Raw genomic sequence first — 72089 nt, 5'->3', positions numbered from 1 at the left:
CTTAGCTATTAGATGTTAATTTAAATAGCTTGGGGTCCATCACAAAGTTCAATAAATTTTATTTTGAACTTTGAGTTTAGTTAATGACATTTTTACAACCATTTAAAATCTGATAGACAATAGTTAGTATAACCTCCTTGTACAAAAAATAAACAGTCTCTTTGTATACTTTTTATTTTGTTTTTTTTAACAAAAATTAACAAATAACTTAAAAAGATGATGGGAAAGTAAACCTGAGATAATACACAACCGAGGAAAAATATTGTGATATATATTTTACACCCAAAATTAATCTATGAAATTCTACTTTCTATTTTTTTCATTTGAGATGTTTTTTCGGCTCATTACATGTATGCCTAGACAATGCCCAAAAGACTAGGGTTGGGTCACAAAATGTAGCCTAAGGTCAAAACCACTACAGTCCAGGCCCGGGCCAACCCATTCGAGGCCCACTAAGAAAACAATAAACAATACGAAAGAAAGAAGCATAACACAACGAACAAGAGGGGTGCACACAAATTTGGGGCATTGGAATTTGAAACACCCGCGAGAACTTCCCTCCGAAATTTCGTGAAAACTTGGGAACCACGCTTTCTCTCTAAAACGAAGTCAAATCTGTCATATTTAATCTTTAAAAAAATATATTTCTATGACCATTATGCCCTCGACGTTTTTCATATTTGGGATAAAGTTGTACCCTCGACTGGGTTGGGATTTGGCATGTCCATTTTCCGGATGTTATGCCCTCGACTAGGGTTTTGGGAATTGGTTTATCCCTCACCACCCAATCCGGATTGGCAACACCGGTTATTTTTTACATTTTATGCTCGAGTCTCACATTTGAGTGTTGTATTTTTTATTTCTCATTTGGAAACAGTTAAATAAATTTTATTAAGACAAAATTACAAGGAGGCTGAGAATGCCTCAAAAGAAAGAAAAAAGTTCAAAAAAAAAGGAAGGAAGAAAATAGAACGGAGAAAAGGACATAAAAAAAAGAAGAAAAATAAAAAAAAAGGTAAACAAAAAGAGAGAAAAATATATAATTTTGAGCAGTTTTACTATTCTAAAAATATTGTTTGACATAAAAGAAGAGAAAAAAGAGAGAGGAATGCATTCCCTCCATCTTACTCATGAGGTGCCCCCCACTCTTTGTCAAGTTACCCTACGTCAAAGGGACTCCTCCATTTCAAGGTTGACCGTTTTACCCTTAAATTGGAGTAAAACATGTGACGTAAATAAAGTCAAAGCATTATTATTCTTTTGAAAATCAAATTTAAAAGCTCTATGAACCACAATTCTTTAATCTCAATGAGAAAAATGGTAATACGTAACGTTTCTATCTTAAATAGCTTGACAGTCAGAATTCTCTTCCCATATTTCATGAATTTCTAGTGCCTATTTTTTTTTTTAATGTTAAATTTCTGGGCCATTGAGAGTGAAAAATAAATGCTTTTTATTTTGAAAAAAATATTTTGGAAACTATTCGTGTGTGCCAAAGAATTAAAATGAACCATCCACATGAGTAGTTCAAAATAAGTTACTCTTGGAATTTAAATTTTATTTTGCATGATCATGATGGTTGACATTATTTTTGGCTATGAAATAATCCACCCTTAAAACTGACTTTTGAATTTGTTGAATAGGTGCTATACATGATGTACCAAGATCTTATCCTTTACTTATTGATAAGTACTTTATATATACCAATCAGGTATGATATCTTACATGCTAAGTTGAAACTTTTTGTGAATATAAATATGTACAATAAGATCATTTATTTTTTATACAAATAAGCCATAATCATTATTGGTTATTAGATGTAAAATCGGGTAGCTAGGAATGTATCATTCATTAGGCAACTGTTTGAGAAGTTCAGGGCGAAGAAAAAAGACTCGCACATGAGTTTTATTTATCTCGAAAAAACTTACGATAGAGTACCTCGATATTTAATTTGGTGGGTGTTGCAAAAAAAAAAGAGTCTTCAGATACTATATTGGTTTGGTGAGAGATATGTACAAGGGAGCACTAATTAGTGTACAAACAATTAGTGGAGAGACGAGTAATTTTCAGTGACAATACTTCAATATCAAGTGTCAAGATAAAATCCGTACATATTTGTCTTAGTTATGGACAACTTAATTAGGCACCTGCAAGGATGAAGTACCATGGTGTATGTTATTCACAAGCGATATAGGTTCGATCAATGAGACTTGAAGCATCGTCAACACAAAGTTAAAACTTTGAGGGGATGTTCTAAAATCTAAAGGTATTAATATTAGCCTGACTAATATTGAGTTTATGGAATGCAAGTTTAGTAATAATAGGAGTAGAGAGTATAAAAGATTTAAGATTGACAACCAAGAAATAAAAAAAAGAGTGTACTTTCGATATCTTGGATCGATAATCTAAAAAAATTGAGACATTAAGGAAGTCACACATAGAATTAGAGATGAATGGGCAAAGTGTAAATATACAACTAGAGTTTTACATGATCGTTGCATACCAATGACGCTAAAGGGAAACTTCTAATAGATATTATGAGACCAGCTTTGTGTTTATGAGACGAAATGTTGGGCTGTTAAGAAACAACATACTCATAAGATGAGTGTATCACATGACGTGTTCGACAACCCTTGCACATTACATCTGCACAATCATAAGGTCTATAAACTCATGCATTGTGTGTGAACTTTGTGGGCTAAAAAGGGTGACAACCGTAAACTTTCTCTTAACCCGTCTAAAGAAAGTGGGTTGTGTTAGTTAGACAACCAATATAAAACATTGTCAAAACTTTATATGAATCCGGAACTTTGGACCATGATTCATGTATCTGGTTCTAAATAGTTGAAAAAAGGCTACGACGATGATTGATGATAATTGTGTGCAGGTTCTAGTTCTCTACCCCAAACACGTTGGTCAATCATCTAGACCACCACGATCTTTGAGCTCTAATAATAATATGTTATGTACTTTCTTTTGTGCACTATTCATTGTAATTCTTCAATAATCATAAGATCCACATTGTTTTTGAAACTTCGAATTCATGAATTTAAAGTGAAGATGGATATATTGTGATCCACAATGTGTTTTTGGTCCACTAAAAATTACGTTTCCATCTTTTACCTCTCTACAAATGCAAATAAGGACTTTTCCCATGGCCACCCTGACTCTATCCCAAATGATTTCCCCAATTCACATAAACTCCATATGATATGAGTAAAAGAAACACTCAATACTTATCACACCTCAAATTTGGGACTGCCAAAAAACCAATCCCATCAATAGGGGAAATTTCACATTACGGATAAAAGTTCTTTGGGGACAAGTCTTATCTTCAAGCGCACCATGTACGTTGCCGTCAAGAGTTTTGTGGTTCATTCCTTGTAAAATTGTTTAAATAATTAGATACCTGATGAAGAATCGGCCGAGTTAGATAAAACCTAAGCTTATTGGGAACCAATAATCCCAAACCAATGAATTGTGAGGGTTGTCCCCAAGAGTGAACCGCCTCATTCATTGTTGGTACCGGGGCAATTCTCAAGTTGCACCCCAACTTTGTCCTCACTGAGTAATCTATGAGGGCCGAAATTGGTGAATCAAGGTGCCAAATGCCCTTAAAGCCCTCTAGGTATCTCTCAATCTGAACCCTTTTTGAAAAATGCCATTTTAAAATTCGGTGATATTTGATTTAGATCGTCAATTTGGATGGGTATTGGTCAAGATTGAACCGCTTTTGGTATGATATGAGTCCCAACCCAGCTCCCTCCTAACCCCACCTAATATATACATTTTTGTTTTTCGTTTGAAGCTCATCTAGTGTTTTTTAAGGTCCTTCTAAAATTATGCTTCATAAGCCCTATTTTAATATTATCTTATTTTATTTATTTTTGATATTTTTCTAGTTTTTGTAGATCATTGATTTAGATTGATCCATACCCAATCTAGATCACCAATCGTCTAACACAAATATGTAGGTAAATAATTCACAATATTATTAATTTTAAAATTATATTTTAAATATAGAATTGTATATAATGAGACAATTTACTTTTCATACAAAGCGGTCATAATTATGTCCAACTGGCTGTTGTAAAATCTGATAACGTGTTGCATCACAAAGCTCAAGAAAATCTTTTTTGACATTTGAGCTTGGTGAATGGAATAAATGAACCCGGATTAATGGGATTAATAGTTACCGCCTAAAATATAAAAAAAAAATATAAGCTTCCAATAAGTACTCATTTTTGCCCTTTTATAGTGATGCCATGTCATATGCTGAGAGGGCCAAAACCGTCAAGACCCAACAAATCGGGGACAGAGCCGAAATTTCATGCGAAGCAGGGACATTGTCGAAATTACAGATGAATATTTGGAGGGGTATTATAGTCATCCGATGAGCTAAAAAGGGGAAGGTGGAAATGGCGGGACAGGTATGTGAAGGGCCGAATCGCGGGCTCTCCAATTAATTGACACGTGGCAGGGGTATCCGGGTGCGTCTAAAATTAGTATTGAATTGGGAATTCAGTTGGCCGTTCTCTACAAACATTAAAACACACTTTCTCTCTCTAAACCTCTTTCTCTCTCTCTCTCTCTCTAGCCTTAAAGGGTACTTGTCCTCTTTCTTTTTCCACGCTGTGGGTTTGCCCTAATCCCTGCAAACCCTTCTTTAATCTCTCTCTCTCTCTCTACCCATCTTTACTCTCCCTCCTGCAAACCCTTCTTTAATCTCTCTCTCTCTCTCTCTCTCCCCATCTTTAATCTCTCTTTCTCTCTCTAACCCTGTTACCTATAAACCCATCTTTAGCATATCTTTTATCTCTTAAACCCATCTTTTTGCACACTTCTCTCTCTCTCTCTGTACCCTTCAAACTCATCCTTAACCATTCTCTCTCAAACCTTCCTCTCTCTTTTTAATCTCTATATATTCATCTGTCATTCCACGTCTCTCTCTCTAGTTTCTCTCCCTGCAAGCTCATCTACCATCTCTCTTTCTACTGCAACTACTCCTTACTCTCTCTCTCTCTCTCAATTACCTTTTATTGGAACCCATCTTCTCTCTCTCTCTCTTTCTATAGAGACGAATTAGGTTTTCCTTCAAACCCATCTTGTTAATCCTTAAAAGCATCTATCTGGAAAAAAATCTCACAAAATTTTGTCATCTCTTTGCTTCCCCTCTCTTACTTTGAGTTTTTCAGTCGAGCATTGGACTGCTTTGTATTGATTTGGTCGTTTGATCAATTCAGTTTCTTTCACTGTAAGATCCATCTTATCGTCTCTCGACCTTTTGATTGGATCACCGGAGGATTTCACTCAAAGAATTTATCTGTGCAAGTTGCGTAGGATTCCTTGAAATATCAGGTCTGGTTTTCTCTCAATTTTGCATTCTGAAAATCTGTATTTCACATAAAAGAAAAAGAAAAGTGGGTCACTATTACAAGAATTAGGTTTGAATTCAGGTATAGATTTAATTCTCCCCTTGATTCAGAGTTTATAGAAGTTTTCTCAGATCCTTCAAAAGATCATATATTCTTTTATTCTTTTCTTCCCCATAAATTTATTCTCCTGTACAAGAAACTCCTGTGAACGTTTTTGGAGCAATTTTTTAGGGCATCCAAAATCTTGGGTTTTCTTGATACGTAGGGTTTGGAAAGGTTGAACCCCAAAACAAAAGAAACACAATCCAATGACTCTGAATCTTAGTTCCTATTCGGCTAATCGGTCGGATGACAATATGATTTCCTCATTTTGCTCCGGAAACTGTCATGTAATGGAAGGGGGGTTTATAGATAAGAACTGTAACAATAATACCAGTTTTGGGAGACCCACGAGATTTAATTGGGAAACTGGGGGGTTTCACAACCATTCCTGTGAATCTCGAGATGAGATCCTCGATATACTTCCTGCTGATCCTTTCAATATGGACCTTAGAGCCACCTTAGAATGTGGTGCTCCTTTAATGGTTGAAAGGGCTATTTTTGGTAATGGAGGGGGTTATAGTGAACCGGGAAATCTGGTTCTCGAAAATTATCAGTTTGTTGCTGGTTTGAACTTGCTCTGGAATAGTGCCATGGCATTCGGAAGCCCCCCTAATGAGGGGTTTGAAGAAAGTGGATTCTATGAAGATCATGGGTTCTTCTCCTTTTGGGATTTGGAGGAGTTATTGGGTTTTCCTATATCTGAAATTCACGAGTCTGAAGCTCCTGAGAGCTCCATTGGTCAGGCCAGTCTTGGCCATGAAACTGATTTGATTGGTAATGTCTTATTGTCCAGTTTAGTTCCTGAATCTGTAGAAGATGCAGAGAGAGATAAGTTAAATGTTTCAGGTTGCGATGTAGTTTTTAGTAAGAGTGAGGGAGATGGGGCTCCTCATGAAGCACTGTTATTCTCTCTACGTTACTTGGGTATGAAAGATTTGCTCTCTGTCGAGAGGGTGTCCCAGTCTTTGAATGCTGCGGTGCGTGGAGATCCTCTCTTGTGGCGTAGCATACATGTAGATTGGCCCTTGAGTGATAGGCTCTCTGATGAAGCTCTAATTAAGCTTTCAATGAGGGCTCAAGGGAATTTGCACTGCTTGAGCTTGGTGGGGTGCACGAGAATCACTGACGAAGGCTTGAAGCAAGTCCTTGAGAGCAACCCAAGGCTTACGGAGGTTAGTAAGCATAATGATTTGGTCCTCTTATATTCTTTATTTTCCTTTATAATTATCCTCTGATTTTCCATTACTCCATGCTTCAATTCTAATTCTTGTCTATCCAGCAAAAGGAGATTTTTTGCTTGTTATAGTTATATGTTAATGCTTTTCAAATCTATATTTATGCTCTAGAATCTATACCTATGTTTTTCCTGTTTCAATGGCATTTTTGGCTTATCAAGGCGAAAGATGAAGATTTTCTTGCCTTTTCTATATTTATTTTCTTGAATCGATGTCTGTTTATTTGGGTGTTGTACCAGGAACATGCATTTAATCTTTGTATGATTCTCATTTTTAGTTTTTCCTTTTCAATCATATGTTGGAGCATTTATTTATTTTTCACATATTTAGCATGATCTATGGATTTATATCCAATCTTGGTGCATTTAGTGTTCTCTTTTACATATTTAGCATGCTTAGCCTTATCTTTAGCTCACGGACAGAGCCCAGATGAGGTATACTGATCCCTTCATATGGATCTGCTGATACTCAGCTTGCTAGCCAAAATGGAACTTGAAGGCTGCTATTAATTGTGTCACTCTTTTTGATATGAATTCTAACTTTTGGTCAGCTCGGGAAAAGGAATGTATCGAGTAATAATTATGATGATTTTTTTTTAAATGATTAGCGTGTAGAGTGCATGAGTCTTTTGGTTAAGCCAAAAGACACAAAGGACAGAATTTTCATGGTCCAATGCCACAAATGCCACAAAAGCATGCATGCCAATTGTCTTAAAAAGCCTTGAATGTTGTTACTATGAAAGGCCAAAGATCATAGCATTTTGGAAATGAAGGAGCTAAATTATAATTGTCAATTTAGATCAGCTATGTTATGGACGAAGAAAAACAATGGAAAAAACTGCAGGTGTTATGGTTAAGAATCCTATGAGTTTCTCTTTTAGGGAGAATGACGTATACCCCCCACTCTACAATTATAATCCCAAATATCCCCCCTGGTTTCATGGAAAACCCATAGACCCGCTCCAAGTTAAAAGAAAACAACGCTTAAACCCCTTTGCACCTTTTTTATTATCGAAATTATGATATTTATAACCTTTTTATTTTTTCTAATAACCGTGTCATCCAAATCCTCGAGAACCTCCCACTCTTTCTCTATCTTCCTCATCCGTGAACCTCTTCCTTTGTCTCTTGTTCTCTCTTTCAACTTCCCTTGGATCCTCATCTCTCTCTCTCAACTTCCCTTGGATCCTCATCTCTCTCTCTCTCTCTCTCGCGACTTCCCTTGGATCATCTCTCTTTTTCTCTCTCTCTCATCTCATGAGTGTTACAAGTAGGTTAAAAGAGGCATCTTAAATTCCATTTATATGATGATTGATGAGGTTATTAGGAAAAGAAAAAGTGTAATGTTGTAATTTGGACAATGAAAATATAAGGAGGGGGTTAAATGTCTTTTCCTTTTATCTTGGAGGCGGTATATGGGAATAGACATGGGTTATTTGGGATCATAATTGTTGAGAGGGGGTTAAATGTCTTTTTCTTTTATCTTGGAGGCGGTATATGGGAATATCCAGGATCATATTAGTTCTTTTTATGGGAAAGATGCTCATCAGTGGTGTCAATGTTTATATCATGGTCAATAATATTGTCTATATTTGGTGCGCAGATGCTGTTAACATACATATTTATATTTTAATTATACTAGCCACATTGATGGAGGTAATAGAACAATCTACTTCTCTCTATGTGGCCCTCTGGTCTAGTGGTAGGCTCTTGTTTCATGCCATGAGTTTTGAATCCTTAACTTACTCAAATTGGGAAAAACTGATCAAATTGCAAACTCTGTTAAAAAAAAGGATTGTATATAGTGAGACCATTTATCTATTGTACAAGGACATCACAATTGTTTATATAACCATCCGATGTGAAATTTGATAGCTTGAGTACGTCACAAAGATCAAGAAAATTTCTTTTGAATTTTGTGCTTAGTCAATAGAATAAATGCAACCAACCAATTTCACACCATAAGGCAAGATTAATTGTGATTACCTTGTACAAAAGATAAATGGTCTCATTGTATACTTTTCCGTTAAAAAAATATCAACAATTCATCGCTCTCGCTCCTTTTTCCTTTTTATGTGCATTATAACTTATAAGACATTATGCTGCGAGTAAATGCGTAATTGGTGGATAGCTATATTTTGCAACCACTTTCCTTTTTCATCTTTGCCTCGGTGTCTATGCTTCTCGCTTTTTAGATAATTTAAATAAGTTTGATGTCAGCTTGTGAGAAAATATTAGGAAATACTTATTTGAAAATAAGTAAAAATAGAAGGCAGTCATAATTTCAATCTTGCGTGTATCGACTTGGTGCCTGTAGCTATTCAATCCCTGTTTTATAAAAAAAGGCTATAGATTCCCTTATTGTTTTTCCTTTTTGCCCACCTTTTATTCTCTTTTCAGTTTCAATACATGGAAATGTGATTTTTTAAGGTCTATTATGCCCTTGCCTCTCAAGTTGAGTAGGTTCTTTGCTTATTTAATGATCCTTTTATCTCTCATGCAGTTAAATGTTCCTGGATGTACTAGATTGAGCATTGAAGCTATCATCGCCAGCTTGAGGGTGTTAAAGGCTCCTGGTTCTCCGGGTATTAAACGCTTAAGAATTGGAAGCCTCTATGGGGTGACCCACCAACACTTCGAAGAGTTAAAGTCCCTTTTGGATGCTAACAAAACGGGGCAACCTGAACATCGAAAGCCCCAGTTCTACCCAAGCAGTTACTCTTCCTCTTCTCTGTTGTGTGATGATGAGCGTGCCATAGACATAGAGACCTGCCCCATATGTGAGAAGTTAAGGCTTGTCTATGATTGCCCCATGCATCACAGCCAAGCAAAGCAGCCAGCAAACCAGGCATGCAGGGCTTGCACCATATGCATTGCACGGTGTGTGCAATGTGGGAGATGCATAGCTGATGGTGAGTATGAGGAAACGTTCTGTCTTGATTTGCTTTGTTTGGGTTGCTGGCGTAAGGTGCATCAACACCAAGAGAGAGAGGAAGAAGCAGGAGAAGAGGAAGATAGTCGCTAAGCAAGCATAGTGTTTGTCGCTAGGAATCTAAGTTACCATTTTTGTCTATATTGCTTGACAATCCTATTGCTTTGATGTTGGCTTTCGGATATGTGGATGTATGGGATGGAAAATGGTCAATATTTGTTGATCAATCAGTTTGGTTGCCTAGCAAGATGGTAGACCTGAAAATGAGTCTTTGAAGTTGTTGTTCTCTGGGACTTCCCATCCCATTTAATGTATTGAAAAAAGCAAAAAAAGTGAAAGGAAAAAGAAAAAAAAAGTGATGAAGCTGAGGGAGAAACACAGCATATTGTGGGAGTTCTTCGATGAAGGAAATCAGCTGCATTTCCTGCTTGTTTCAGCTTTTTGCTATAGTGATGACCTACCTGCAAACAATGTGAGATGGTGGCCTTCAGATAGAATTTTGTATTTCTCCTAGTTTACTGTTCAAAAAGAAGGAAAAGAAACTAAAAAGAGATGAGATGCAGTCAGAGAGAAGCATAATAGGTCTCGGGTTTGATTGGCTTCAGAATCATAGCTTGTACCCCATGCATGGGCTGAACTTCCTAATGTGTCAGATACTGGCTATAGAGAGATTAGCCCATATACCAAAGTGAGATGGTTTGTCTTGAGTTCAAGTCTTATTGTTGCTGTAACTTAGTTATTTAGAAAAGAAGGAAAAGAGATGAAAGAGCCTACAAGTATTGACAATTTTTTGGGGTTTCGATCGATTGCAGTTCCATAGCTTGTATTAACATGCATTGAAATTCCAAATGGGGACATCTTGGCTATGGAGATGTACCGCCAGCAGAGTAAGGTTGTGGACTCTAATTTCAGTCTTGTATTCCCCAATTCATTATCGAAAGAAAGAAGAGAAGATTTTAGGATGAGGAACTATAGCAAATACTGAGGTTCTTGAAACCAATAGGAAAGGGGTTGGCTAGGGTTGAAATTTCAGATGGTCAATCCTGGTTGCCTGTAAAAGAGATATGGTGAAGCTCTTTTGTTTGGCCCCCCTTTCTGTTTTGGGTCTACTTTTGTCCGATTTTATAATATGCAAAAGAAAGATGCAATAATAGAAAATAAGGATGGTGGGAACCATAATAAATGAAGGGTCTATGAATTTGAACCTGATAGTGTTGCAAGTTGTCTAGCATGCATGAATTGAAACTTTGTGTTAATCGGTCAGACTGGGGTGCAGATTCTGGGCTTAAAATTAAATTGGTTAAAGAGAACTGGTGATTCTAAGCTTTGGGTGGTCGGTTGTCCATTACATTGCATCAACGAGAAGAATATTGTGCCTGGCAGTTTGTGGCCCTGTGGTCTAAAGTTGTCCATGGTTGACCCACGACACTGAAGATTGAGAATGAAAAGCATGTCCTTTTCCATCTGAAGACCATTATTGTTAGTTTGAAGCTGCATTTTGAGTGCTGGAGTTGGATCTTACTCTGAGCTTCTAGTTGATTTCGATCCAACACCTGGCGTACTCCACAAAGGCTTAAGGTTTGATGATCTTGTGTACAGCGAATCCTCTTGGTATGGTCATTTGCCGGGCTCATGCCTTACAGGCTTGAGGTTTGATCATGTGTGTAGGGAGTCCTTTTGGTTTTGGTCATTTACACCGTTTTTAATGATCTGCTGTCATAAAACACTTGAGCACCCGAGAATAAAGAAAAAATTTGGGTCACGATTTCAGTTCTCTAATGATTTCTTTGAAGTATGATTTGAAGATGTGTTCTTAATTTATCTGGATCTGTAGAATGTTTTTCCTTTATTGATATTCTTCAATAGGGATGTGATGGATGTGTTTCCATTTCGTTTTTTGTGTTTTCAATCTTAGCTAACTCTTTTGGTAAAAAGATCTTCCATTGCTTGTTTTTTTCCTTTCTTCTTTAGAAACTCCCATTATTCATTCAATAAAAGAATGTAGTCCTTGATTTGAGTAATGGACTTATCCCATGTGGATGGATACTAATATGCTTGGCATCCAATTTCCAAGGTGGGTGGTTTGGCTTATTGCTCCATGCTTGCTACTCTCTTGGTTGTGGAGAAACTACAAATTACCTTGTGCATGTTATCCTTTTTGTTTTCTTTCTTTTCTTATTTATTTATTTATTTGATTGATTTTATTTATTTATTGTTAATGTACAACTTTCATTAGATAACAAAATTTATTTACTTCTTGGTGTTTTTTCTTTTGTTTCCTTTGGTTGCTTTAAGTGAAAAATGGTATTTGATATGTGTCCATTCACTAGAGCTGCTAAGCCAGTTTTTACTGGTTATTTCCAAATTAGATTGAATTGGGCATTTGTGGGCTGATTTAAGTTTCTTTTGTGATGCCTCTTCCTCTTTAGCTTTCCATTATTGCTATTTGGAAATCAATATTTGCAAATTATAGTTGGACTAAGTGGCAAAATACAGTTTACCATTGTAAATTGAAGTTATTCATTTACCCCAAAAAATGGAAGTAACTTATTCCCTTTGAGCAATCTGATTCATCTTATATTCCTTAGAAATGAGCTCCATTTAATCATGGAAAAAGTATGCGATGATGCCATTTATCATTGTTACAAGGTGGTCAAAATTAATCTTTGACCATTAGATGTAAAATTGGATGGCTGTATTTTTCTCATTCATCAATTTCAAAATTCAAAAAGAATTTTATCGATATTTAGGACACATCTAATCTATCATTAAAGAAATTTTAAAAGCCTCTTGTTTTATCATTAAAGCTTCAAATTTCATTATATTAAAAATAAGAAGGGAAAATTTCACATAGAACTCTAATTTTTCATATTATTTCATCGTACTTTCTCATATCTTATCTTTATCTTTTATTGATTTTTGACAATAAATACTAGTTTCAACAAATATTTTTATACCATTTCATCTTCGAAAATCTTATTAAAATGGTATAAAAAGATTTGTTTTTAAAACTCTCTTTTTCCCTTTTCATTTGTTAAAATTTTTTTTGAGTTACAATGGTATAAAAAAATTTATTGGGATTAATTTTTATGATTAAAAGTCAATAAAAGAGGGAGATAAGTGATGAGGGTTATGGTGAAATCTTTAGGGATTTTTCTTATACCGTTTAAAAGAAAGTTTACCATGAAATAATATGTGATGAAGGTCTACCATGAAATAATACAAGAAATTAGAGTTTTATACAAAAAAGTTTAAAATAAAAAATGATTATATCTATTTTGTAAGTCTTTTTTATAAAGAACAGAAATTGACATACAGAATTGTTGACTGGATCGGGATTGGAGGGTAGTATGGATCGGGATTGGAGGGTAGTAGAATCAGGAGTCTTCCCCATGTTTCCGATCAAACTAGCATAGGAAAGGCACTTTTTTCTTTATTTTAAATTTTTTTTCAATTTCAACCGGCTATGTCTTTCTCCTCTTAAAGACGGGGGATCCTAAACCGATAAAGATAGTAGAATTAGAGGAGAATAATAAAAAAGTACATAGATATTCAAATATCTCAAATAAGGTTTTTTTTTGGATGAATTAAGATTCTCTTTTTTATCAATAAATTATCCTTCAAAAATCTCTCCTTCGTATCTTTTCACTGTCTCTCTTAACTACTCTCATCCCATGTTTCTCTCTCTCCCACGGATCTCTCACTCTCTATCCAAGTATCTCTCTCTCAAACTAAAATGGATATATATCCGTCTTCATAAAGATGGGGATCCTAGACTCTATCTTCTAAACTAGAGATCTACTACGTAGCTATTTTTTAATACTATTTTTGTAAGGTCGTTTTGTTTTTTTTGGCAATATTCCATAATTTTATTGCTCTAAATTTTTTTACAACAACTCCATAGAAAAGGAGAAATATTAGATAGGTGGTACTGCTCTTTTTGATTTATCCGTTTCAGAATCTGTAATTTCATTCTAGAGCAATAAAATTTAGTGAACTTTCTATCAAACAAAAAAAAAAAGAAAAAAAAAAAAAAAAGAATCTACAACATCATTAACCTCCCTATGGCTCCATAGACATGCCTAAATGAAACACATCCATAATGATAGGGTCGCTTCTTATTCTTTTGCTACGTGTCAATCTCTTAACTCTCGCTTAATAATGTAGTGTAGTATAGTGTAGATGACAAAAACCAACTAAACAACATAGACCCTTGTCATTTAAAATGATCAAATATTTTTATTTTTTTAACAAGACATGCCTATCAATAAGCTCATCCTTCATTGCTAAGGAAAGGAGAGTTTTTCAAATGCCAGCTATGTCCTAACGTCAATTTCAGGCTTCTACCAATGATTCTTTGTATGTGGGGGTCTCCAAAGCATAAATGATCCTTCCGTTTTATGCTTTATTCCCACTCTTTCTTATGGATTAAGAAGACAATATAATAATGACTGGTCTATATTCTCTCTCACTCTTTCTCTCTCTCTCTCTCTCTCTCTCAAGCATTACAACAGGAATTGCATTAGTTTGGTTTTGGTGAGGGATTGGTTGAGCTATTAATCAAATTGCATGTCGGTTGACAATCACAATATATTAGTTGTGGTCCATGCATAATTAAGTTATATAACTAATTAAGAGGAGATAACTAGATAAACAATGTGCACATGTTTTAATTTTTGAATTCAAAAGATTTTATGCTCCCATGGGAGCATATTGTCCATCTCTCCCTTCATAAAATCTAATGCAGCAACAATTTTAGGATACCAGCTTTTGGAGAAATAACATCTAATTCAAGTATTAGAAAACTTAAAATTCAATTTTTTTTTTTTAAAAAATGATCTACCTAGTGATTCTTAGGCAGTTTCCAAAATTTTAGATTAAAAAAAATTCCTCCCTTTGTTTTCTGCATGGGGAGTAGATACAATATATGCTTTTATGGAAGCATAGTATACACGCTCACTTTTTTGACTCCCCCCTTCTCACTAAATTAAAAAATAGTTAAATAGGAAGTAGTTAGGTCCTGTTTGGACCAAGTAGTCATGTTCAAGGGATATCTTGAAAAGATATAATTTTATTTGTATTCATTAGAAAATTTGCAAAATATAATTTTATAAAAGATCACAGTCATATCAAGAACCTCCCCATTTTTTGCTGCCAAGAGGAAAAATAGGTTTTCTTTGAAATAATAGTAGCAGTAAGGGGTTTTTCATTGCATCTAGAACACAAGTAGGGACGGCGTGAAACTACGTACCTACCATGAATTGTGGCATGTCAAACCAGTATTTTTTTTATTATGTAATTTTAATAACACTAACATAAATACATTTTATTGCTAAATGACCCCAAGCCCTTTGGGCCTAAGTTAGGCTTAAAAAATTGTCGATCTGGATCAGAATCGTTGATGGCAATCCAAATCCCATGATATATAAAGATCCGGCCATGTCCCCTAGAATCGTCGATTCTACTATAACGAATTGGAGGTTGAGGCCTCGAGTTGCAAATCAATACAGGACTTGCGAGACTCAGCTTCGTGGCTAGTAAGGTGAAATGCAACATGCGAGGTAGGGGTGGCAATAGGTTGGGTATGGGTCGAGTTCTGCTAGACCCGAACCTGAACCAGAATGTATTCGGGTCCATGTTTTGGACGCAGACCCGACCCATCAGGTCCAAAAGTTGGACTCATACCTGTACCCGTTGGGTCTCGGGTCTATCCCATCGGGTCCCAAGTCTAGTTGGGTCTATTGCCACCATCACTACGAGCTTTTTTTTTTTTTTTTGCCCCTTTTTTTACTCTCATATACTCTTGTTATTGGCAACGAGGTCACAATCACCTACCATTAAATTTCAAGCTGTCTAATACACCCAAACGAATAGGCTTGAAATATTATATTTCCAATAGTTTACACGTATGGTCGGATTCAACCGGACTCGAACCCAGACCCATACCAGAATAGTGTTTGGGTCAAAGTTTTAGACCTATACCCGACTTGTGGATCCAAATATTGGACCCTTACCCAGACCCATGTCGGATGCTTGGGTACGGTTCGGGTCAATTGCCACCCCTAATGCGAGGGTTCCAATTTCATTAACTCATCTGCCAAACATTAAAAACCAGTGAAGAAGCTGTGTAACTCGTGGAGCGCGAGTATAAAAATTATTAATATTATAGATTTACTGAAATATGGAAGTGTCGATAAAGTGATTTTAAATACCTTATAGATTCATTAAGGACGTCAAATCATCCTACTAAACATAAATAAGTTCATACAAGGTGTCTACCTTACACTGAAGGTGCATCTACAAAATACCTTAAAAAGATGCTCTTATATAAAAAAAACTCTACAATTGATCATCTCGACCTCAAGATGTGTGAAAATGAAAGAAAATAAAAATGAAAGAAAAAGTAGATTTGAACTCCTAAATATAGTCCATCTTATACACATTATATAGACTATCAATTTTTAAAATTTTCTAGTGCATATAGTTCTGCTTGATATACACCATATTTGGAACTTCGAATTTCCATAATTAAGGATAAAAATAGATTTTTTTTCCATTATGAGGGTTCCCGACATCCAAACAATCTTTTCAAGTGGATTTGTTCGGTGCATCTTACTTCCATAGTGCAATGTTACACTTAATACAAATTATAAACTAGGTGTGGTTTCTATAAGGAAGGTTGCAACGTTAAACAATCCAATTAAGGTGCACCTCCAAATTTTATCTTAACATGTAATTTTGGTGAAAATTTTTTTAGAATTATTTTAAAATCTATTTTCATATCTAATTATAAAATTTTAAAATAAAAAAATGGTTAAAATTAAACAGGTCTATAAGCATATGAAAATCTTGAAAATGGATGGTCTAAATAATGTATTGCAAGATGCACTATTTCTGGGGCTCAAAATCTTTTTTTTCTTTCATATTCATACATCTCGATGTAGAGATGATCAATTAGAGGCTCTTTGAATATTAATACAACTTTTTTTATGGATTTTTGAAGTGCATATGTAATTCTACATTTTAAGGTTGCAACATTATATAAACTTTTTCTTTGACAAATATAATCATGTTATTTTTAATAATCACCTTCATTTTGAAGATTGAGAGCACCCTGAACAAGCAAATGTTATTTAAGTGCTTCCACCCATTTAAGTGGTCCAAGCCATGATAATACCACTAGTTGTTTAAGGATTAACAACACAAAAAAGGTTTATTTGAGTGAATGAAACTAAAAAAGTAACCATTGTAAAGTTAAATGAGATGATTTGATCACCTTAAAGAATTTGGAAGTTATGTGTTGCTGAACAACCAAACAAATTATCAAAATGCTCTTAGGTGTTCCGGGTGTAAATCTTCAACAAAATTTGGTCATTTTTTAACATATTTCAGGGGGTATTTGAGTGAATGAAACTAAAAAAGTAACCATTCTAAGGTGAAATGAGATGATTTGATCACCTTAGCTATCTTTTAAAAGTGGTTTAAGTATTTAAATGGTATTTTTTCAAGCGTAATGACACTATGACACCTCCCACATCCATATGAATAGGACTTCAAAGGATCGCCATTAAATTTTGACACAGATCTCTAAAAAAGTTATTATATGAGTGTAGGACTTGGGTGAATGGGTTTATTGATAACTTTTCTAGAGATCTATATCAAAATATAATAGTAATCTTTTGGAGTTCTACTTACATATGTGTGGAAGGGTCACATAGTATCATTACTCTTTTTTCAAATAAACATAAAGAGCTATAATATATAGTAGTCTCTCTCATTGATTGTCCACAATCCATTAAATATTGGGTGGTGTGAGCATGAAACCCTGCAAACACCATGAGCCCCCACTGGAATCCCAAATTTTTAGCATACACTTTGTATAAGGTGTTGACTTTAAATAATTCGAACAAAGCATACATCTAATTCTTGCAAAAAGGTGTTAATCTGGTGTTAGAAATCCTTATGATGCTTTAGAAATTAACCCTAATTTTGAATTTTGAATTTTCAAAAATAGTGTGCATCGTGTAGATAAACATTCAATTTTTTTTGGAAACAGATAGTCTAAATAATGTGTACAAGATACTTATATTTAGGTATTGAAATCCACTTTTATTCATACATCACAAGATTGATGTCAGAACAACCTTTTTGGGTGGATTTTGAAGGTTCTACAATATAAGGTTCGGCACTTTATATAATTTTTTTCTATTTTTTTTATGGATTGAAGACCCAAAAACCGTTCTTTAGGGTTATTGAGACCCCTCGCATGTGGAATTAGGGTCCCAAGTAAGGGAACCCACCCAAGATCGTATACATAATTGATTAAATGCGAAATAAATGAATACAACCGTAAATCGAGTGCAATAAATAAAGAAAAAATAAAATCACACAACGATGACGCACAATTTACGTGGTTCACCCAGTAAGACTACGTCTATGACCTCAGTAAGTAGAAATCTGCTATCTCTATGAAGATTACATTTTTGAAGTACAATATATATATATATATATATATAAGGTTAGAAGTCCCAAATAGGATACTTCTTATGTGTTACATTTATCTCAAGAACAAGAGATATATCTAGTGTATTAATCTTTTTGGAATTTTATTTTTTTAAAAAAATTTATCAATATCAATCACAATCCAACAAAATTTAAGATAAGTGATTGTGGATAATCATCCTATCCAACAGATTACTTACTTAATAATAAAAAAATGCATCTAATGTGTCAAGGGATGCAATTCAAAAATTACGTTTCCGTCACACGAAATATCCATCTTGAAGATGAGTTTCAAAAAAAGGTGGGGTCTACAGAAAATTAAGATGAACACCGCCAAAAAACATCAAAAGGACCATATTGTTTTAAAAAATAATAATGTTTGCCATGGTTGAGATTCTTAACCCCTAAAATTAAAGATCCAAAATATATCTCTAAAATGAATTTCGGAGGGGGAAAGCACATAAATAGATGTGTCAATTGGGTCATCAAACCCTTATCTATAACAAAATTATAGACGGGAATTGATTTATATATTACACCATTCAAAAATTGGCTCTCACTATGAAATATTGAATGACTTGAAATAGAAGGGAAATGTTGACTTTTTATAGGCAATGTTATGCAATTTTGTTATGGATAGGGGTTTGATGACTCAATTGATTCACCTATTTGTATGCATTCCTCCTTTAAAATATAATTTTAGAGATAGATTTTGAATCTATAATTTAGGCGGTTAAGAATCTCAACCATGGAAAACATTATCATGAAAAAAAAATGGTATGGATAGGAGTTTGATGACTCAATTGATTATCTTTTATATGCATCCTTCCTTTAAAATCTATTTTAAAAATAGATTTTGGATTTAAAATTTTAGTGGGTTGAGAATCTCAGCTATGGCAAATGAGTACTAAAAAATGGGTCTCACTATGGAGTATGGAATGCGTTGAAACAGAAGGGAAATGTTAAACAATGCTTCAAAAACACGTCTTTTGGTTATTATTACTATTATTATAGGCGTGGTTTGCATAAGGTTGCAACCCTAAACAATCAAATTAAGATGCACACATAAACTTTATTATGTGTAAAAAAGTTTTAAGATAGCCTGAAAATCTATTTTTATCTTTAATTATAAAATTTCAAGATCCAAAAATGGTTCAAATCAAGAAAATATATAAATGTATGAAAAATCTTGAAAATAGACGGTCTAAATAATGTGGTGTAAGATGCACGATTTTTTAGACTCAAAATCTATTTTATTTTTCATATTCATACATCTCAATGTCGAGATGATCAATTAGAGGGTTTTTCAACTTCCAAATATTTTACGATAGATTTTGTAGGTACAACTTCATTCTACATTTTAAGGTTGCAACCTTATATAAAGGTTTTCCTACTACTACTACTACTTCAAAATAGCCTTTTACAATAGATTTTTTACATGCACATTCATTGTACATTTTAAAGTTACAACCTCATATAAAAATTTTTCTACTAATACTATGTTTTAAGGTTGCAACCTTATATAAACTTTTTCCTAGTACTACTACTTGAAATTGAAAAAGTATACAATGAGACCATTTATCTTTGGTACAAGGTGGTCACAATTGATCTTGACCATTGGGTGTGAAATTGAGTGGCTACATTTATTGCATTGACTAAGATCAAAGTCAAAAAAAAAAAATCTTGAACTTTGTGACACATCCAAGTTATCAGATTTTACATTGGTATGGTCACAAGTAATTGTGACCTCCTTGTATCAAAGGTAAAGAGTCTCATTGCATACAATCCCTTAGAAATATTTATTTTTAAAATAGTAATCAAATAAAAAATATACATATAATTATAATAAATAATAATGCTATGAATAAAATATATTATGTTTCTCATGTGTTACTCATAATTTAATATTTTTATTTGAGAATTACAAATTGAATGAATGAATGACCTAAAATACATTACAACATAATTATTTATACTCACATATTTTAAATAATACGTGTTCCATATATATGGTATTCACCTAAAATACATTACAACATATTTATTTTTACTTTCACATATTTCAAATAATATGTGTTCCATATATGGCATTCTTCTTTCATAAAAAACAATATACCCATAAAATGAGAGCAGTGGAGTTGAGGATATTGAAATATATGAATGGCAAGACAAGAAGAGGTAGAATCCAAAATGAATCCATTCAAGAAAGTTTAGGCGCAACACTAATAGGCAATAAAATGAGAGAGAGTAGACTTAGGTGGGCTGGCCATGTGTGGCGTCGACCTAGTACAACACATGTTATGAAGTCCGAATTAGTTCAAGTGGAAGGATTGAAAATATCAAGGGTTAAATCCAAAAAAACGTGGTTGGAAGTAATTTGAAAAAATATGAAAACTTATGGCCTCATTAAAGGTATGACCTTAAATATACCATAATGACATACTAAGATTCGTGCAGCCGACCCCAATTAATTAAAAAAAAACTATGATGATGATGATGATATAGTATTCTTCTTTCTTAAATTCTCTCAAAAGTATATAGGTTTTCTCCATAATCATCATTATAGCCTTTTAGGTTTTCTCTATAATCATCATTATAGCGTTATAGGTTTTCTCTACCCTATACTAAAATATCTCTCTATCAAAAAATAATAGAATTTGCTTGTTATGGAAAATAGAAAAGACACTCTACATTATGCCTTTCACTTCTTCATTTGAAAGCCATATTCCCTACATCGTCTCTAGAGATAGGGTCTGTCTTTATTCTTAGAGAGATAGGGTCTGTCTTTATTCTTACAACATGTGTCTATCTTTTAATTATGACATAATCAAACAATTTTTAAATATCATACTAAGGTCATTTATCTTATTTTAATTTGTACACATGCACTCTTTTCACTTTAATGAACAATAAAAAATAACAAAATTTGAAAAAGCATATTAGAACATGAACTTTTAATTTAATCTAATTTACATACGCCATCGTTTTGATAAGATGCTTAGATCAAAGTTTTAGAGGCGTTCTTTTTTTTTTCAAAATTTTTAAATAAATTCCCTATCATTAAATAAAGAATATTAGAAAAGAAAATTTTGATTTTGAGTTTATAAAGGTTTGGATCTTAGAATTGACCAAATTGACCGTTTGGATTCATTGTTAGAGAAACTCATCTTGATCATATCTAAGGTACAAATTGAATTTTATTTTTTAGATTTAATTGCTGAGATGAGAAGACAACATGTGCATATTTTAGGGCCACACAAATACCACAAAAATGCTTTACTAGTACTATGGTTTTATTATATAATAAATATCAATGGAGGGAAATTTATGAGCAATTCAAATTGGGACATGACAAAATAAGCCTTGCCAAAAAATAATACCAAGAATCAATTGCAATAAGGATAGAGAATTCGAAAACCACTATTAGAAATCTTTAATCTCTGAAATTCACTTAATTTTTTTTTTTTAACATGCTCAAATGGATCGAATGCCTTGGCAATTACAAGCATATGATCCATGTCTTGACAAAATGACATCTGTGAGGTTGAAGAGCAACCATGATGTGTGGCCTCTAGGATATTGACTGCCAATTCTAGCGATACAAGATCTAAACTATTCAGTTCTCTTTATCAAAAGGTGCCATTAGAACCTTTCTTGTGATCCACCATGCATCACAATTTAGATGCAGGAGAGCGAGCCTGAGCCACTAAATCCTTCCTAAGAATCTTTCCGGCAGGTGATTTTGGAATCGAACCCACGAAAGAGAGTTTACGAATCTTTTTGTATGGTGCAACCTGCAACAGAGAAAATGCAGTTCAGTAGTCGGGACAAGATGTAGGGGTGGACAAACAAGTTTCTATGGTTAGTTAAGCATTATCAAGACGGGCCACCGGCTGATCCAATCAACCAGATGACTAACCAATGCCTTGGTCGGCCAAATCAAGACAAAAACATAATTTGGTCGAAAATTAGTCGAACAATTTCTGATAAGTTCCGATTTGTCAGAGGGGCCAGTTTTAATCAGTTGGACAGGCTAAACAAGGTTAACCTACTCTTTTATTGCAATATATTTCATATTTTATATTTTCTTTGCTTTGTAAAAAGATCCAGTTTAACTTTTGTTCAATTGGCGGGCGAAATGGTATTGACTCGCCTAAACCCCGAACCAGTTTAGTGGCAACCCCATTCTGATAATATTGATTAAAACTTGAAAGCCTTCGTCATCTGATTTCTAAAGTGGGTTCTAAAACCTGTTGCTGTTCTGCATAAATTGTCAATCTTTTCTGTTGGAGATTGCCAATGATTAAAAAAACCATTTTGTCACTAACTGTGAACATTAACTAAAATTTTTGTATAACATCTGTTTTCACACGGTAAATTGAGTTAACAGTAGAAACCTAAACCTCCATGCCCTGACCACCAAACTAAGAACCCAAACCCTCTGACCTCCCCTCCACATAAACACTAGGTTTTTTGAACTATTTTCTACTATACTAGAGCAACCCTCACACAAAGGAGCCAGGGTTCAAAATCAGTGCTCCAAGAGGAAAAGGAAACCACTTACAGTCATGCTTCTTAGTTTAGTGTTGGGATGTAAAGGATGCAACACAATGGCAACACTATGATATAAGGCTAGACATACCCACCCAAATAGTAAGTAGTTAAATAAATGAAAACGAGAGAATTAAGAATTGAGGAAAATTGCCTGCTTGGCAATGAATTCCATGACTTGCTTCTCACTAAGGGAGCTACCAGGCCTCCGGACCACAAATGCCATAGGTATTTGCCCTGCCTCTTCGTCAGGGTATCTGCATTTCACAATTGAATGAGCATTTTCTTGATAAAAATTTCATCGTTGAGATACAAAATCAAGATAATACAAGCAAGGCATTAACCATTTTTCTAACCAACCAATAGAAGATCAAAAAGGTTTGGATGACAAAAGTTTGGGACATAGATATCATGGGGTACAATGGTAACTTTAGAGTGAAAACACAGTAATATTCATGATCAGTGTTGGAATGCTTACGGTATAACAGCAGCGTCTGCAATCTCCGGGTGAGACAGTAAGAGGTGCTCCAATTCTGCAGGGGGAACCTGCATTTGAAAGGGAAAAGTCGAGCATAAGAGAGCGAGAGAGGGAAAGAGAAATCAATTATGAAAGAGAGATAGGGGGAGGATTATGATAGGATTGGCCTCCAAGGCTAGGCGGATAGGTTGTAAAAACATGACATCTAGAATTCCATTCCTAACGAGGTCCCTCAAGCTAATATTCAAAAAATTATAACAATAAAAAGAGAAAAAAGAGAGGAAGGATTATTATTAGGCATTACAAAGTAATGGATGATTGTGTTAGAGAGGAGAGAGAAGACAATGACAATGAAGGGAATAAGTTAGTATTTATAAGATTGTACAAGGGTGAGATAGAGAGAATATTACTTGATATGCCTTGTACTTGATCAACTCCTTGAGCCTGTCAACCACGAAGAGATAACCCTCGTCGTCTATGTAGCATAAATCTCCTGTCTTCAACCATCCTTCATGGTCTAAAGTTGCAGCTGTTGCCTCTGCATTCCCAACATATCCTGTACCCACCCATAAACATCCATTTGAAATCCTCTTCTTCCTTTTGCCAAAAAATGAAAACCAGATTTCAGAGAGAGAGAGAGAAAGCATGAAAAAGACAAGTTAAAAAGAGAATGGATGAGAATTGACAGCCTGGAAAATAAAAATGACATAAGTTTTAGCATCAATTTGTTTGGTTTTTCTAGGACAAACCTTATAAGATCCGAACCTTTGATCTTCCTCACCAGCCTGATATGTCTACGGACATAAGGCATAATTAGGAGGTAGGTTGAGTTATTTAACTTTTCGGGACAAACTACAAGGCTTGACCTACCTCACCCAAACTGATATTTCCACCACTAAGCCAGAGCCTAAATGACAAACAATGGTATTTCAATTGTTTGGTGTGGTGCTTAACTTTGAGGTTCTAGACCTTTAAACTCCCCCGACTAATATATCCACAACTAAGCTTAAACCTAAGGGACTAGTACTTTAAAACTCGAAGGGACATTATCACCTTATCTGGCTGCACCATATGGAATTTGGCATATTCCGAAACGCTTTGTGCAAAGACAAGCATTGAGGCCCCCCAAAAGGGCCTCAATGCTTCACTGATAGAAGAAGGCACACACCCCCCCCTGCCCCCCGGGCCTGTCTTCTCTCTCTCTCTCACAAGGGAATGGTAGGAGGAGTATTAACTTACCTTTCATATTAGTAGGGCTCCTTAACCAGAGCTCCCCGCGCATGCCAGGTGCCAAAGGCTTGTTAGTTTCAGGGTCAACAATTCTTGCCTCAATGTTAGCTGAAAGCTTGCCAGCTGATCCGTGTTTCTTATTCTCCAATCTAGTGGTCCGGGTTGCAGTGCCAGTCGATTCTGTAAGCCCATATCCCTTTTTTCATAACAAAACAAACCGCAAAAAAAAACAAAAACAAAAAAACAAACAAAAGGATTAAGGTCTTCTTTTACAAGTATACCAAACCACACAGTATACAGAAAATATATTACTCTTGTTCTAATTCACCAACATCAACAACCCATTATAGAGAAACGAAACATAACCATCCGTTATTGATGGAGGACAGTTGATATGAATCATTGCTTTGCACGAACATACAATGACAGTCTTGACTGGAGGAACAACTCATCTCAAGTATTTGTTGTTGAGAATGGATAGTATACTGACTGTTTACTATTTGTAGAAACTTTACGCTCCACTTCTTACAAAATTAGCCTCTTACTTTCACACAGATATTACAAGGCGCAAATGGCCCTACCATAAGGTACACTTTCTTGGTTAGGGAAATTTTTTTTTTGGGGTGTAGTTTACTGATAAGAATTGAACTTGAGATGTAGTGTTGCTAAATTTCAGGTGCTATGTGTGACCAATTTCATCCAAATGAACTCTTTCACTCCATTAGAATAAGTTATCAAATTTTGTTTTTAAACCTCATTGAAAGAGCATCTTCACAGAAGTTCATATTGTAATATGGAAGCTGGGCCGGTAATGGGAAATGTACTTTTTCACTCCATCAGGATAAGTTATCAAATTTTGTTTTTAAACCTCAGTGAAAGAGCATCTTCAGAGAAGTTCATATTGTAATATAGAAGCTGGGCCAAATTTTCAGAGAGGTATGTCCTAAAGCAGCAACAATTTCAATTTCAAACGCAGTAAGAAATCTTGGTTTGCAGAAGCATGGTCAGGAATCGGACCCCCGAGGTTTGTTCCATACACAAAACCAAGCTAACCTTCTCTTATTGTTCAACTTATACTACACATCACAATCTCAACCAGTGGTTTGAAACAAGGAATAGGAATCGGATTGGGACTTGCTATAGTCCTGACCCCCAAGTTATGAATCTCCGACAAAAAATACAGCCAAATCTTAAGAAAATAAAATACTGGGAACCAGCAAAACTCAGCCGGTACCCCATAGCTTTGGTTCCAAACTCGGCAGCCTGCCAAGGCTGAGCAACTCGACTGAGTCCGAATCGGACCAAGTTTTCAATTCACTGATCTCAATTTTCGCCTTAACTAGCAATTTGGCCTATTTGTCAAAGAATCACTTGATTCGGATCTCAATTGTCAAACAACCAAGTGGATACGATTCAAAGAAAGTGATTCAATATTCTTTCCCTTTGGAAAAGTAAGTTCACGGCAAAGGACCACACCACATCTTTAAAGTTTAAATAAACTCACATATTATGATAGCATGAATACGGTAAAAATCATAGAGTACACCCACCGGACCACCCAGCTTCACTAGTATATCAGACAATCAGACACAAGATAGGTAAACTCCCTAAGAATCCTCCTATGGGTGAGCCATGCACAAGATCCTCTCTAGTGTGATCCACAGGGTGCTCTCTTGGGGTACCATACACCATAGAAGAATTGCATCGGTATTCATTGTAGGGGCCATTGTTATCACGGGTGGATCGGTGCCTTAGCATGTTAGGTCAAAAATCGGTTGAAATCAATATTTTATCGGTTGAATCCATTCTCGAATGATTAAAATAAAGTTTGGACAATTCTTTTAATAATTTTGTAGCTCAAAAAATGATATCGTAGATCTATGAATACTTGAAAATAAATATATTATGTTATACAGGGCTTGATATACTATTTTTAGGATCGAAATATTCATGGTCGAGATGGATTTGAAAGTTTTCCCATGCCGAAAATGTAATGTAAAGTGAGTTTTGAGCTAAGCTTTATTTTAACCATTTCTTTAATAATGAAGATCCTAACCTGCCTAACTTCGACCTTGGGGAAGCGCTTGGCAAACTTCTCGATCACGCCCTTCCCAAGCGGCGCGCCTCCGCTCCCAATTGTTTCCAATGAGCTCAAATCGTACTTCAACACCTCATCCGCCTTCGCCAGCGCCACCACCAGAGGTGGCGCCACCGGCATATACGTGACCCTGTACTTCTCCACCGCCCTTAAAAGCACCGAAAACTCAAACTTCGGCATCAGCACCATCGTCTCCCCCAGCGCCACCGTTTTCAAAACCATGAAAAATCCGAATATGTGAAACAACGGAACGGTCATCAGCGCGATGGGAGGCGCCGCCCTGTCCTCTGCCTCTGCTTTGTACCCTGCGACCACCGCGATGTAGTTGAGGTGGGACAACAGCACTCCCTTGACCCTCCCCGTGGTCCCTGAGGAGTACAGTATGGTTGCCGGGTCGTTCTGATGGATCTCGGCCTCTCGACGAACAGGTTTCGACGGAACGGCGAGTTCTCTGAATTCGGGGGAATCGATCGCAATGACTCTGTGCCGGAAAGTGGAGGTTTTGTGAGAGAGAGAAAAGTGGGTGAAAGTGAGGACCGGTTTTGAGATTCCGATCTGGTGCTCTAGCTCGGATTCTGTACTCAAGGGGTTTGAGGTGGTGACGATGGCGCCGAGAGAGAGAATGGCGAGATACAGGGCTGGGACATAAATGGAGGGAGAAGAGAGAATGAGGACTGCATCGCCTTTTCGGATGTCTAGGGTGTGTTGGAGGGAGGAAGAGAGAGAGAGGACGAGGGAGCGGAGCTCGCGGTGGGAGATGCGGGCGCCGTTGGAGGCGTCGATGATGGCGGGGGAGTCGGACGGGGGGTAGAGAGAGAAACTGTAGGACGTAATGTCAAGGGGGATACAGGGGGAGGGGAGGAGGAGCGGAGGGTGGAGGCTGTAGAATGTGCAGTTCTCTCTGCAGAAGCCGTTCTTTGGGTCGATGGACGAGGAAACAGCCATGGATTTTCTCTCTCTAGATTGAAGCCCGGTTTTTTCCTGGTTTTCTCTCTCCTCAGAAAAGGCAGCCTCTCTCTCTCGTTTTTTAGAGGATTGTATGTCTATATCTATATTTTCAGGAAGAAATGCTCGGTCATTCTCTTATGGAAATTTTTTCAATCTCTCTCCTCTTTTCTCTGTGTCCAAATTTCCTGGTTTGCTCTCTGGTTCCCTCTACTTGTTTTAGGAGAGAATGAATCTTAATCTTCCATTTTCTCTCTTCTGGAGCCTGCTTTCTCTCTCTCTCGTTTTGTGAAGGGGATGACATTGACGTGGGCGTCTTGGACTTATCCATTGGAGTTCCAGATATCCTAGAGAGACAAAATTGAGTAACATTTAATGACTTTGAGAGAAAATGTCAGCTGAATATCACATCAGCGGATGATCTCTAACGACATCTATCGTGCAAAGCCCCCAAGGTACCGGTGGCAATTGACCCGGACGCGGACCCGCCCCAGGACTCGACGATAAACTTGATCTTGGTTCAGGTATAGGTCTTAAAATTGGTCTTGGTAGGTTGGGTCAAATCTTGGATCCGAATACTATTCAAGTTCCAGTCCGATTGGATCCAGGTTTGAGTCATTTAATATTCTTTAAGTCCCAATATATAAAATATAATTAAATATATAGATAATTTTAGGTGTTGTACCAATAGGTGATAAAATGAGAGATAGTAGACTTATTAGGTGTCACACGACAAAAATGGATAAAATTTGAAATGAATCCATTCAAGAAGGTTTATGTGTTACACCAATAAACGTTAAAATGAAAGAGTAAATTTAAGTGGGCGGGTCATGTGTGGCATCGACTCAATGCGAGTTAGTTCAAGACAAGTGAAAATGGAAAGGGGTACGCCCAAAAAAGATTGGTTGGAAGTAACCCAAATAAATATGGGAACTCATGGCTTTAAATAAAGTAAAATGACATATCAAGATTCCTGAAGTCGATCCCAATTAATTGGAATAAAACTACAATAATGATACTGACAACATAAATATTTTAAATTTTTGGGTCACATCCAATAAGAAGGTCTGGGTCCCATAGTATATATTCAGGTTCGGGTCAGTCCGACCCGATCCATCCCACGCCCCTAAACCAGGCTCCTCAAAGAATGATAATCAAAATTCAAGGAGGACTCCATCTACCCTTAGGTCTTGGAGCGCACCATGATGCCAAAAGTCCAGGTGCAACCTAACATCCACTTCTGGTACACCCCACTCTTCCTTAGTGACTAAGAACCACATCCAAACAATTTGCTGAATTTAGTATAACTCTCTGCACGTACTGAATGTTTAGTATAATAGCCATTCTTTATTTTTATGGATGTCAAAATTATTCTAACCATTCAATGGGCTAGACGGCTGGGACTTAAATATTAGGGCTGAAAGCCACGATCATGACGACCTTGAGCTAGGGGATAGCTTGATCGAACCCTATGTTTTTACATCCCTTTGGCTCAATCAAGTTGGCTGTAGGGACCCGGTCTAGGTTGGTATGTAGAGACCCAAAATGGGTTCGAGCTAGGCTTGACCCACCCGGTGTTTCAAAACCAAAGCAGTGGGGTGGATTGTTCATCCACATCCACATATCTATATCAAATCACTAGATTGGCGATATGCATCAGGTCTGGATTGATTCGAATTTATGATCTAGAAAATTAGTAAAAATAATAAAACAAGATAAAACTTAAAACGACGGTTCATGGGAAGGGATTCAAGGAGACCTGAGAAAATAGATAAGCTTAAAATATATATATAAAAGAGGGTGGAAAGAACCGTGTAATAATGGCCCAAAACCGGTTCGGTCCCCACCTATAGCCATCTGATTCAGAACTTAATGATAGAATTACAAATATGTTTTTCTTGCAATTACAAACTATTGGTGATGTAATTTGCATACTTGTAAGGGTATTTTTTTTGTCAAAATTTTAGAGTAATAAATTCTCAGTTTATAGTTAGTATAGTTTATTATTGGTCCCAAAAAGAATAGGTTTCATTATTTGCTACAGCAGGTGTAACCTAGTTTTTCAAACTCGAGTCAGTGGGGCAAATAGTTCACCCACAAATCCGTGGATTTGTCAAATTGCTGGTTTGACAATCCAGTTTGGGTATGGACGATTTGAATCGGTGACCCATGAAAATATTAAAATAAATATAATAAAAACAAAATTTAAAATAAAGATTTATGGGATAGGCATTTAAGAGAGACCTTTTATATATATATATATATATATATATATATATATATAAAAGGGGTTTTTAGGGGGAATTGAGTTGGGCCCTTATCATCCCCAAACCGACTCAGACTCGACAATTCCTATCCAGCGCGACAATCACAATGATAAGAAATGGCTAAGTTTTAAAATGCAATGTTATATTTATACGTGTGATAAAGTTTATGTAAAACATAAATTTGTAAAAGTAAGGTGTACCCCAAAAACCAAGTTGTTGGAAGAACCCTTTTCACTACTTATAGAAATGAAATTGCGTTATTTTGTGCGATCAATTTTAGTTGGATAACGGATACACTTTTATGCACAATTACATTTAGACCATTCATTTTTATGTGCAATCGAATTCATCACCGTTTTCAGATCTTCAAACTTTAAAACTAGGGAAAAAATAGACTCTCATCCCATTTTCCAACACCAAAACTCCATGAGCGTATACCATGTTCCTATTAGAGTGTATTGTGCACGTATTCCCTCAGGCGGAAGACTAATTTTAGAAGATCTTTTCTATCCAAAATTTTAGGAACCACTTAAAATCACTACATTATTATATTTTAAAAAAAAATGATTTTTTTAACATTAAGTCTTACCCTTAAAAAATTTGACAGAATATTGAAGCATTATTTTTTTCAAGCCCATAGAGGAAGCAATCTGGAGTTTTTTAATTGAGTATAGCATATGGTTGAAGAGGATAAATCCTCAAAATTTAAGGCCCTACAAGTACTCCTAGATTGAGTTTTGCATGTTGAAGCAATGGACAGTATACTCCCTCAAAAGCATAAAATCTTTTGGCACCTATGCTCGAATCCGAATTCATTTAGGTAAAAGGGACCAAGAGAGGCCACTAGACATCACTTTCGTCATCAAGAGCCCCAGATATTAATTGGTACTACTGTTGGTAGTACCCAAATTTGGCATTTCTTAGATTTAGAAGCATTAAATTTTTTTTGGGTCGAATGTGGGTGCAAAAGAGCAGTGAGATAAATATGAGAAGGTAACATACGCTTAGTGTTTGAAAAATTGGATTAGCCGAGCGAACAGGCTATACGAGAAGCACAACATTTCTCGGGTGTGAGATTCGGTCCATAAATAATAATAATAAAATAAGTAAATAAATAATAAAACTAATAATAAGAAGGATAAATTACAAAAATCCCCGTTTGACTCACTCTAAACAACCTTTCCCAATCAAGTTTTTGTATGACAACTTTACTTCAAAACTAATTTTTATAGCATATACCCCCGAGTTAATCTTGACCATTGGATGTGAAATTGGGTGGTTGCATTTATTTCATTGACCACACTCAAAGTTCAAAAGACATTTTTTCAAACTTTGTGATACATCCAAAGCTATCAGAATTCACACATCCAAAGCTATTAAAATTCACATTAGATCTAAAAAAAAAATCATAATTTGGAGCATAAAAATACCCTTGCTCGTACATAAAATAAGTAATAGAAGGAGTGCTTCTTGTAAAGCAATTTTGGACCACCAATTTTCAAGTGTTTATATATTTTCTTGATTTACATTATTTTTGAAACTTTAAATTTTATACATCAATAAAAAAAAATGTATTGAAACATCTTTCAATACTTTTTCACAAATAAAACATCTTTTAATACTATTTGAAGGTGCACCTTAATTGTTGAGGGCCTCAACATTATACAACCTACACCATTAGGGGATTTTTAAAAGCAAAAGTAGCTTATGTGTTGGGGGAAGATGGATGCAAGTGATGGTCTCTCCAAAGAAAGCTAACAATTTTCTACAAAAATTTGTTGACAATAGTGAGGGACAAGGTTTTCATGAGTCCGCCGACTCATCTATTTACATTAGTTATCCTACCAAAGTTCTTCTTAGAGATGAGTTTGGATTTAGAAATTTAGGGATTGATAATCTCCGCCGACTCATCTATTTACATTAGTTGTCCTTCCAAAGTTCTTCTTGGAGATGAGTATGGATTTAGAAATTTAGGGATTGATAATCTCCACCACGGTGAATATAAATATAAAAATAATTTGTTAAAATAAAATAATATTTTTTTGATGTATTTTTAGGACCCTTCACTTTAGATATTAGTGGGACTAACATTACCAAACATCCATATTTGATATGGATGTTTGGTGTATTTAGGGATACCTAAATATGGATGTTTGGTGTATTTGGAGATACCTAATCATCCCTTAATATGTGGAATGCTTGCAGTTAAGTGTGGAAATATTTTCACACTAATTAGTTACCAACAATAGATGAATTTGTATAAAAATATTATCACATCTAACCACATGAGAAAATGATTTCGTATGAAAATATTTTCTTACCAAACAAATTTGCAGTGTAAACTCCCTAAAAAAGATCCTACCTGTGGGTGAACCATGCACGAGATCCTCTCTAGTGTGATCCACATAGGGCATTAGACACAAGATACGGAAATGCTCTCTTGGGGTACCGTACACCATAGAAGAATGCACCGGTAATTATTTTTGGGATCATATTTATCATGACTGGATGGTACGGGACCAGATCGGTGCCTTGCTGATCTAACCAAAGCAAAACTTGAGTTTTAACATATGGACCTAGTTTTTATGAAATGTTCGTCTATTAATTAATTTATTTTTAAAATGGATTTTAAGATTTATTGTTTAAAAACATGTACTATTTAACATCGAGATCGTGTATATGAAAAAATAAAAAAAATAAATAAATAAAAATAGCAATTTTAATAAAAAACATTTGGACCGTTAATTTCCATTGTTTTTTAAAAGAATATCTATTTGCATAAAGATGGGTGCTTTACACTTTATGAATTGCTTTTATAGAAATACCGTTCAGCCCACATAAAACAATTTTTTTAATATATTTTATAATTTAAAATAATAATAATAATTATTATTATTATTTTGACTAATAAGACCACAATCCAATCCAGATAACATTGTTGGGACCTAAGATGCTTCCCATGAAATCTTGTCCTCAAAACACTTTTGGGCATGGGAAATCTCAATGATGCTCTAAAATCAATGTCAACGGATTTTGTAGCTTAAAGAACAGCATAGATTATGTGGATCCATTAATACTCGTGAATAGTCCACATCATGTTATATAATAAATATTAGTTTTAGGGCTTGAAATCTTACTATTTTTATGGTCATAATATTCAAGGTCGAAATGTTCATGGTCAAGATGTTCGAATTGAAAGTTTTTTAATGTTGAAACTATAATATCGTCGAATTGAAAGTTTTTTTATGTTGAAATTGTAATGTAATGTAAAGTTTTATTTAACTTTCATTTTAACCTTTTCGAGCACATTCCGTGGCAACATTATTAAAGGAGGTTAATTAAATTTGTTCGAAATTACAAGCATCAACTCATTTAACGTAAATAATAATAAAAATAAAATAAAAAATAAAATTAGTTGACAACGCAAACACTAGAGCGGGTTTTAAACATGGGTAAAAGAAAAAGAGGATGAAGAGGTCACCTGTCTAACTTCAACCTTGGGGAAGCGCTTGGCAAACTTCTCAATCACGCCCTTCCCAAGCGGCGCGCCTCCGCTCCCAATCAATTCCAATGAGCCCAAATCGTACTTCAACACCTCATCCACCTGCGCCAGCGCCACCACCAGAGGCGGCGCCACCAGCATATACGTGACCCTGTACTTCTCCACCGCCCTTAAAAGCACAAAAAACTCAAACTTGGGCATCAGCACCATTGTCTCCCCCAGGGCCACCGCCTTCAAAACCATGAAAAATCCGAATATGTGAAACAACGGAACGGCCACAAGCGCGATGGGAGGCGCCGCGCTTTCCACTACCTCTGCATGGTATCCTGCAACCAGCGCGATGTAGTTGCGGTGGGACGACATAACTCCCTTGACCCTACCCGTGGTCCCTGAGGAGTACAGTATGGTTGCCGGGTCGTCCTGATGGATCTCGGTTTGTTGACTAACCGCTTTGGACGGAACGGTGAGTTCTCTGAATTCGGGGGAATCGATCGCAATGACTCTGTGCCGGAAAGTGGAGGTTTTTTTTGAGAGAGAGGAGTGGGTGAAAGTGAGGACCGGTTTCGAGATTCCAATCTGGTGCTCGAGCTCAGATTCTGTGCTCAAGGGGTTTGAGGCGGTGACGACGGCGCCCAGAGAGAGAATGGCGAGATACAGGGACGCGACGTAAATGGAGGGGGGAGAGAGAATGAGGACTGCATCGCCTTTTCGGACGCCGAGGGTGAGTTGGAGGGAGGAGGAGAGAGAGAGGACTAGGGAGCGGAGCTCGCGGTGGGAGATGCCGGCACCGGTCGAGGTGTCGATGATGGCGGGGGAGTCGGAGGGGGGGTAGAGAGAGAAAGTGTAAGAGGTGATGTCGAGGGGGATAGAGGGAGAGGGGAGGAGGAGCGGGGGTAGGAGGCTGTAGAATGTGCACTTCTCTCTGCAGAAGCCGCTCTTTGGGTCGATGGAGGAGGGGACAGCCATGGCTTTTCTCTGTCTAGATTGAAGCCCAGTTTTTTTTCTTGTTTTCTCTCTCCTGAGAACCTCTCTCTCTAGTTTCTTTAGAGGATTGTATGTCTATAATTTCAGCAAGAAATTATTGGTGTTTCTTTTACTGAAGGTTGTACAATCCTTCTTCTCTCTCTAAATTTCCTGGTTTCTTTATCTCTCTACTTGTTTTTGGTGAGAATGGATCTTAAATCTTCCCTTCTCCCTCTTCTGAGGCCTGGTCTCTGTCTCTCTTTCCTTGTTCTTGTGAAGAGGATGACGCGGGCGTCTTGGATTTTGTCCATTGGAGTTACAGATAAGTGTTGTGAAGAGGATGACGCGGGCGTCTTGGATTTTATCCATTGGAGTTACAGGTAAGTTACAGAGAGATCAAGTGGAGTTGACATTTAATAGTAACTTAGAGAGAGAGAGTGACGAAAACAAGGGACGAACGGCGTTACCTGTGTCTTTTAACTTCACTCTTCCGTTGAGGTGTTAACGCAAAGTTTGGATTAAAGCTTCAACAACATTAAATTGATAAACCAGTGATTTATAAAATCCCTTGACACCCACGAATAACTCGGTCTGACTCGAAAATAAGTCACCATTGTTCAAGGGAACAGGCGATTTTCTACCTTTGCTATAGTAAAATTGCCCTTTTGCTACAATAAAAATTTTGATTCACTTTATTTGCATCTATTTTTCCTGCACGGTAAAATCGTTGTCGAGACCTTCGGTTCATCGATCCGAATCGATTTTTAAGATACCCGACCCAAATTACCGATCCCTTTTTAAATCACTGTGATAAATTATTCTAAACATTTTATATTTTTTATCGGTGTTAAATTTATTCTTACCATTCAGTGCGCCAGGTGGCTGGGTCTTGAAAATTTAACGTGGAAATATAGGGTCACGATGACCTTGAGCTATGGCCTAGGCTGGCTTTGCCGAACCTTGTGGTTCTTCATCCTTTGGCCCAGTCCTGGTCGGCATGTAAGGGACCCAAAATGGGTTCCAGCTTGATTTGGCCCAGCCAGTGTATCAAAACCCAAAATGGGGCCGATTGTTCATCCACATACTTGGGTCAGATCACTGGATTTACAACACGTATTAGGTTTGGATTGATATGAATCGAAGATGTGAACAAATATTAAAAATAATAAAACAAGATAAAAATTAAAATGATGCGTCAGATCACTGGATTTACAGCATGTATTAGGTTTGGATTGATATGAATCGATGATGTGAACAAATATTAAAAATAATAAAACAAGATAAAAATTAAAATGATGCGTCAGATCACTGGATTTACAACACGTATTAGGTTTGGATTGATATGAATCGATGATGTGAACAAATATTAAAAATAATAAAATAAGATAAAAATTTAAATGAGGGTTCGTGAGAAAGATTCAATGAGACATGAAAAAATAGATTATCTTAAAACAAATATGGATAGTATACAATGAGACCCTTTATCGTTAATACATGGAGGTCGCAAATACTTATAATCATTCGATGAAAAATAATAATCATTTTATGAAAAATATGATAATTTGGGTGTATCATAAAGTTCGAGATAAATGCTTTTGAACTTTTAATTTGGTTAATGAAATAAATGCAGCTACAGTTCACATTCAATAGTCATAGATTAATTATGAATATCTTATATCAAAAGTAAATCATCTCATTATATACTTTTCCAAAAAAATATATAAAATAAGGTACAAAGGAGCCATGCCTTAAGCCAACACCAGTTCGGTCTCCACCTATTGCCATCTGAATTGGAAATTGCTTTTAGATGTTACAAATATGTATTTTTTGAAATTTTTAAATAAGCTATTAAAAATATAATTTTTATATTTATAATAATATTTTTATTATAAAAAATTTTGGAGTAGGAAATTGTAAGTTCATAATGATTATGTTGTATTCTAAAAAATCCCCAAACAATAATAGGTTTCATCATTTGCCTAAGCATATGTAATGTAATATTTATACCTAGTGTTTCAAAACTTGACTCAGTGGGGCAATTTGTTCGCCCACAAATATGTGTTAGTTTGCTGGATTGGCAATCCAAATTGTGTATGGACGGCTTGAATTAGTAATACAAGAAAATATTAAAAATAATGGAGAAAATAAAATTACAATCGGGATTTATGGAATGGAGATTTAAAGGGACCTAAAAATATATTACATAAGGTTAATATACTGCTACAGTGTCAGTCAATGGTTCAGATTCAATTTAGGCTGATTTGACGGTTACAATCTCATTTTGTATTTTTATTTTTATTTTTTTCTACAAATCCAAATCACTTTAAATTTTAGGAGTTCATTATTATCATCAATGTGCATCTAATAAAAATATAAAACAATAATTCACAAAATATAAATGAGTAATGATCATATGAGACCCTCCCACACCCATGTATGTAGGACTCCAAATGATCATTATTAAATTTGGCACAGATCACTAAAAAAGTCAAGTCCCACACCTATGTGATAACTTTTCTAGAGATCTGTATCAAATTTAATGGTGATCCTTTGGGGTCATACATACATGGGTGTAAGAGGGTCTCATATGATCATTACTCAATATAAATTGACCAAAATACCACCGAAATATTTCATGGTATTTTGGTCAATTTATATTTTACAAATTATTATTTTTTATATTTTTATTAGATTCTTATACTTTCTAAGAATCGATTTCAAGTGATTTATATTTGTAGAAAAAAAAATGAAAATTCAAATACGAAATGATATCATAGCCATCAGATATGTCCAAATACAATCTAAACTATTAGCTTACACTGTAGCTATTAACCCGTGGGCTAACATAATATATATATATATATATATGCGCCAAAACTTGATTGATTCGTAAGTATCAGCATTTGATATTGGACAACCATCTACTTGATAATCACGATATCGAGATGTATAGATATGAAATAAAAAAAAGTTTTTGAGCCCAAAAAATAATGCATCTTGTAACAAATTATTTAGACTTTCTATTTTCAAGATTTTCATATATTCATAGATCTACTTGATTTTAACCCATTTTTAGAGTTTAAAATTGATAAGTAGTTATGAAAATGGATTCTTAGGCCATGCTAAGAATTTTTAACATCAAAATTGCATCTTACGATAAAATTTGGAGTTGCATTGTAATTTCTTTGTTTAAAGTTGCAACCCTATGGGTAAGGGCTATCTCGCCCACTAACTTGTCCAAAAAACACAAGAACAAAAAAGAAAGGCAAAATTACAACCTTACCCAAACCATACCCATTGGAAAAGAGAGATACAAGTTTGGATGAAGGATGGGGTTTCTATGAGTCAGTCGACTTATACTGTATATTTGGATAAACGGCAGAAGGATGGGGTTTCTATGAGTCAGCCTACTTATACCGTGTATATGTGTGCCCCCACTTAAACCTGTTTTAAAAATGGATTTTCATCTCAAAATTTTAGAGATTCATAATATAAGTTAAGATTTAAGAGGATCATGAATACCAATAAATATATATATATATATATATATATATATATCAAATTTTAAATATTTTAAATATAATTTTTTAAAAAGAATTTTAGACCGTCTAAAGTTCTAAACTTATTTTAGCCCCGTCGTTTTTTTACATCCATCGTAGTGATAAACCGGGAATAACTTTTCCAGGATAGAATTAAAGCAATCTATGAGAGCCATCACTGTCAAAAAATGTAGACAAAAACTAGGGAAAAAGCTGCCATTTTTGTGATCCCTTAAAAAATAAAAAAATCAACTGTTAAAATATTTATTTTAAAAATTTATCATTTTTAGTTGTATTTTTTTTATTTGTACACATTAATGATTTCTATGTTAGTGATTATATATTCCTTAAAAATTAAAATCAAATTTTATTTCAAAATAAATTATTAAGGGGGGCTGCATTAGTCATAGGACACATAGAAACCATGCCCCCTTAAAGTAGTGAGAATAGTGAGGGACAAGGTTTTCATGTGTCGGCCGACTCATGAAAATATTAGAGATGGAGTTTGGATCCAAAATTTTAGGGATTGATAATTTCTGTCATGGTGAATATAAATTAAATAATAAAATAATTTTTAAAAATACAAATATTTTTGTTGATATATTTTTAGGACCGTCCACTTATATAAGTGGGACCAACATTACCATACATCCATATCCATATTTGATATGGATGTGTGATGCGTCAAGGGACCTAATGTCCCCTACCACATGGAATACTTTTCCACCGGTGAGAACAATTATACAAGTTTACTTGTATGTTTTTTTAAAATGAAAATAATAAATATTATTCTTGGCCCTTGGATATGAGACCGCACGGTTTGGGAATGTACCATTGTCTAAATTTCAATTTCATAGAGCTTTTTTTTTTTTTTTTTTTTTTTTGTAAAAATTGATTTGACACACCCAAGTAATTTATATGAATGTTAACAACGGGTGTAGCCTCCTTCTGCCCACGTGTATAATCCTTTTTAGGAACCGTTCCCATCACCATTGCCGGCACTATTCCTCCAGCACCACAGCCTAGCCACCATTAGTCCTCCACCACCTTTGCTACCTAGTTGCCATTATTGCACCACCACTGCTGCCATCACTATCACTACCACTATTGCCGCCTAATCATCACCATCACTATACCACCACCACTACCACCCTTCTAGTGCCTCGCCGTAACCACCACCGCTGCTCCACTACCACCATCGCTATACTATCACTACCGCATTGCTTGATCTACAACTACCGGCCTACATGATCTCCAACCACCACCACCACTGTTGCATTGTACCACCACTATCCACCATCACCAACTTCACCGCATCATGCCACATAATGAGAATTAATAATTCAAATTTGTGATAATAAAATACTTACCAATAAAAGAGAACCCCATCTTATCAATGGGTTGTGTCAAGAAAGTCATTTCGAAAATAACTTGAGGCTTTGGCAGTATATTGCCAAGTTCGATGATGAGGTATTTGATTCCATTCTCACAAAACGATAAAAGTTCAAAACCCTTTAATTACACAAAGAAAAAAAAAAAAAAAAAATTCGTATAGAACCTTAATTCATCATATTATTTCATGATAGATCATCATTCTATTTTTTTTTCAAACGGCATAAGAAAACTCTAAAGATTTCACCTACCCATTCTTTCTCTTATCTCACTCTTTTATTGATTTTTAACCATAAAAATTATCCCTAACAAATTTTTTTATACAATTTTAACTCAAACTTTTTTAACCATCTTTTCCCCATTTTACCCATTTAAAACGTTTTTGAGTTAAAATGGTATAAAAAGATTTGTTGATGTTAATTTTTATGATAAAAAGTGAATAAAAAATGGAAGGGTTTTTTTGAAAGAAAAACTAAAAAAAAGTCTAACATGAAATAATATGAAATATTAAGATTCTATATGAAATTCTTCCAAAAAAACAACAAAAGCCGGATTGTAACCCCTTGCAATTAAAGTAAATAACATTATCATATGCTTTTCCCACACCTATATAGAAAGTTTAAATGACCAAATTTTATATTTGTGTTCAAATGCAAACATATCATCCATACGGGAGCTTATCGGGAATTCACTCTCTCAAATAGACTTGATATTTTTAGGGTCTCAAATTAGAGGGATATAATCTCTTCAACTTGGCGATCCATCTCCAAAAAAAATAAAATAAAAAATCACGTATTTTTATCACCTCAAAAAAAATAAAAAGCAAAAAACAAGCAATCATATTTAAACTAGGGGAGGCAACACCTTTCAGGTCCAAAATTTGGACCCATATCGGAAACCGAGGTCAGATCTACATGTTGGGTCCCGGGTTTGGTTGGGTCAATCGCGACCTTATGATTGTGAGCTTCTTTTTTGTCTTTTTTTTTTACCATCATATACCCATATTATTGGCAACATTTATATTATTGTACCACATTTATGAATACCCACATAGTACATATACCTACATTCCTTACTGTTTTACGCAATAACTAGAAATTCATAAGAAACAAATGTATTGGCAACATTTATGAATACCTACATATTACCCGTATTATTTGGGTCCGGTTTTGGCCTAGCCCTGACCTTTCAGATCCAAAATTTGGAACCATACCCAGATACGAGGTTGGGTCTATCCATCGGGTCTCGGGTCCGGTCGGATCTTGCTACCTCTAATTTAAATGATTAAAAGATTCATTTTGTTTTAAAACACTAGCCTGGTGATTTGGTTCCCTAAATTTCAAATGGCAAAAGTCCTAATAACTAAGAGAGTGTATAGTTTGCCCCCTTGGGAGGGCGCCACATGGTTATCGCTTTTCACTATTATGTTGCCCTAAAGTGTACCTGCATACCATCCTCTTGTAGCGTCATACAATTTGTTTACTAGCATTAAAGACTTAATATTGTTAACGATTTGTGACCTCCCTCCTCTTTTTCTTTTTTCTTTTTTTGTTTCTTTTTGACAAGATCAAATAACTTTTGTTGTTAGAGACTGAGTAGCATAAGGAATTAAATCGTCAGAATAATACAAAGAAGACAAAGAATAACCAAGTGTAATGAAATACCATTTATTTGTGGTACAAGGTGGTCACAATTAATTTTGATTATTGGATGTGAAATTCGATTGCATTTATTCCATTGACCAAGCTCAAACTTAAAAAAAAAAAAATCTCGTACTTTATGACACACCTAAGTTATCAGATTTCACATCGGATGGCTATAAATAATTGTGAACTTCTTGTATCAAAGGTAAATAGTTCATTGTATACAATCCTTATTAAAAATAACTAGTCTTATAGTACACAACATTTTGTAATCCAACGGTAAATTGACTAGGGCCAGTATGACAATCCTTTTCTACAGGGGGAGAATAAAAAAGGTGTGGTTTGTATAAGGTTGAGACATTAAACAATCAAATTAAGGTGCAACCACAAACTTTGTCATGAGATGCAATTTTGGTGTTGAAAATATTTATGATGGTGTGAGAATTTATTTTATAGCTAATTGTTCAAATCAAGCAAATCTATAAATGCATCAAAACCCTAAGAATATATGGTCCAATTAATTTGTTTTAAGATGTATTATTTTTATGACTTGAAATTTATTTTTTTTGTTCATATCTATATGTCTTGATGTCGAGATGTTGAATTAGATAGTTTCCTAATATCAAACAACCATAGAGGTGTACCTAAATTCTATATTTTAAAGTGCCAACCTTTAATTTTTTAAATAAAAAATATAATCGATAGGGTTATCGGCCAAGTGGGCAAAAAATTGTAGAAATAAGAGATGAAAAACATGTAAAGTGGTCCAAAAGTGAATATGCAAAGCAAAAGATAGTATGAAAGGATCCAAAAATGAATATACAAAGCAAAAGATAGTATAAAAGGCTTGCACTCTATCATAGAAACAAATAAGAAAAGGCACTCTTTCAAATCCACCAAAAGATTAGGGCAAAAGTTGCATATACCCAAATTAAACCCATCAGGCCTAAACATAGAAAGCAACAAAACTGAAGTATCCTTCCTCCTCAATCAGCACGACTTTCAGTTTCGAATCTTTCTAAAAAAAAGATCCCTAAGAGAAAACTCCAAGAGTTTATTTTAAGAGTAAACAAAGATCGAGGGCTTTTTATGCGACCCAACCATACGTGACCCTGGGTCTCGACCATCCGATCCGAGTAGGTGGTTGATATGGCTTAAGTCACAATGTCACAACCTAGCACTTAACCGGGTCTCAACCATCAGATCTAGGTAGGTGGTTGATATGGCTTAAGACAAAATGTCACAACTTAGTATTTAATCGTTAGATATCGATCACACAACTCATAGTTTTTTGTTTTTTAATTTTATTCTACAAATAATTTTACAAAATTTGGGGCTCATAGTTTTTTATTTTTGTTCTACAAATAATTTTGAAGCAAAATTTAGGGATGCATAGATATGATATAGGCGCACATGATAAAAACAATAATAAAATATTTCCAATGATAAAAAATTACCAAAACACCTCTAAAAATAGTATGGGCATCGTGGTCATTTATTTTTATAAAAAATATTTGTTTTTAATTTTTTCCATGTTCGTTTTAATTTTAGGGAAAATATGGTATAAACCCCTAATTCTATCTTATTTCATGATATACCCTCTTTTTATTATTTTTTTCAAGCAGCATAAGAAACCCTTCTCAAGTATTTTACCGTACCCCTTCATCTCTTCTCTCCAACGGTAATTCACTTTTGACTACAAAAACTACCCCCAACAAATTGTTTTATTTCATCTCAATTCAAAAACTTTTTTAACTCTGTTGGAAATAAATGAGAAGGAATAAAACAATTTGTTAAGGCTAATTTTTATGGCCAAAAATAAATAAATGTAGAAAAAAAGAGATATGAAGGTACATTGAAATGCTTGAGGGTTTTTTTATACAAATTTAATAATATGAGAATTATGGGTATGTAAGAAATTTTTTCTTAATTTTATAGTGGGATGCCGACAATTTCATCCAAAAATATATTGTAGAAAAATAAAAAATAAAAAATATTTGAGTCATTGTGGTGTAATATTTGACTCTGTGGTGTAAACAATTGTTCGATTCAGATCGACCAGCTAAGAAGTGGGGTTTGCTGGTGTCATACGGAAACACTTCCCAATAAGAGTTATTGGACTTCACTTCCATTAATCTTTCATCAAGGAACCAGGAGAGAGAGAGAGAGTGTGTGTTTAAACATGGATGAGAGAGGGAGTTTTAAACACAGATTAGAGAGAGATCTCAAATGAGAGACGGGAGACAGTAGTAGATTAGAGAGAGGGAGACGGTAGTAGATTAGATCGTAGAGAGAGAGAGGGTCCTCCCCCTTCATCCATGGACCCAAAAAGCGGCTTCTGCAGAGACAACAACACATTCTACAGCCTCCGCCCCACGCCCAATCTCCCTCCTCTCGGCCTCACATCATACATTTTCTCTCTCATCCCCAACCCCCCTCTCTCCTCCCCCGCCCTTGTCGACGCCTCCGCCAAATCCCACCTCTCGTATGGCGATCTCCGATCACTGGTCTCCTCCATCTCTTTCTCTCTTCAATCCGAGTTTGCCATTCAAAAAGACGATGTCGTCCTCATTCTCTCTCCTCCTTCAATCTATGTCCCAATAATATATCTCTCCTTTCTCTCTCTAGGAGCCATTATCTCCCCTTCCAACCCAGTAAGCACCAAGTCTGAGATAGAGCACCAAATCCAAATCTCTAAACCAGTCCTCATTTTTTCTCACTCCTCAACAGCTCACAAAATCCCAGCCCAAAACCGAGTCATCTTGATCGATTCGCACAAGTTCCACCGACTCATTGAATCGCCGAGATCGAGCCCAAAAAGGGTCACAATCGAACCAGATGATCCTGCAACGATCCTCTACTCCTCGGGTACAACAGGTGGAGTCAAGGGCGTCATTTTGACACACAGAAATTACACTGCGGTACTGGCGGAGCTCTGGGCGGCGAGGGTCGAGAAGCGGACGTGCTTGTTCATAACGGTGCCGATATTTCACGTCTTCGGTTTTACCGCTTGCTTGAAGGGGTTGGCGTTTGGGGAGACGGTGGTTCTGATGGGGGAGGGGACGTTTGAGGTGAGGTTTGTGTGCCGGGCGGTGGAGGAGTGGAGGGTCACTCATTTGGCGGCGGCGCCGCCCGTTTTGGCGGCAATTGGTAGAGGAGACGAGGCCGTGGGTTTTGACTTGGGGAGTTTGGAGGTGGTGGGCAGCGGCCTTGGGAAGGAGGTGATCGGGAGGTTCAGAGCGAGGTTTCCATGGCTCAGGGTTGTCCAGGTAATAGTGGCTCAATATCGGTGTAATATTTTAGTCGAATTTTTATAGGAAAATTGTTTCATGAGTCAGGCCGCAAGAGGCCGCTGACTTACAACCGTCCATCCTTAGGATGGACGTTTTCGCAAAAGTATTATTGTCCATTAGATATAGATGGTGCATAAAAAATATTAAAATATATATTTTTAATTTTAAAAGTTTATTTTTGGCATATTTATGATCATCTTGACCTAGATAATGAATTAAAAAAAAAAAAAATATCATTTAAAGTGAATTTTAGTGGGGGGCGGCATATGTACATACAAGTCGGCCGACTCATAGAAACCCATCCATTTTTAAATGGGCAAGGCTGGTAATGGGCCTGGTAGCCTGCTTGGTCGGTGACCCTAGAAAGGTGGGGTCTGGGCTACAAAATATGGCCCGAGGACCTGGCTAGGGCCTAGGCACCATAGTCTTAAGACTAGCCAGACCCAACTAGTATTTTTATTTATTTTGACTACGGCTAGCTTGGCCCGGTCCAATCTGGGTTGGGTTAGGGCCTGTCCTAGAGGACCCAGATCAAGGTAGCTGGGCCTAGGCCCGCACATCTTGCCGGCCCTAGTTATACACACGAATCTTCTCTTTGTTGTCAATCTCAATGGGTGGTCAAGATGCTTAATTTAGAATGCCCCGCCTCTGAATTTAGTTTTATTTTTGCTTTTTTCTACAAATCATATGGACTGCTTTTTTCTACAAATCATATTGACTCAAGTAGAGAGGGACGTACCCTATTTTCACAAGTACACATCTTAAAAATATGAAACAAAATGTTTCATCTAAAATAAAAACCGTGCTCCATAGGACTATTCGTCTTTGTGATAAGGAGGTCACAGTTATTCTTGGCCAATAGATATTAAGTTGGATGGTTTGGAGTGCATCACAAAGTTTTAGAATTCTTTTGTCTTTTAACATTGAGTTTAGTCAATAACACTTTTACAACCATTAAATTTCAAATTTGAAAGACAAGAGTGATTGTGACTTTCTTGTATCAAAAATAAATAATCTCCCCTTAAATTATAAGGGTACTATAGTTTGAGATTGGTTGCAAAATGACCATTTATTTTTTTATACAAGGAGGCCATAATCATTTTTGTCATTTAGATATCAAAATGTGCGGTTGTAAAAGTGTCACTAATTAGACACAAAGTTCAAAAAATAATTTCTCAAACTTCGTGACTCACCCAAGCCATCTAATTTGAATGAGAATAGTTGTGATTTCCTTGTATAAAAGATAAATAATATTTTATCTAGATATATTTTTCTAAGGGAACCCTATTGGAGTAGTTGCAAGTTAATTATAAAAATAAATTAAAGACAACCCTAGTGCAGGGATAGACACTGCAGTTACAATCGCTGCTGTTCACCCAGCGATGGTACGATAATGATCTTATATCATGTTCTGCCCATGACAACATGGGGAATTGCGGATCATAGTTGACAGTCTTGTGTTTGAGATATTGTATTATGATATATGTGACTATGGAAACCTATAAGCCTATAATCATGTATGAAACTATTGGATAGACCATTGAAGAAGTGCTAGGCTGACTTGCCCAGACTCGGCCCCTGGCCGAGCCAAGTATCCCAGTACCACTTGGATGTACTAAAAAGATAAAAAATAAAATATTTGTAAACTTGCAGGATCAATGTATAAAAGTTATATATGCAATTTGGATGTGTTTAACATGCCTTTGTGAATTTTTATCGTCATATTTTTGTATTTTCTTTTGGAATATGTCTAACTATAAGTCAATTTTATCTAAATCCGTTTTCCTTATTTAGATTCTTTGAGTTTTTTTTATTTGTTTCACTTTTAAAGTTTTAATTTTAATATTTAACATTATTTTTTAATTTCTTTTTAAAAAATTTTGGAGCATTTTTAGCCAGTAAGTTACTGGGCTGAGTCCACTCAAACTTCTTTTGAGTTACTTGGGTCAGCCAGGGATGAGTCAAGTCTGGGTCTATCCAGGACAACTTGTTATCAACTGATAATAGGCTTTCCATGGTCACGTGGATCAGCAAAAAAAGAGCTACAAAAGGGCATCTTTTTTGGATATTTTACAAAGAGACCATTTATCTTTTGTATATGAAGGTCACAATCATTTTTGTCCCTTAAATTTCAAAATGAGTGGTTGTAAGAGTGTCATTGAATAGTCACAAAGTTACAAAAAACAAAAATCTTAGACTTCGTGACTCACCCGAAGCCATCCCATTTGACATTTAATGAGTGTGAATGATTGTGACCTCCATGTACAAAAGATAATTGGTCTCTTTGTAGACAATCCCTATTTTTTTGTACATGGAGGTCACAATCATTTCCATTTATTAGATGTCTTGAATGGCTTGGGGTGAATCACAAAGTCCGAGAATTTCTTTTTTCGAACTTTGTGTTTATTCAATGACACTCTTACAACCACCTATTTTGAAATTTAAGAGAACAATGATTGTGACCTTCATGTACAAAAGATAAATGGTCTCTTTGTAGACAATCCCCAAAAAATAAATGGTCTCTTTGTAGACAATCCCTTGTATATATTGGACTTTTTTCTTTTCGTACGTCATGATGATGTGAAATTTGGTGGCCACGGATGTGTTATAAGGTCCCAGAATTTTTTTTCACTGTTTTGTGTATCAGTGGTGCGTTACTAACTACTAGATTTTACATCCAAAGGCTAAAAACAATTGTGGCTTTCTTATAAAATAGATAAATAATTTTATTCTTTCTTGTGCTATAGGATATCATTTTTTATCTTTTAGAAAAAATTATCAAAATACACCTAACTTTTTAACAATTTATCCTTTTCAATTATTCCAACTCCAACTCATAGTCATGTGTATTTTGAAATTAAATCCCAAAAATATGGGTAAAATACTAATAGTTGATGTCCTATATGTATTTTGATAAACTCGTAAACTTGTGAAGGTCATTTTCTTCGTTTTCCCTAACTTATTGCTTTTTTAAATATTCAAAATGGTTTTATAAGGCTGCAGCCCTATCAAAGTAAGTAAAGCCTCACCCTAAAACTAACCGAAAATTGCACTTGTGACGTTTGAAAACCTTCAAATTGATCATCTCGGCCTTGAACATTATAGTTGTGAAAAAAATTTCGGATTTCAAGCTCTAAAAATAGTGTATATTACACATTATTTAGATCGTCCATTTCACCCTAAAAATAAGTATTCATGGATCCGTAAGATCTATATTTTTTTAAGCTTCAAATTTCATAGTCGGTGTTGGAAATTGATTTTAGAGCCATCATGGAGATTTTCGATGCCCAAAATGCTCTCTGAATGAGGATTCGAGATGAGGCTTTACTTTGATTTCTTAGAGGCCCGGGCCTTATAAAATCGAAAGTGCAATCCGAATGAGGATTCGAGATAAGGCTTTATTTTGATTTCATAGAGGCCCAGGCCTTATAAAACATAAAGTAGAGATTCACCTCAAAGCCTTATCTGAAAAACACTTCAGGCATAAGAAATCTTTTTGATGGCTTTAAAATCTATTTCCATCATCGATTATAAAATTTGTAGCTCAAAAAATGGTACAGATCTTGCAAATTTGTGAAAATTTAGAAATAGATGGTCTAGATGATGTGTTACAAGATACATTATTTTTAGGACTTGAAATTTTATTTTTTTTAACAACTGTAATAGTGAAGGTCATGATGATTTATTTGAAGTTTTTTTGACACTGAAAGTAGAATTTTTTTTGTAAGTTTTGAGGCGAAGCATTAGTTTTTCTCATAAGGCTTAATCGTTTTTTTGGGAGGGTAAATCAGTGGGATTTGGGTCATGGCCCTTTTTCATTAGTAATAAGGAAATGGAAGTACAAAGCTTTATGTTACGATTCTTTCATATTTATCCCAGCCATACTAGAAGAAATGAGAGGATAAAAAATCTGGATTTTGGCCAAGTAATCTGCCACTATGTTTGCCTGGTGATGTATGTGTGAGATTCTCCCGGAATGACTCGCACGATGGTAAGAGCAATTGGATGCAAAGTTACGAAGACTCCAAAGAGGTTTATGTTGACCCAAAATGGAGTTCATGAGGATCTGTGAGCCACTTTGATACCAAAGGGGAAGCATTACATCTCTATAGCCAGCTGGATACTTCTCTAGAGAGCTGAAAATTCAGCAACATTATTGGTTGTACGGCCCAAAGGATCAGGAAAAGCAGCAAGGAACCCCCCATGTCATTCTTGATAGTACCGTCACAGCCAGTTACTCCAAGGTTGCCAAGGGACGAGCAATCAATATTGTATTTATAGTGATACACTGGGGCAGGAGATCGCGAAATTAGAATGGAGGCTTTGGGCTTCATCAGTCACCATTGGTTTTTAGATTCAGTTTATGCCTTTCTGATGTGTGAAAGGTCCATTCTTTCACATTTGTTAGACCCACAACAAAAGAGGAGATGCAATGCAACAACTGTTCTCTTCTGGTTTCTTCCCTTTGAAGACATGGCATGTCGTTCAGTCTAGATGAACCATGTTGTAGTACAGAACATACACATTTCTTAGGCCTGCCAATCTGTACCGAAACTTGACCCATTTGGCAAAAATGTCAGCTGTGGACTGCTTGAGTAATATAGTTTTGCCAAATCTTTAAAGGATAGACCTCCAGAGTATTGCCAAAAAGGACCATTGCATAATAGTGTGGTTAGAAGTTTCCTTCACTTAGAGTGATAGGGGGCAAGTAGACCTAGGGCCATCTGGCATTAAGGGAAAGCCATGTGAACCATTTTACTCTGGGATGAGTTGGTGCAGACTAGAGAGTTTTAAAGATAGGTTGTACGGGCCCATTTGCAGATCTGATTTCATGCACTCCTGACTGAGAAATTACCATCCGTAGAGTGAATACATACTAGTTGATCCACTGACATATAGGGACTAAGGAAGGATGTAGGATTGAACCTCACCCCAGGCGCAATAAGAGAGACAGAAGTAGGTAGAGGTAGGGACCAACTCTAGGGTGAGGCCATCAAGTAATTAGACACTTTATACTTGGCAAGGGCGCTTAGGTCATTTGTGGATGTTACTGTCATAGTTCTTCCATATGGATCTATCTGAAATCCCCGGGTCTCACTGATCTCTGTGGACAAATCAAATATTAGTGGTTTTTATGTTTATTAGGTGTTTATAATTTCAAATTGTATTGTTTAAGACTATTTACCTTGAGCACAAGACCACACAATCAACCATAACCGTCATATGTAAAATCTAATAGTATGTGGTGTGTCTCTGTGATCAAAACGTTCTCAATTGACGTTTTAAGTATTGTCAATGTGATATCGTGCTCGATTTTACAGCTAATGGCCAAGATTGATTTTGATCTCCCATATTAAAATTATGAAGGTGATTCATTTTCTAATATTGCAAGATTTGTGTTGAAGAACCCAAATATTAGTAAGTATTAGTGGGGTATATTGTTGTTTAAAAAACAAGTGAGATATATCTTATTTCTTAAAAATCCCCCAATGTTTTCAATTTATTTTTTATATGGATTATTTTGGCAACCCACTTTTTAATATACCTCTGAAAAAATGCAAACAGATTCAGGTCTCAAAGCCCAGCTCACACATTCAAAAAGAGAATTGAGAAACTAGCAGTTATTGTTTTTTTGGGGATATGGGTTTTGGGAAGAAAAAAAATAAGTATACAAGTACAGCACATTCCAGGTTCAAAGCCCACCTTACACATTCAAAAAAAGAAAAGCGAAACTAGCCGTTGTTGTTCTGGTCGGGATATGAGTTGTGACAAGAAAAAAGAACAAAAAACACTAAGTCGTTTTCGTAGAGATATGGACTGACAGAGACCAGTGGAGGAATATATCGAACCTTGACTCCCGAAGAATGCCTGCGATATGGGTCATCTGGTCGACTATCAGGAGGCTTTGAAGTGAGGATTGTAGACCCGAACACACTGCAACCCTTACCTCCATGTCACAAAGGAGAGCTATGGGTCAGAGGACCCACTATCATGAAAGGTAATCATCTCTCTCCTTTTTGGTTCCTGCGACCATGATTTGGAATTTAGCTGAATTTGAACTAAAATTGGTGGAATTCCGATCTTTGTTCTTGATCTACATGGGATTGTTGGCTTGAGTGAAGCACCAAAATGTGGTATTTAAGGGATGTTTGCTGAATTCATGATGAGGTTTCAAAAGACATTCAGGCAATTGTGGTTATTTAGACCTTATATCCTTCAAATTCAGCTGTCTTTTTGAACTTTGAGTGATTTAGACCGAGTTCAAGGACCAATTTTAGCTTAAATTTGAGTGATTCAACTTTGGTTGATTTCAGCTGATTCTAGATGGTTTGCATTCAAAGTGCTCATATCCCATTTATTTTGTTTTCACTCAGCTCAATTTTGACAAAACTGTAGATTGACGTGTCTAAGATCACCTATAGCAAATTGTAATGCATTCTTTTCGTAATAACTACTTTATGAAATTCATTTAGCTTGCTAGTTTAGTCCCTAACTGCTCAATCCAAGCCAAAATTATATTTCAAATTCTGCCTTACCTCTAATATGTTTTTTTTCAAAATTTTATTGCATATTCTATCCAATTTTCATGGGACCCCTCCAAATTTCCTTGTACCCCCAAATTTCCTCTTAAGACAATAAATTTTTAAACTGAAGACTTGTGCACTCCATAGTTTGGTCAGTGAGCTGCGATTGCAGTATGTTAGCCACAACATTAAAATATATGCAGGCATACATATTGGATATGACATCATTTTCTGTATGATTTTAGACCTGTTCTCGAAGGCAATGAGGAAACCCTTTATCCAATATTGGTGCATTGATGTAGCCAAGAAAACAGTATTGGTACATCATAGGTTTGGACCATGATAAGAATCATATAATGCAGGTTACATAGGGAATGAAGAAGCAACCACTTCTATATTGGATTCAGAGGGATGGCTAAAGACAGGAGATCTCTGTTATATAGACAACGAAGGCTACCTCTTCGTAGTTGACAGGTTAAAGGAATTGATCAAATACAAAGCGTACCAAGTAATAATACTTATTAGATGCTCTCTCTCTCTCTCTATCTCATATGATGCCGTCTTGAATCCATGCATACAGGTTGCCCCTGCAGACTTGGAAGGCATACTACTTTCTCACCTGGAAATTGCGGATGCTGCTGTAGTTCCGTAAGTGCTTGAATTTCCCTTTCTCTGTCCTCTCCTCCTAGGCGTGCTTGTTTTGCCCTTTAAGAGAAAGGGTCACAATGAAGGCAACCTAACCTGTATGCAACATTTACAGTAGTATCTTGCAAAACTGATTGTGTAAAAGCAAATTCCTCTTAAATCCAATCCAATTCCTTTCCCCCATTCTTCTTCCGTAAAAGAAACTAATTACCTCTCTAGTCTCATAAACATACAAAATTTGCAAAAAAGTGCAGACTCTGATTTGAGAGGGAAAATTTATACTGTATTCCTCATTTTGTATTCATCGAAAAGTTTCTAGGAACCATATAGAATGCGCACTGTGAGTAGAATGTATGGTGTTTTGATCAACCATCAACCGTCTGTAGTTATCAATGGGCAGGGGAGATAAGTGGTTCTACTGTCAAAAAAAATGGATGGGGCATCTATTCATACACCATTTGTTGGTAAGTGCAAACAGTCTAAAACCATATTTATAATGAATAGAAGATATTTCCCCATGTTCTAACCTTTGAATAACAAGGTTGTAATTATAGGAAAGAGGTTGGCTTAGATAGTAATTTTTTTGAAACGGTTGGGATACAAATCTTTGTTAAAATTTTTAAAATAAATCTAGCATCTCACTAATTACCTATAAAATGAAATTAGTACTATTATTGTTTTAAAATGCTCCGAACTCCCCCAGTCTCAATATCGATTTCCTTATTTGCCGTATATAAAAGCCCCTTGAAATAAGAGTCCCTTGAAATATTCATAATTTTGTACTGTTTACTTTATAATACTTCCCACTAAAAGGAAATACATCATATTTGTGTACAAAATATATGGAACATTGTATGCTTTCATAGATGTGCAAAATCCAGAAAATGTATGAAATCCTCCATATTGGAAGAAGTGTGGGACAAGTGAATCTCTCACATCCCACTTGTAGCGTTTCTTCCAGATAAATGTCAGAGCTGATCTTATCGAATTAGTGACGCATTCTGTTCTGGTACTTGGAATCAAATCAAAGACATTTGATACTTCTTTTATCATTAGAGAAAGAATCTGATCCTTAATGACTGATAGTCTCGGTCAGAATCGGGTGAACTTACATGCATGAAATCCTCCTTGTATTGTTGTATTGTAATATGCATTGACACCCATTAGAGAGAGAATCTGACCCTTAAATGACTGATAGTCTCAGTCAGAATCAGGTAAACTTATTTACATGAAGTCCTCCTTGTATTGTAATATGCATTGACACCCATAATTTAGTCAATATGGGTCCTCACCATCTAGCAATATATGGTGTTCCTTGTAGTTGCTCTAGATGGTGACGACATTATTTATTGTGAACCCTATTAGGTTAATTAGATAGAGGGATGGAAATAATTGCACAAAATTGAACATCTATACAATACCTTCCTTATGTGACATGTTGGGATCACTTAGCTACTATGTTAACAGAGGCAAGGACAGTGCATACCCTGGAAGAGTTAGGAAATATTAAATCTGGTGTTTTGTAAATTTTTATATTTAATAATTTCTTTTCTGGCAGTACTTTCATGCGCCTGTTTATATTTTCAATCTTCCTTTCAGAAAACTGTGTAGAAGTTAGAACTCCCTTGCTAAGGATCCAATCCCTTTGATAGATTCTTTTCGTTTTGTATTTGGAAAATAAGAGAGGATTCCCTCCCTAAAATATTGTTTGCACATTGGAGGCTATTTTTAGTTTCTCTCCTGAAAAATAGAGAAAATAAAGAAAATTGTTACCAGTTCACCTCACATTTATGCGTGCTGCTGCATATCATGTATATGGATTTTATTGATGGTGATGATGATGATGAATTGGCAGGTATCCTGACGAGGAAGCTGGGTAAATACCCATGGCGTTTGTGGTCAGAAAGCCCCACAGTATCCTTAATGAAGCCCAAGTTATGGACTTTGTAGCACAACAGGCATTTTTCTTAATCCTAACACTCGCTAATTGATTTTGGCTTTACCTACACTTCTTCTTCTTGTTCTTCTTGATCAAGAAGAACAAAATTCATCAAGAACTACACTCTACCTTTGTATCTGTTAATTTGAGCGTGTGTAAGTTGGGTAACATGGGCACAGGTTACAGCACATGTTGAAACTTAAAGGACATGACAATTGTGTCTCAAATTTTTGAAGACACTTTTACTAAACTGTTTCTATTGAAATAACTATAAAAGCTTTTAATGTTACTTAAAATTCCTCCTATCACTCCTAGATGATGCACAGATTTGTCATGTCTTGAACACAAAATTTAATGTTGTTGTTTCTATCTGTGTCAAATGCTGACACTCACTTCTGTGTCCTTGTAACATAGATGCAATGAATATGTAAATCCCTGAATGTATGTGTTCATAACTTGGGGATAGGCAAGCTTTCCAGTTGTGATGATGTGCATATGTTTTTGTATAGGTGGGCCTAATTTTCTTTCTTCTCAACAGGGATTTTTCTATAGCATTGTTTATGTGATTGGATGCCCTGTCTCTTCACAAAAATAATAGAAATTTGGCTGTGTTTTCTTTGTTCTTTCCTTTATTGGATAGGTTGAGTTCCCTCTATTCTCACTCTCTTTTCTACTTTCTTCTAATGTTTGATGTTCACATTTCTTTTCGGGCAGGTCGCTCCGTACAAGAGGATTCGGAGGATAGTGTTCACAAATTCAATACCCAAAACTCCTGCAGGCAAACTGCTTAGGAAGGACCTCATTCAACGTGCTCTTGCAATGCCTGCTTCCAAATTGTAGTGTTTTCTCTGTTCATATTGGAGAACTAGCATCTTTCATTTGTGTGAAAAGTAAATAATGGTTTCTTCCCTTGTTGAGAATGAAGATGAAAAATTTGGAATCTCTGGTGCAAATAAAAGTTTAGAATTAAATAATACTAGCTAGTGGCATGGGCATTGCACGAAGCTGTAGTTTACAAAAAATATTTGATTTCTTTCATAAATTTTAGTTTCTTTTATATTTTTTTAAAGTAATTTACATCCTGATAATGCAATTGCATTCCAAACTAATTGGGTTTTCAATGTTATTAAAAAGTTCGTATCTAAGGAAAAACTCAAGGCATACGTATTCAGGGGTGCAAGTGCCACAACATAACGTTTTGAGTTATATTCTTATCACACTGGTCGGAGACTTCTTCCCCATTGATCAACTAAAAAAAACCAATTCTATCTGACTATTTTATCTGAAATTTAAGGTCACACATGTTTGGTTCTTGGCTTCTTGCTGTAAGTGTGAAATACATTACCCAAGAATGACTTTTTCCATAGAAAGGCCGCATTCATGTGAAAACACATCCCTATTTCATTGAGGTGCAGAAATGCTTCCCGAGCTTCCTTTTCCTAACAGACCCGAGATAAAACTAGGGATAAAATTTGTATTCCAAGTTTTGTGGGAACATCCTTGAGTAGCACAATAACAAATATGAAAATACGGGTCTTGGATATGGACCCCAAATTTTTTAAATTTTACACATTTTTGGAAAATATTTTTTCCCATATCGCAATATTTTTCTTCAAAAAGATCGAAAGCTCCTGCATACCAAGTTAGGCCACCAACCATCCAACTTAGTTGGAGTAGTCTTCCAATCATTACCGTCAACTAAGTTGGACGGTTGGTCGTTAAAGTTTATATGGGGCATGCCTCCATATAACCGTTGTTTTTACATCTAATATTCTAAGTCTATGAAACCTGGGGTAGACGTAATTCTGATCCGCAAAAATATTGGATGGCCCATGTCCCATGTACATAATAATTTTTGGAATGCATACTATTTATTTTTTATACAAAAAAATCACAATCATCTATTAGATGCTAAATCCAATAGCTTGAGTGTGCCACAAATTTTGAGAGGAACTCTAAGCCTAATTTCCATGCAGTCCCAACCACTCGAATCCAAATTTAAGAGGAAAAAATGATTGTAACCTCTCCTCTTGTACTAAAGGTAAATGAAACTATTGTACATTTCCCACATACATCTTTTAGTTTTAGTGAGAGAGGGCTTATAGCATGCCTGCAAAAGCACTCTGTGCATTTACCTTGAGAGTGAGAGCTACTTGGGATTTTTTTTTTTTAATCCAAAATTTTGAAATCCCCCTAAATATCACTAGATGACTGTTTTCAATAAAAGATTATTGAATTTCAAGTTCTTCTACACTTAGATGATTATTTCCCATAAAAGATAATTGAATTATTTCCAAAAACTTAAAATGACCAAGTTATATGTGTGTGTATATGTGTATGTGTGCATGCATGCTCCCCTACAAACATATCATCTATATAGGGAACTTATTGTCGATTTCCTCTAAAAAATAAACTTTTATCTATGAGTATTTTTAGGGTTTCAAATTCTAGGGATATAATCTCTTCAACTTGTCGATCAATCTCCAAAAAAAAAAATACACACATTTTATATCGTCTGCCATATTTAAGTAATTAAGAACTCGTAATTCTGTTTTGAAAATACTAATTAAGTGATTCTAAATGTGGATACCTAAATTTCAAATGCGAAAAATCATTCTAAGTCAGTCTTTTGGATGAAGGAGTAAGTATATGGTTTGCTCCATTGGGAGGATCCGGCATAGTTGGACTTTCATGTCGATCCGAATGAATCAGTCTTTTCACATACCACCAAGGTAAATCTTTACCTGCTAAGAAAGAGAATAGCAAATTAGATTTTCACTCACCACCAAGGTAAATCTTTACCTGCTAAGAAAGAGGATAGCAAATTAGAAATTTTGTCTCGGTAGATGTGAGAGGGAGAGAGATTTTAAACATAGATCAGAGAGATCAAGTGAGAGACACATGGAGTTTCAAACATGGAATAAGTTTATATAGAGCCGAGGCTCTAAACAATCTAAGTAGAGCCTACCTCAAAATTGTATTAGAAGAGGTTGTTTTGATGCCAAGATGCATGGACATGATCATCTCGATATCAAGATGCATGGACATGAGAAAAAAAATGGATTTCAAGTTTTGGAAATAATGTATCTTGTAACGTATGTTTTTACCTTCAATTTTCAAGATTTTCAAGTTTTCATAAATATGCTCGATCTCCACTATTTTTAAAGCTTTAAATTTTATAATTAAAGATGAAAATATTTTTTAAGGCTGTCACAAAGATTTCAAGTATTGAAACCATGTTTTTTGACACTATTTAAAGGCGCATTTTATTTTGACTGTTTAGAACCTTGGCTCTATACAAACTGCACCCAAATGAGAGGGAGTTTATAGGGCTGAGAGACAGGAGTTCAAACATAATAGGAGATTAGAGAGGGGTCTTAAACTGATGAGAGAGACGGGGAGAGAGGGAAGGAGTTTCAAATAGAGTAGATTAGAGAGAGGGAGTTTAATCTTTCACTGAGAGAGAGAGAGAGAGAGAGAGAGAGAGAGAGAGAGAGAGAGAGAGAGAGAGAGAGAGAGAGAGAGAGAGAGAGAGAGAGAGATGGCTCCCCCAAGTCGCACCTCTTGTATGGCGATCCCCAATCACTGGAATCCTCCCTCTCTTTCACTCTCCCATCCAAGTTTGGCATCAAAAAACACAATGTCGTCCTCATTCTCTCTTAGTTTATGTCCAATAATCTCTCTCCTTTCTTTCTCTAGGAGCCATTATCTAGTTGGGTGAGTGTAATAAAAAATTTGTTATAATAGAACGTGAATTCAGTTGGAGTATGGTCCCTCATATACCATATTAAACAAATAACATTTACTGATACCGAACTGTACTTAACGGTCTAGGCTAATCAGTTGGAAAAACCTATGTTACCTAGGCATAAAAAACTATTTGATAAGGGATGAGGTCAGAGTATGCTCAGATGAGTAAGCCAAGGGACTGTATCACTCTTTTGTGTAATGGTGGCCTTCAGAGACAGGCCAAAGCTTCATCTATATACCATCATACGACATGTATAATGATAGTCGTTTCGGAAAAGTGAACCACCTTTTAGGGTGAAACTCATGTATGCTTAATGATAGCCGTTTCGGGAAAACGAACCACCTTTTAGGCACATGTGCGAGAAATATCTGACATTGACATGTCCCTAGGGAAGAACCTAAAATCCACAAACTGGGAATACAACCTTTCACTCATCAACTAATCCTGTATGGACTGTGGGTCATGGGAAATATTGGGTCGGTTGATAAAACAAGTGTGGACCGTAGTCCACGGTTGAATGTGAAGTGCCCCAAAATCTTTATTCCTAGTCCATATGGATCCTTATCTCATCTAATGAATTTAATTGTGTTTTTTTTATGATGATATGATTTTAGAATTAATTTTTGAAATTTTCTAGATCTCTAGATATTTTATTTATAAAATTTGGATTTATAAAAATGGATATATTGGTTTTTCAATGTTTTAATTATTCAAATTAATTCTTAAATATTTTAATAATTTTTGAATATTTAAAAATAGCATTGAGAACGATTGTGTACATGGGCTCGCCTAAATTGGTGGGGCCAACAAAGCCACCTCATGGGTCACACTCCAATTATAGGGACTTCTTATTCCCATGGATGGCACGCCCCACTTTTAAGATTTTCCTATTTTTTAGGGTTGAATTGATACCTATTATGAGATTTGGAAATGTGGCACGCCCCAGGGTTGAATTGATAGTTATTATGAGATTTGAAAATGTGATTTGAATTGAGAAAGATTTGAATTAATCTTTAAAAGCTTCATAAGGGTTATGCATATTTTGGATAAAGCATAATATTATGATTAATGTTATCTTATTTAATTTCTTTAAATAATAGTCAAAGAAAAAAAGGAATAAAAGTTGTAGCACATGTTGATGATCCATTTATGAAATGGAGGGTTCAAATCTCTAACTCTACAAGTCACTTATGATCAATGGTTCATATTCAATCCTTAAGAATAGGCAAGCCATAAAAATCCTAAGAAACCTTCATCCTATTTTTTGCATTACCTTTGCGATAATTCTCTACACACCAATATCTCTCTTCTCTCTAAATATTTATTTTTCTCTTTGGTAGCAATAGGGGGCACAACCCAACTTAGACGTCTCACTCTATCTCTCTCATCTTGCTTTGATGAACCTAAGGGTTGGGTAGTAATAAGTAGGTGCTATCTTGATTAGGCTTTATGGGTTTGTACCTCAGTTCGAATGTTGTGATTAGGAGGAGTTCATGGTTCCATTAGAGGGTTTGCTTTGAAACTTGATTTCCCATTGAGATTGAAAGTTGAGCGTTGATCCCGCGCTGTCGGATGGTGGTCACTCCATGTGGGGTGTAATAAGCCCGATTGATGTAATCTCCAGCCTTCTTTTTTTTATTTATTGTCTTTTCAATGGTATTGTCTTTACATTCTCAAGCATGAGATGTAGTGGTTATTTTCTTTGTTTAAAGAAAATTACTTTAATGACATCAAGGATTTAAAATCTTGGATTTGTTGGTTTTACTTTTATTTTTCTTGAAGCAAGACTTATTGTAACAAGACCGCTTATAATTAATCTTTGTCGAAAAACATGGTGAATATATATATATATATATATATATATATATATATATATATATATATATATATATATAGGGATAATCTAAACTTCACCAACCTTCAAATTACAAATGTTCAAGATAGAGAGAGTTGTGAAGGGTGGATTTACTAATCTTGTTGTCTATTTTTTCAAAAAAAGTTACTTTTGTGAGGTAATTTTGTAAATATTACTACAACACAAATGGTAGTTTATCATCTCTATAAGGGGTAAAATTGAAATTTTAACTAAAAGACAAGGGTGCTCTACAAATAAAGTTTCAGGACACTAACTTTCAAAATACCATGGTATTTTTGTAAAAATTTCAAATTTGTCATTGCTTAATGCTAAAGTTACCTATTTAAATAATTTTTTAATAAAAAAGTAATCACTGTTTTGATAAATACACCCATCACAATCCTTTCTAACTTGAACCTTTGTATTTTGAGGGGTTGTTAATTCTAAACAAATCCATATATATATATATATATATATATATATATATATATATATGAGCAATGATCCAATGCAACAGTTGTATCATAGTATAATGCAACGACACTTCTGGAAAACCATGTTTGTGGTATTTGTATGACCTTAAATTTTGCACACACATTCTCTTCATCTCAATAATCAATCCCCTCCAAAAAAAAAGTTCAATTTGTACCCTAGATATGGTCAAAATGAGCCCCATCCAAAAACGAATCTAGACCATTCGTTTTGTGAATTTCAAGATCTTAGCCTTTATAAACTCAAAATCATTGTTTTACTTTTTAACATTGGTCATCTAATGATAATAAAGTCATTCAAAAAATTGGAAATGAAAAAATCCTTCTAAGGCCTAGATCTAGGCATCTCACCAAATGAACGGCCTATGTTAATTGGGCTAAAAAAATACTTTCTACATTGTGTTTTCAATTTTTTCTTTTTTTGTAATTATTCATTATAATGAAAATAATGTATATTTCAAAATTTAGATCAAACAAATGGCCATAAGATGGTTTTTTAAGGTTGTTACATCATGTTACTATACAACGGTTGCATGAAATCATTGCCCTATATATATAGGAAAAGTCTTCCCAATGCATATAGGTGAAAATGAACATTGATTTCACTTTTGCTTATCACTGTCCAAAGTTCATCGTACGGTCATGATTGTCTGGTAGTATTTTATTTTTTATTTTTTTTCTATAAATCGAAATGATCTTAAATTTGGAGTGTGTGTACATCTTAGTGAGATGAACCTAAAAAAAATATTTCAAAAAGATAAATTGACAGAAATAAGCCCATAAGTTTTAGGGGTATTTTGATCAATTTATATTTTATGAATTATTTGTTTTATATTTTATGAACACACGCTCCAAATTTCAAATCATTCCGATATGTAAAAAAAATGAAAAATGAAACGCTATCGGACAACTATGATCATGTGATAACTTTGGACGGTGATGAGCACATGCAAAATCACTGTTCATTTTCATCTATAGGCGTTGCGTAGTATTTTCCTATATATATATATATTCCTCAGCAATATCACATTGGTCCTTCTTTCATATCTCCGCTTCCAAGCCTCCAAACACCAAGTCTGAGATAGAGCACCAAATCCAAATCTCTAAAGCGGTCCTCTTTTTTTCTCGCTCCTCAATAGCTCACAAAATTCTAGCCCAAAACCGAGTCATCTCGATTGCTTAGCTCGAGTTCTGCCGACTCATTGAATCACAGAGATCGAGCCCGAAAAGGGTGACAATCGAACCAGATGATCTTACAATAATCGTCTACTCCTCAAGCACAATGGGCCGAGTCTAGGGCATTATTGCTACACATGGAAAATTACATTGCAATGTTGGCGGAGCTCTGGTTATCGAGGATCGAGAAGAGGACATGCTCGTTCATAACGGTGTCATTATTTCACATCTTCAGTTTTACCTCTTGCTTGAAGGGGTTGGCGTTTGGGGAGGCAGTGGTTGTGATGGGTGAATGGAGGTTTGAGGTGAGCTTCGTATGTAGAGCAGTGGAGGAGTGCAGGCTCATTCATTTGGCAGCGGCACCGCTCGTTTTGGCCGCGATGAGTAGAGGAGACGCGACCAAATGTTTTGAGTTGGGGAGTTTTAAGGGGGTGATCTGTTAGTCCCAATGGACCTAAGGTTCCATACCAAATTTATAGACCAGTCCATCCGATGACAGGCTACCTTGAGAGTCGTCTTGGTGATTCTCCTTCACGTTCTATTATATCATTATATCTCTTTTCTAGAATGGTTAACCTCATTTTATAGATAATACCTTTATTTAGTAACTCTCACATTCATGGTCTATAGGAGTTGAGATCCAAGTGTAACTCCTGCCTTGATTCCCTTAAGTGCAGCTAATTAGGATTAACAAGTTGTCACCAAACTGTTAATCCTATGTAACGAGCTAAACTTGTTATTAGTCTACTAATGACTCATATAATAGGATGTCATCCAAGCATTCCTACAATTTACTAGGAATCCAAACACACTATTAGGTTTTTCCTCCAGTGATATTGCTTTTTTTCTTCCAATGATACATCATATTAAAGCTCAAAAATGGATCCATGTATATGGCATTGCCTCATGTTAACCACATGTGATTTCACATTTACTTCAATATGGATTTTGTACCATTATTAAAAAAAATGAATTTCTGGGAGAAAAAGGGCACGATAGGCCATATTTCCAACAACTCTCGCTTGGCTTGAAAGCCCTTTAACATCTTGTACATGGCATTGCCTCATGCTTTCCACATGGGATTTCACATATACCCTGCCGATGTGGTCAAACACCACACTTGGATATTTGGCCTCAATGGTTTTGTATATGGCATTACCTCATGCTACCTGCATGAGATTTCTCATATACCTTGCCAATGTGGTCTTACACCATACTTAGATTCTTTGACCTCAATGGTTTTGTATATGGCATTGCCTCATGCTACTTGCATGAGATTTCTCATATACCTTACCAACGTATTCCAACAACTCATACTTGGCCTGAAGGCCTTTTAACATCTTCTACATGACATTGCCTCATGCTTTCTACTTGAGATTTCACTTATACCTTCCCAATATGGTCAAACACCATACTTGGATTTCTTGACCTCAATGGTTTTGTATATGACATTGGCTCTTGCTACATGTATGAGATTTCTCATATACCTTACCAATGTGGCTGTACACCATACTTAGATTCCTTGGTCTCAATGGTTTTGTATATGGCATTGCCTCATGCTACCTACATGGAATTTCTCATATAGCTTACCAATGTGGTCATACACTACACTTAGATTCTTTGGCCTCAATAGTTTTGTATATGGCATTGCCTTATGCTACCTGTATGTGATTTCTCATATACCTTACCAATATGGTCAAACACCACACTTGGATTTCTTGGCCTCAATAGTTTTGTATATGGCATTGCCTCTTACTACCTGTATGAGATTTCTCATATATTATGTCAATGTAGTCAAACACCACACTTGGATTTCTTAGCCTCAATGGTTTTGTATATGATTAGCTCATGCTACCTGCATGAGATTTCCCATATACCTTACCAATTATTCACCAACATATTGAATTTTATTTACATCTATCTTTTAGCCAAGAGAAAAATACTTATTGCTTTCGCTTGTTTCTTAAACATGTCGTCCACAACTGGTTTTTAAGTCCAAGCTCAAATTCGGATCATAGGTCAAAATAATAAAAAAACATTAATAATTTGACAAAGTTGTTCGTATTATTATATACATAAAAAAATCTTTAAGTTGTCTCAACCTTAACAATAATAAAAGAAAGAAATATAATATCATTTCTTTTTGACATGTTCAATAAGTTTCAAACCGATGATGTTTTCAAACTATTCAATAATGGCTCTCACTATTCTTAATATGTGGTTGTCTTCATAATAACAAAAATTAGTCCAATATAGTCTAGCTTGTTAGATCAGTAATTGCTCTCACTTTCTTAATGTGCATTGATACTTATATAGTTAACAAATTCAATTCTAATTTGATAAATGATGATTTACTCCCACTATCTAATGAATAGCAATCACCAATATGATAATTCAATCTCATTGAAACTTAATAGCTCAGCATCACATCCTCATGGGTACAAATTTAGTTTTCTAAATAAACGAAAGAATATTAAGAAAAAAAAAAAAAAACCGAAAAGTTAAGTCACAACTTGGTTAAAAATAATAAACAACATTATCAATCTTAAACAAAATATTCTTAATGTTTGTAGAAAGAAAAAAAAATCCTAGAACAAATATACGTATATTGTTGAACTTGAAATATTCATAATCATTGATCACCATGAAAATTTTCAAATCAAGTATCTCTTTAAATAAAATTGATAACAAATATATGTCTCATCATAATATGTATAATTGCTAGAGGCCCATGTTGGAAATAGGAATATCTTCCAACATTTTTCTATAATTTATTTATTTATTTTAAATAATGTAGAGTGAGAGATAGAGAGTCGTGTATCCTTGAGTAGAGAGAGAGAGAGAGAGTAACTTAAATTTCAAAATAGGGTTGCAAATTGATTTGCATTTATTTCATGCTATTAAGATAAAATAAAATGTCAACAAATTTCTAATTTAAGACAATAAAGAACTTACTACAAATGCTTGATAAGTGAAACCTGCCAAATTCTAATTTAAGGCAATAAAGAACTTACCATAAATGCTTTATAATTGAAACTTGTCAAATTCTAATCTAAGGCAATAAAGAATTTACCACAAAAGCTTTGCAATTGAAACTTGCCAAATTCTAATTTAAGACAATAAAAAACTTACCACAAATGCTTTATAATTGAAACCTGCCAAATTTTAATTTTAAACCAATAAAGATCTTACCATAACAGCTTTGTAATTGAATTTGGGTAAATTAATCATTATAATATTCTTAAAAAAAATCCAGATCATAAAATACTTTGAAGGCATGTAAATATGATAGGTTGGAAGGATATTTGTGCCAGACACTTGATTTATATTATCAACATCCTTCAGTACTCATACATGAGTGGAATAACCAAAGGACCCCTATAGAAGAAATAATGGATTCCTTTTTCTTTCTTTTTTTTAATATGTAAGAGAGAAGAAATTGTCAATGTGAGTTGCTTGTTATATATATATATATATATATATATATATATATATATATATATATAAAGAACTGGATAATATTAAAGATAAGAAAGACCAGGCTTCTCCCACTTAGCTATAAGCAATTCGACATAATCATAAGTTCATAAATAAGTCTATTTCTAATTTATACAACTGTAATCACATATAAAATAAATCTATATGAATATTGTATGATATCTCTAACAGTCGTTTAATCATGGTTTTTTTAAGATCAGGAAAAAATAATATGAAAAACCACAGATAATGCATTGGAGCATGCTACCCTCTCTCTCGCCATGGATTAGAGCATGCTATTGTTATGCTCATCAAGAAGAAACTCATCAATCACTTGACTCTGCTGCAAAATTCTCAAGAGAAAACTTCCAGCTTTGTCATCAAACATCCGGCTCTAATCCACTTGCAAAGATGTGAAGACATGAAAACATTCAAAGAAATTCACGCCCACTTCATAGTTATGGGCCTCACCTATCATCCCTTCACCTCAAGCCGCCTTCTCGCCTTTTGCTTTATAAACTCCATGGATTATGCCATCAGGTTTTCACACAAACCCGAAGGCCGAACCTCTTCTCCTTCAACACTATGATCATGGATTTCTCTCTCATCAAGTCCCCTCAACAATCTCTCTCTTTCTACATTACAAATGGAAAAGAGTGGATTTGTCCATAAATCACACGAGGGACCTAACGTTCCATACTAAATTTATAGACTAAGTCATCCGGTGACTGGCTACCTTGAAAGTCCTCTTGGTGAATCTCCTTCACCTTTCGTTCTATCATTCACTCTCTTTTCTAGAGGGGCTAACTTCTTTTTATAGAGAACAATTTTATTTAGTAACTCGCACATTTATGGTCTATAAGAGTTGAGATCCAATTGTAACTCCTTCTTTAATTCCCTTAACCGAACTGTTAATCCTATGTAATGAGCTAAACTTGTCATTAATCTACTAATGACTCATATAATAGGATGCCATCTAAGCATTCTCACAATTTACAAGGAATCTAAACACACCATTGCGTTTTTCCTCCAGCGATACTGGGTTTTTTCCTCCAGTGATACATCCTATTAAAGCTAAAAAATGGATCCATGTATCTGGCATTGTCTCATGTTAACCACATGAGATTTCACATATACTTCAATATGACTTTTATACCATTATTGAAAAAAATGAATTTTTGAGAAAAAAAGAGCCTGATAGGGCACATTTCACACATGATCCGCGGCGGCACGCCACTTGGAAAGGTGGTGATCGTGAGTTTAGAGCGAGGTTTCCATGGGTCATGGTTATCGATCTCACTCGAGAAACAATTTTGTTTACAACTCGCTTGGTTCATTCATTTGGCAAGTGGTACAATTTATAGCATCGAGAGGGAATTTTTACTCCTCGTTTACATCAAATCAGAATAAAATGTATATATATATATATATATCAAATCCTATTTTACACCTTATTAAAGAAAAATAAATGAACACTAACATCTTTCCATCTCATAAAAAAAGCAAAGGACTAGTAAAAAATTAATGAATAGTAAAATTTTGCAGCACTATCAAGAAAAAATAAATGAATATTACTTTACTATTTATAGATAAAATTTACTATTTATAAAGTAAATAAATAGTATTTACTTTTTAAAAAGTGAATAAATAGTAATACTATACAAAAAATCTTTTCAATGCTTTACCTCACCTTCAATCGTTATCAAATAGATCTCTTCTTTCAAAACCTCAAAATTGTACCCCTTCCCAAATGAGTGAAGTAATCAAATTGAAAACAAAATCACCTCTTAAGTGGGATCATTCTTTTGATGCGTTAACCTGAAAAACCTACAATGTCCTGGGTGTCATATTTCACGGGAGAGAGGGTTGTCCAAATCAGAGTCAGTTAGCTTCTTTTTCATTTATTATTATTATTATTATTTTTATTTCTTTTTATTATTTTTAACGGTACCAAGTCTTTTCTTATTACTCTAACATACATACCGGATCATATAGTTTTTGTACTTCCTCTCGTCAAAGACTTGGGCGTAATTCTTTCGATGTGAAATTTTGGGATTCACATTAGAATCACTACCAAATGAGTATCTTTTAAATAAAATTATGAGTTGGTAAAAACTTAGATCTAACTATAGCCATGCAAAAACTGGACTACTTTTATTGCATATGAGGATGTGATTTTTTCCAAGCACATAGAAATAATGCATATATATTTGATTTTGAAGTTGGTGCTTGGGGTTGCATGTGCTTTGGGGGAGCATAGAATCCTTTGTCTTATGTGTGTTTTTGGATATATTTATTAAAAGGGTGACGTTTTTATGAGGCATTAGCCTTAAACAATCAAAGTAAAACACATATGAAAACCATATCAAACACCTGAAAACCACGTCGAAAGACGAAACTTTCGTGTTGGAAATGTTTGCAGTGACATAAAAATCTATTCACTCTTAATTGTGAATATAAAGCTCCAAAATTGGTACTGCTGATCGAACAGATTCATAAACAATTAAAATTTTTAAAAATAAATAATTAAAACTACATTATTTTATCCTTTTTTTTTCTGTATCCGTACATCTCGAAGTCGAGATGATCAATTTGAGGGGTTTTCCAACAATAAAACAATATTTTTTAATGGGGTTTTTAGGTGTGCCTTACTTTTATAGTATAAATTTGACACCTTATGTAAACTTTTCCTTTTTTTAAAAAACAAAATCACACAAGGCACTATTAGATAACACTTTTAAGGAAAAGTGTACAATAAAGATGTTTACCTTTATCATGGGGAGGCAATTAGTTAAGTCATTGAACTTGAAATTAGCTTGGCATGACATTGGTCAGACTCAAAGCCTAATTTTTTTTGAAGTTTTTGACATACATGAAGCTATCAGATTTCACATACACCTAACCACTAATAATGATTGTAACGCCCTAGCCACTAATAATGGTTGTGACCTCCTTATGTTAAAGATGACTGGTTTTATATTTATAGGGTTGTATACAATGAGATCATTTGTCTTTGATATAAGGTGGTCACAATTCCTTACAACCATTTGATATGCAATTTGATAGTTTGGATGTATCATAAAGTTCAAAAAAATTTCTTTTGAAGTTTGAGCTAGGTCAATGGAATAATTACAGCCGCCCAATTTTACATCCAATGGTCAAGATTAATGTGTATTAAAAGTCAATGGTCTCTTTCTATACTTTTCCTATATTTATACTGTCATTTAATAATCCATCACGTTTATTTACCCAAACAAAAATCCATAAGTATTGACCGATCTTTTTTTATGGTGGGGGAATAAAAAAACGGTGCGGTTTGTATAGAGCCTAGGCTCTAAACAATCAAATTAGAGTCTACCTTCAAATAGTATCAAGGAATATGGTTTCAATACTGAAAATATTTGTAATAACCTTAAAGTTTGTTTTCATATTTATTTATAAAGTTTAAAGCTCAAAAAATAGTGTAGATCGATAGATCTATGAAAACTTGATAATCTTGAAATTTGATGGTCCAAAAATACGTTACAAAATGCACTATTTTCAAAACTGGAAATCTATTTTTTTCTCATGTCCATGCATCTTGATGTCGAGATGATCAATTTGAGGATATTTGAGCATCAAAATGGCCTCTTCTAGTGAAATTTGTGAGGTAAACTCAAATTTGATCGTTTAGCCTCGGCTTTATATAAACTTTTCTCATAAAAAAGTGATGGGATTATTATGGACATAGATATGACCAAATGTGCGAGACATTGTACCAATAAAGTCTACAACACAAAGGACAGTATAAAATGCCCGAACTCTATCATTGAAACAAAAAGTTTATGTAAGTGTGAGGCTCTAAACAATTAAATTTGAGTGCACCTCAAAAATTCCACTAGAAGAGATTATTTTGATGCCCAAATATCCTCAAATTGATCATCTCAGCATCAAGATGCATGGACATGAGAAAAAAATTGGATTTCAAATTTTGAAAATAGTGCATCTTGTAATGCAGTTTTGGACCATCAATTTTTTATCAAGTTTTTATAGATCTGTTAAATCTATGTTATTTTTAAAGCTTTAAAATTTATAATTAAAAATAAAAATATATTTTACAGCTATCACAAATATTTTCAATATTAATATCACATTTCTCAACACTATTTAAAAGTGAGCTTTATTTTGATTGTTTAGAGCCTTGGCACTATACAAACAACACCCACACCCAAATTCAACTCATTATCATTCCTCAAGCAACACAACCACTCCGAATCACCTGAGAAAGACTCAAGAGTATTATTTATGAGTAAATAAAGATAGGGACTTTAATTATTAATCTTTCATCAATGAATCAGGAGAGAGACCCAAGTGACAGACATGGATGGATGCGAGAGAGAGATTTTAAATATAGATTAAATCAGGAGATAGCCCAATTGACAGACATGGAGTAATATATTTGTGAGAGAGAGAGAGAGGGAGTGGGAGTTGAGTGTAGAGAGAGGGAGATGGGTCCTTCCCCCTCATGCATCGACCCAAAGAGCGGGTTCTGCAGAGAAAAGGGCACATTCTACAGCCTCCGGCCCACGCCCAATCTCCTTCCTCTCGACCTCGCATCATATATTTTCTCTCTCATCCCCAACCCCCCTCCCTCCTCCCCCGCTCTCGTCGACGTCTCCGCCAAGTCCCACATCTCCTATGGCGATCTCCGATCAATGGTCTCCTCTCTCTCTTTCTCTCTTCAATCCGAGTTTGCCATCCAAAAAGGCGATGTCGTCTTCATTCTCTCTCCATCTTCAATCTATATCCCAATAATCTCTCTCTCCTCTCTCTCTCTAGGAGCCATTGTCTCCCCTTCCAACCCAATAAACACCAAGTCTGAGATAGAGCACCAAATCCAAATCTCTAAACCGGCCCTCATTTTCGCTCACTCCTCAGTAGCTCACAAAATCCCAGCCCAAAACCGAGTCATCTCGATCGATTCGCTCGAGTTCCGCCGACTCATTGAATCGCCGAGATCGAGCCCGGGAAGGGTCACGATCGATCCAGATGATCCTGCAACGGTCCTCTACTCCTCTGGCACGACCGGTCGAGTCAAGGGCGTTGTTTTGACACAGAGAAATTACACTAAAATGCTGGCGGAGCTATGGTCATTGAGGATCGAGAAGAGGACGTGCTCATTCATTACGGTGCCGTTATTCCACGTCTACGGTTTCGCCTTTTGCTTGAAGGCGTTGGCGTTTGGGGAGACGGTGGTTCTGACGGGTGAAGGAAGGTTTGAGGTGAGGTTTGTGTGCAGGGCGGTGGAGGAGTGGAGGGTCACGAATTTGGTGGCGGTGCCGCTCGTTTTGGCAGCGATGAGTACAGGTGAGGAGGCCGAAGGTTTTGATTTGGGTAGTTTGGAGGCGGTGATCATCGGCGGCGCGCCGCTTGGAAAGGAGATGATCGCGAGGTTTAAAAGGAGGTTTCCATGGGTCATTGTTGCCCAGGTAGGTAGGATCTCAACTGTTGCGTGAAATCAGTGCCCTAATGTTTTGTCATTTTCAAATGGGTTATTACAGTAGGGGTGCGATAGCCCCGTGGCCCACCCAATCGGGCCGTCCCTGAAAACGTTGGGCATGAGCTACAAAATGTGCCCCCTGAGGATCGGCCAGGTCCTGGCCAACATGGTCCGACGGCTCGTCAGCCCTGCCCTGCTCGGTCCTGTACTTTGCCCTTCGGCCCGGTCCAGGCCAGCTCTATTGTGACCTAGAGAGGGCCGAAACCTAGGTCAGTTGGGCCAGGCCCGCACTGTTGCCGGCTCTAGTTATACACAATATTTTTTTTATTCTGTAAGGTTATACACAGTCCTCTCTTTGCCGTCTATCTCAAATATCAATGGATAGTTGATGTGCATCCAGAGTGCGAGGCCTCCATATAGTTTTATTTTTTATTTTTTTCTACAAAAACGTTTGAACCATAAATCAACCCTACTTTTACGGATACACATATACCCTACTTTTACAAATACACATTTAAAAAGGGGTTACGTCAGGGTGCCAACACAGTTTTATAATTGTACTAAATAAATTCTGTATATTTATATATCTTTATTTTATAATACAACATTTTTTTTAGTAAAAGAAGTTTTTTTTGTTCAATAAAAGAGATGTGCCATCGCTACACTAATGGTATATAATGCTCCAAAGTCTATGTGGATGATGTCACATCTCTTTGAATGACCAAAATGGCCTTTACTAAAAAAAAAAAAAAATTGTATTACAAAACAAAGGGATATTATTGTTCAAAAGTGGATGATGTCGCATCTCTTTGAATGACCAAAATGGCTTTTAGTAAAAAAAAAAAAAAATTGTATTACAAAACAAAGGGATATTATTGTTCAAAAGTTGTTGAGTATAATTATAAGAACAATTATTTCACACGGGTTGAACCGTATTTGTACAATATGCAACCAGAGGTATAAAGTATCCATCTTAAAGATGAATGCAAATAGGTGGTCCATCTAAAAACAATTGTAACTAATGCTTCGAATGTTTTCTTAATATAATTATTAGTTTTAATTTTCAAAACTTATTTTTCTTTTCATATTCATGATCTCCATGTCAAATATTATATATTCTTTAAAAATCAGGATCAAACTATATTTTAAAAATATATTTATTGCCAAGGCCATATTTGTACGCGGGCTTGGCCGCATGCTAACTACGTCCTAATCATAAAATGCTCTATGAAATGAGCACCCAAATATAACCGTTTCAAAAATAGGAACAAAATGTTTTATATAAAATAAAAATAAAAAGTTTATATAAGGTGTTCATCTTATACTATCGAAATAAAGCCCACCTCAAAAATTATCTAAAAAATGTGATTTGACAACGGAAAACCAACCTCAACACTTATGGAGATCTCTTGAATATGAAAAGACAACAATGTCAAGTCCTAAAAATAGTACATTGGATAACAAATTATTTGAACCATCTATTTTCAAGTGTTTATGAATCTATTTGATTTTATTATTTTAATATTTAAAATTTCATAACTAGGAATAAAAATATATTTTTAAGCCATCCTAAAGTATCTTACACTAAAATTACATCTCCAAACAAAAGTTAAAGGTGCACCTTACTTCTATAGTATAAGAAGCGCACCTTATACGAACCTCATGGTGGATCTCATTTTATGTAAAATTTTAAATTTGATTTTTTTTTTTTTTGGGATTATGTATTATGAGATTATTTACTTTTAGTATAAAGATGTCACAATCGATGTGAAATTTAGTAGATTGATGTGTGTCAAAACTCAAAACATTCAAGAGATTTTATTTTATTTTGAAGTTTGTACGCAATTAATAGCACATCCTCAACAACCCGATTCGACTATTAATAATAACTTTAATTTCTTTTTATAAAAAATAAATGGTCTCATTGAATACATTTCTTTCTTCCTCAAGATGGTAGTATTACGATCCATATGATCATTTGGACAGTATGCTCAAGGACTCATGGGCGGCCTGATGGCGTCCCCCAAGACCTATATTAACCTTAGTGGTGGGACGGACACTGCAGTTACAATCGCTGCTGTTCACCCAATGACTGTATGGTGATGATCCATGAGAGTCATGTGTTTGAGATATTGTATTATGATCCACGTGACTATGGTAACCTATTGTCGGGAATGGAAGTAATGGATGAATTATCGATACTGACAAGAAAAGGGAACCCGTCCACATGATGTGGACGGGGTACCATTCACAAGGCTATATCCAGTAGCTCAAAATTAATTTCAGTATTTTATCCTTTTTTTTATTTAAATAAGACATTTCTAATTTTGAGATGTAGGTTCATTTGTATAAATATAACTCCATAAAAATGATTAAAAACTATTTCAAAAAAAGATTAAAATACCCCTAAATTTATTTTAATCAATATTGTTTATTTAACACATTGTATAATCTTTATTCAATTCTATGTATAAAAATATAAGTTACACCACCCTGGTGACACTTTTAAAAAGCTCTACTTGAAAAAACAGTTGTCTTCCCTACTAAATTACCCAAAAAAAAAAAAAGTCAATTAAAACCTAAAACAACTTTAAAAAGTTAAACCTTACTAAATTACCCCCCAGAAAAAAAAAAACGTCAATTAAAACCCAAAGCAGCTTTAAAAAATTAAAACAAGCTTAAAAATTTAGAGAAAAAATGGATTTA

General features: G+C 35.2%; 5 protein-coding genes across 18 annotated transcripts in view; 3 read left to right on the top strand and 2 right to left on the bottom strand.

Moving 5' to 3' along the window:
- Window positions 1-4525: 4525 nt before the first annotated feature.
- LOC18441886 (F-box protein SKIP14) lies at window positions 4526-11405 on the top strand. The gene is made up of 2 exons (XM_006852111.4): window positions 4526-6649; window positions 9215-11405. The coding sequence occupies exons 1-2, from the start codon at window positions 5684-5686 to the stop codon at window positions 9734-9736; spliced, it is 1488 nt and encodes a 495-aa protein (XP_006852173.2). The 5' UTR covers window positions 4526-5683; the 3' UTR covers window positions 9737-11405.
- Window positions 11406-21413: 10008 nt separating this feature from the next.
- LOC18441887 (4-coumarate--CoA ligase-like 9) lies at window positions 21414-27693 on the bottom strand. Of its 4 annotated transcripts, none has more exons than XR_016057054.1 (6): window positions 26461-27693; window positions 24414-24600; window positions 23585-23771; window positions 23175-23242; window positions 22851-22953; window positions 21414-21939 (listed from the first exon to the last, which is right to left on the bottom strand). XR_016057054.1 is itself a non-coding variant. In XM_006852112.4 (6 exons), the coding sequence occupies exons 1-6, from the start codon at window positions 27445-27447 to the stop codon at window positions 21817-21819; spliced, it is 1614 nt and encodes a 537-aa protein (XP_006852174.2). In that variant the 5' UTR covers window positions 27448-27693; the 3' UTR covers window positions 21414-21816. The 4 variants fall into 4 exon arrangements, 2 of the variants coding, with proteins under 2 accessions (XP_006852174.2, XP_088725091.1); XM_006852112.4 differs by having other exon boundaries at window positions 23585-23730; XM_088868965.1 differs by lacking the exon at window positions 22851-22953 and having other exon boundaries at window positions 23585-23730.
- On the bottom strand, window positions 27144-35465 carry LOC148781837 (4-coumarate--CoA ligase-like 5). The gene is made up of 2 exons (XM_088868967.1): window positions 33196-35465; window positions 27144-27794 (listed from the first exon to the last, which is right to left on the bottom strand). Exons 1-2 carry the CDS (start codon window positions 34180-34182, stop codon window positions 27771-27773), a joined length of 1011 nt encoding a protein of 336 aa, XP_088725093.1. The 5' UTR covers window positions 34183-35465; the 3' UTR covers window positions 27144-27770.
- Window positions 35466-43039: 7574 nt separating this feature from the next.
- LOC18441889 (peroxisomal OPC-8:0-CoA ligase 1) lies at window positions 43040-54094 on the top strand. 11 transcript variants are annotated; one of them, XR_016057047.1, is made up of 7 exons: window positions 43040-44022; window positions 49855-50044; window positions 50933-51078; window positions 51151-51218; window positions 51616-51679; window positions 53071-53173; window positions 53869-53932. XR_016057047.1 is itself a non-coding variant. In XM_088868961.1 (6 exons), the coding sequence occupies exons 1-6, from the start codon at window positions 43072-43074 to the stop codon at window positions 53077-53079; spliced, it is 1428 nt and encodes a 475-aa protein (XP_088725087.1). In that variant the 5' UTR covers window positions 43040-43071; the 3' UTR covers window positions 53080-53450. The 11 variants fall into 11 exon arrangements, 6 of the variants coding, with proteins under 6 accessions (XP_088725087.1, XP_088725090.1, XP_088725089.1 ...); XR_016057050.1 differs by lacking the exon at window positions 51616-51679 and having other exon boundaries at window positions 49871-50044; window positions 53869-54094; XR_016057048.1 differs by lacking the exon at window positions 51616-51679 and having other exon boundaries at window positions 53869-54094.
- Window positions 54095-68321: 14227 nt separating this feature from the next.
- Window positions 68322-72089, top strand: part of LOC18441893 (4-coumarate--CoA ligase-like 9) — a 9127-nt gene continuing 5359 nt past the window's right edge. Inside the window, exon 1 of the mRNA XM_006852118.4 lies at window positions 68322-69372. Within this exon, the coding sequence (XP_006852180.4) occupies window positions 68392-69372 (981 nt within the window). The 5' untranslated portion in view covers window positions 68322-68391. The remainder of the gene's footprint in view (window positions 69373-72089) is intronic.

This window comes from Amborella trichopoda, chromosome 6 (assembly GCF_054954075.1).
Source record: "Amborella trichopoda isolate Santa Cruz 75 chromosome 6, AtrichopodaSantaCruz75HAP2 v2.0, whole genome shotgun sequence".
In the NCBI taxonomy this organism is placed as follows: Eukaryota; Viridiplantae; Streptophyta; class Magnoliopsida; order Amborellales; family Amborellaceae; genus Amborella; species Amborella trichopoda.
The sequence above is the reverse complement of the archived record's forward strand: the minus strand, read 5'-3'. Positions and strand labels throughout refer to the sequence as shown.

Excerpts from the sequence above, each read along its gene's own strand:
- LOC18441887 (XM_006852112.4), bottom strand. The coding sequence starts at position 27,447 with ATGGCTGTTTCCTCGTCCATCGACCCAAAGAACGGCTTCTGCAGAGAG. Across the intron at positions 24,601-26,460 it reads CCAAGGTCGAAGTTAGGCAG|GGATATGGGCTTACAGAATC; the intron begins GTTAGGATCTTC and ends TTATGAAAAAAG. Across the intron at positions 23,731-24,413 it reads GAGCCCTACTAATATGAAAG|GATATGTTGGGAATGCAGAG; the intron begins GTAAGTTAATAC and ends GGGTGGGTACAG.
- LOC18441889 (XM_088868961.1), top strand. The coding sequence starts at position 43,072 with ATGGACCCAAAAAGCGGCTTCTGCAGAGACAACAACACATTCTACAGC. Across the intron at positions 50,045-50,932 it reads AGGACCCACTATCATGAAAG|GTTACATAGGGAATGAAGAA; the intron begins GTAATCATCTCT and ends CATATAATGCAG. Across the intron at positions 51,219-51,615 it reads GCGGATGCTGCTGTAGTTCC|GGGAGATAAGTGGTTCTACT; the intron begins GTAAGTGCTTGA and ends ATCAATGGGCAG.
- LOC148781837 (XM_088868967.1), bottom strand. The coding sequence starts at position 34,182 with ATGGCTGTCCCCTCCTCCATCGACCCAAAGAGCGGCTTCTGCAGAGAG. Across the intron at positions 27,795-33,195 it reads CCAAGGTTGAAGTTAGACAG|GATATCTGGAACTCCAATGG; the intron begins GTGACCTCTTCA and ends TTGTCTCTCTAG.
- LOC18441886 (XM_006852111.4), top strand. The coding sequence starts at position 5,684 with ATGACTCTGAATCTTAGTTCCTATTCGGCTAATCGGTCGGATGACAAT. Across the intron at positions 6,650-9,214 it reads GCAACCCAAGGCTTACGGAG|TTAAATGTTCCTGGATGTAC; the intron begins GTTAGTAAGCAT and ends TCTCTCATGCAG.